This window comes from Lepisma saccharinum, chromosome 11, assembly GCF_977018435.1.
Source record: "Lepisma saccharinum chromosome 11, izLepSacc3.1, whole genome shotgun sequence".
NCBI classification, from domain to species: Eukaryota; Metazoa; Arthropoda; class Insecta; order Zygentoma; family Lepismatidae; genus Lepisma; species Lepisma saccharinum.
The window spans coordinates 22,957,834-23,029,922 of NC_139239.1; the positions used below are offsets into that span (position 1 = coordinate 22,957,834).

General features: G+C 38.5%; 2 protein-coding genes across 2 annotated transcripts; one reads left to right on the forward strand and one right to left on the reverse strand.

The window, feature by feature from the left end:
• Nucleotides 1-20,613: 20,613 nt before the first annotated feature.
• LOC145995175 (uncharacterized) lies at nt 20,614-22,012 on the forward strand. Its single transcript, XM_083131730.1, has one exon. The coding sequence runs from the start codon at nt 20,622-20,624 to the stop codon at nt 21,846-21,848; it is 1,227 nt and encodes a 408-aa protein (XP_082987856.1). The 5' UTR covers nt 20,614-20,621; the 3' UTR covers nt 21,849-22,012.
• Nucleotides 22,013-23,064: 1,052 nt separating this feature from the next.
• LOC145995176 (clavesin-2-like) lies at nt 23,065-50,361 on the reverse strand. Its single transcript, XM_083131731.1, has 7 exons — nt 50,274-50,361; nt 43,090-43,241; nt 41,246-41,405; nt 31,099-31,351; nt 30,229-30,339; nt 25,600-25,702; nt 23,065-23,371 (listed from the first exon to the last, which is right to left on the reverse strand). The coding sequence occupies exons 2-7, from the start codon at nt 43,235-43,237 to the stop codon at nt 23,220-23,222; spliced, it is 927 nt and encodes a 308-aa protein (XP_082987857.1). The 5' UTR covers nt 43,238-43,241; nt 50,274-50,361; the 3' UTR covers nt 23,065-23,219.
• Nucleotides 50,362-72,089: the final 21,728 nt, after the last annotated feature.

Consider the following 72,089-nt stretch of genomic DNA (forward strand, 5'->3'; position numbering starts at 1 on the left):
TTACAAGGGAAAATGCTATGTTTTGTCTCAGATATTTAGTAATTTTGCTATATCCACAGCTTTGAAAATTCTTATTATACACTCGATTCTACATACCATTAAAAGCGTCATCATTAATCGTCACTGGCATCATTGTCACCATCACTCATCAACAACGTAAAAAGTTGTTATTAATGTCTTATAATATGTATGGCAAAACAATCAGGTGCTACGTTACCTTGCAAATCCTATCAAGATATTCTGACTCTATGTAGCCATAACGTTATCCAACCATTTTCAAAATGGCGATGTAATACCTTGAGGATGTAATTTTGATGAAATAATGAAAACACAATCGTGTTTGGTATCAAATCATATGTTTTCGGGTTCGGTGAATTTTAAAAAAAATATATTACTTTTATGCAATTTCAAGATTTTCATATTTGTGTTAGCACAAAAAGAAACGACTGTTTAAATTAAAACACATTTGGTTAAGCATTTTGGTAACCCCAACAATAAATTTGACTTTTTTTGGTAACTCTAAGCAAATTGCACACAATTACAAAGAGAGTTTATTTCTGGTGAACATTCACTTGTTTGTCGCTTATTTAAACTAGTATTTGTTTACGTGAAACTATTTTTTTGGTTGTTCCAAACTTTTTTCTGTGCACAACAGCAATATTTGCCTTTTAAACAGTTAGTTTCAGATCATGAACGTTAAGAGCTGTAATTGTTATTGGATGTTCGAATCAAAATAGAACGATTAGATACAGATTATTCAGAAACTGAAACATTAACTATAGCAAAGAAAATGATACAGGGTGTGTGTGTGTAAAGAGAGTCCCACTTTGAACAATTTATTATGCAAATACCATGGTACTCTAAGTGATATTTTATAACTTACATAATGTACGAGACATCCAGGCTTTACAATTCTGACGCTACATTATAGTGCCTCAATGGGTGTGACGCGACAAACTTTGATGCGATAGTTCCTTTCCTCCCGGACTCTTCACTTTTCCGGTTTACTGTCGTTGCAGATTTTTCAATCCTCACTAGCAGTTCTTTGCATAAGCGACATGAGCAATTTTTCCTCGATGTGTCCCCTACAAGAAAAATTCCATGGTGATAAGATCAAATTGAAGGACGCAAAATGCTTCCTCAGAACCAGAAAACACCGTACTGCATGGAATTGCGTACAGCGCCTCTCGTGACCAACAGGAGTAACTATATTGAGGGGGAAAAATCAGAAGGCACCGTGTTCCGTGTGACACGTGATGCATCCGGCGGTTGCATCTGCCACGAAGTGAATTATAAGTAATTGAAAGTAGGACTCACTTTATGGATAAACTGTATAAAGTATAAAATAATGTAATTTTAAAAAGTTTATTACTTATTGTTCTATCGAAGTTCCGTTAGTTTTTGTCCCCCTAAAAAATTTATTTTGACGCAGCGTGTGTAACTGTAATTGTAATACTGCTACTTTCAAAAGTAAGTTTCCGAACACTGATAGCATTATGTATGTGTGTATTGTTTTGTATATACAGATGTATAGTGTATAAATCACCCCTTAGCAAACAGCATGGATGTTGAATCCAAAGATCCCTCGGAAGAGAAAACAACGAACAAAGCTTGAATATTTAATAAGCATAGAAGGGATGAAAGGACCAAGATACGTAGATACATATTACAGTGATTCATGTTCCTTTAAAAACAATTGCATCTGTCGTATGCAATTTGATTTATAAATACTATATATGTAAATGGCTGCAACCAGCAATGCAGAAAATGGTTCTTTTTTTTTTTGCTGGATTTCCACAGGGGTCGGAATGGAAACTCGTAATCCACCTGAACAAGTTTAATCACAGTGAATTGGGCCACCGTTTCCTGCAAAACGTTACGATTTAATTCTCTATTTTTCCATTTAGCTTTTCGTTTATTGCCCGTCACGGTGTAACTTACAGGGTGTGCATAAAGTTCCAACCATTTTTTTGTTGCGTGGAACACTGATGAAAATATTATAGTGTAAATGCGGTTGTTTCCAATCGATTAACTTACAGTGAAAGAATTGGCTTCTGATTGCTGTATATTTATTTATAAGAATATACATAAGAAAGTAGGCAAATCAGTAGTTTTCTTGCAAATATAAAACAATAAGATATGTACTTTCGAATTATTATAGATTATAGATACTCGAGTTTGGACTCCAATTAAAAAATAACCAGCAGACCTACATAAAAAAGAATTACATCAAAATTTAGCTTGTTCAATTCTGCATTAATCTATGCTGACCATTTTTTTTTCAAGTAGGCCTTCAATTTTTTTATCGTCGTGAGAACAAAAAAATGTAGTTTTTTTTAGTTTTGCAAACGATCGCTGTTTTTAAAATTCTGTAAATAAAAATCGAATTGTCCGATCGTTATGAAATTTTAGTAGGTTGCAGGCAGAAAGGTTTTAAATACAATTATGTATTTTTTGGTTTTCAAAATTTGTCAAAAAACGGGTTTTAGCAATTTTACGAGACAAGTTTTTCTTAGGATTGGGTAATCCTACAAATACAATATTGGTTTTGTTTTGAAGCATTATCATTGTCAATTCACATTGCGAAACCGATTTTATACAAATTTTTATTCAGCGGAGTAAAGCTGCACGTAGAACTTTTCAACACCGCAAACATCGACTCGCAGCGTCCGTCGGCAGTTTCCGCGGTTCAACGGACATCGCTGTGTGCCGTGTTCCTACGTTGTGCGAACAACTTTACTCCGCTGTATTTGTAGGACTACCCAATACTAAGAAAAACTTGTCTCGTAAAATTGCTAACAACGGTTTTTTGACAAATTTTGAAAACCTGAAAATTAATAATTGTGTTTAAAATCTTTCTGCCCGCAACCTACTAAACTTTCATAACGATCGAACAACCCGTTTTTGATTTACAGAATTTAAAGAGAGCGATCGTTTGCAAAACTAGAAAAAACCGGCCCTTTTTTTGTTCTGACGACGATATAAAATATAAGGTATACTCGAAAAAAATTGGTTAGCATAGATTAACGCAGAATTGATGTAAGTCTACTGGTTAATTTTTAATTGGAGTCTAAACTCGAGTATCTATAATTTTTGTTCCGACAGTAGGTCCAATATGTCAAAATCAATTAACGTTAGTACGGTAGAATTTGAGCAAAATATAAATCAATGCTTGTAGAGTAAGCTATTATTTTATAAATTACTAAATGTGTTATAATCTTCACTAATCTTCCAATTAAATAAGTCTTACCCATTGTTATGTTAAATTGTTTTTTCAGGTGCATAGAACAACAAAAGAACGTTCATTATTGTTCGAAGTGGGCATTGTAGTGATCACATTTAACACTGACACAGTTGTTTTCTCCTTTCAACAGGAATTTATTTGTTACAACACTTTTGAGATGTATGGAAAATCTAACTCTTTACTTAATAAATAAATTCTGCATGTATTTAACATAGTGTAGGCCTGTTCAAATATCTAGGATGAATTTATTTAAAAGCAGGAGATTTCCTTAGATTAAAATAAGTGAGAAATGGCACTCTATGTTCTAAGTTAATGTGGCTATTATGAGCCTGATGAATATCAAATTTCTTTTACTGAATTTTTATTTGTGTTAATATTTTACGTCGTTTTCTGCCTGTCGTGATGAGATGTGGAAGTGATGATTACACGAAATTAATCATTGCACACTCAAAAGACAATCCCAAGCCCGAAAGAAAGAAACCTCACAAGAAAACCAATCCCGAAAGAAAGAAACCTCACAAGAAAACCAATGTATCTACGTACTTCTATACGTGTGCTGACTTCTTTAAATCTATGGAAGCTTTTATGGATATGCAACATTATCTTCCTCTGCGCAATGTAGGAGTATTAATTTAGAACTTAAATAAAATGTAATGGAAAGATTTTATTAATGATTTCAGCAAATATGATTACTTCTAGTCTAGTGTTTGTAACATAATATTTTAATTATGACAACGCACTACCCTCTATGTATAAACTAAGACACTAAAATTATTCGTTTCAAAATGTGGAACTCCAACTCTAGCGCGCATGATAGTCCTTTTCATTCAAAAGTAATGAAACCCAAACACTCTTAGTGCATCAGGATTTTCAGGGACGCCATTTTAGGTACATACCCTACGAGCAGCCGCAGCGCTCACTTTGCGAATTTTTTTTCAAAGGGTCTCTTGCGTAAACTGACTATCGTCAATTGTGCAAACTCTTGTGAGAGACGAAACCGAAAGTGGATGGACACCTCACTCAAAGCACATGCAGTTGGAATAAAAGCCTAATGGTGACAATCTAAAAATATTGTTTTAACTTTGCTGTGATGTGCTGTGCTAAAGCAGAATACATCCAGTGTTTTATTTTGAACATGTCTTTATATTTCTGCCAGAGGGAATTCATGAACAGTGCCGCCAACTTATATGGGGCCCGAGCTCATCCAATCATTAGTCTTGTTCTTGTTAGTATTACTATTAATATTATTATGTTATCGTGATTCCTGGTGGATTGCTTATTGAGATCAGGATATACCGAATTTTAAAAAAATAAGTAAAATACATCGTTGCTGTGCATTTATATCAGGATACATGGAAGGGAGGATTTGTGAGATTCTTTTATGAACTTACATCTCAAGTTTTTCAAACGTTGGCGCCCCTTTGATGAATCCCTACATAACAATGTACTCAAGTCGTTTGTTTGCTCCAGTTGTTCATTTCCAGATCATCTATCTACGCTCACTGTATTCTACGTCATGTATTTCCTAGAGCAAATAAAAGACAAACACACACACACACACACATATACACTCGTCACAAAAAGTTTGGAATATTGTTATATCATGCACAAGAAGTTTGGAATATTGTTATATGAGGCACAAGAAGTTTGGAATATTGTTATATCAGGCACAAGAAGTTTGGAATATTGTTATATGAGGCACAAGAAGTTTGGAATATTGTTATATCATGCACAAGAAGTTTGGAATATTGTTATATGAGGCACAAGAAGTTTGGAATATTGTTATATCAGGCACAAGAAGTTTGGAATATTGTTATATCAGGCACAAGAAGTTTGGAATATTGTTATATCAGGCACAAGAAATTTGGAATATTGTTTTATGAGGCACAAGAAGTTTGGAATATTGTTATATCATGCACAAGAAGTTTGGAATATTGTTATATCAGGCACAAGAAGTTTGGAATATTGTTATATCAGGCACAAGAAGTTTGGAATATTGTTATATGAGGCACAAGAAGTTTGGAATATTGTTATATCATGCACAAGAAGTTTGGAATATTGTTATATCAGGCACAAGAAGTTTGGAATATTGTTATATCAGGCACAAGAAGTTTGGAATATTGTTATATGAGGCACAAGAAGTTTGGAATATTGTTATATCAGGCACAAGAAGTTTGGAATATTGTTATATCAGGCACAAGAAGTTTGGAATATTGTTCTATCAGGCACAAGAAGTTTGGAATATTGTTATATGAGGCACAAGAAGTTTGGAATATTGTTATATCATGCACGAGAAGTTTGGAATATTGTTATATCATGCACGAGAAGTTTGGAATATTGTTATATCAGGCACAAGAAGTTTGGAATAGTGGTATAACAGACACAAGAAGTTTGGAATATTGTTATATCAGGCACAAGAAGTTTGGAATATTGTTATATTAGGTAATAGGTGATTGGCAAGGTGGCATATGTCGACGAAAACACAAGAACGTCCAGCAGACAGACAGATACACCATGTGTGCATATCACAGTTAGTTTCATAGAATTTGTTTACCAATCTTTGTATTTCTAGTTTAATTAGTATCGGAGTTATATTAAATTTGAATATACATCCATTACTGATTTGCAATTGTTTACTACCATATACACACAGACAGATCAATAGTTTACGTTAAATCAGTATTTCCTAGATATTAAAATTGACTAAATTTAATCTTTGTTGCTGTAGGAGTTTCTTATATGTCAATAGTTCAGGTCAAAATGATGAACGACCATGCTACTATTGCAATTTGGTAGTCCGCCAAAATCTGCCTTTTCAGATGTCGATAGATGACACGGCAGTTACATAAGATACTTTTCCTTCAGATTTTCTGATATATTCAAGTGTTTGCTACATTCAAGAACCAAATAGAGGTGACCAAATATTTGTTTAAACAGATGGCAACTAAATTATAGGTCTCCAGCATCACTTTTAAAAAAATCGAGCCAAATTTCTTAGACTGTCAAGGAATTTAGCAAAACAATTTCAAATTTTAATAACATTTACCAATTTTATAAGGTTCTCCGAATATATCTTCAATGTTTAAGTCCGTTTTTAGCATGTATTCTTAAACGAGCACGTTCCATTTCCTCGAAAACAAGGAACTTGTTCGTCTTTCAGTAACAGAAAAGTGACATGTAATCATTCAATCGTCCCATTTACAAAATCTGAACGGAAGCTGAACAACTCTGTCTTGTTTATGACGTCATATGTGCTTCAAAAGAAACTTCCTCATAACGGCTAATTTAATTTACGTTATAGAGATCGTCAACTGTTTCCATTACGATCTTTCAATTCGACAATTGCCCATCAATCCACACCATCGAAGCAGATAATTACAACTCGGTCAACAAAAACGGAATTAGCTGTAAAAGCGACAATACCAGATAGGGAAGAAGCATCTACGAAACGTATACGCTGTTTATGAACATATCTCCGTCCTGCCTGTCCGATCTATACTCTCCCGCCCCCCAACATCCCTCCTCGCATAACGGCTACTTCTCCGTTATCAACAAACTCAACGTTGGATTTTAGTATCGCCGTTAAAATTCTCCTCCCCCGAAAAGCACAGACGTGTTGGCTAATTTTCACAATTATCTTGACGGCGTACTCGCTTGGAAATTGCAGTTATGGCAATCAACTTCTCCAAGTGCCATTAACCACGGAAGATCGCCGTCGCAACGTTTCGGCATCCCGACGACGAACTCAAAACTCCGATGAGCATCTCAAGTGTCTTGACAACGTCGTTGACATTTCTGAGCGAAATCTTCACTAAACGTCTAATGTCCGCCGCTGTTATGGTCAAACTACTTTAATGGAGAGCGCTGCGATTGCAACACGCTGGATGACGTGCAGGAAAGACGTCTTCTTCGTGCCTTATCTTCAGAGTAGCAATGGACAAGGAATTATCAAGGTAGAACGTAGGGTATACGTGTAGGAAGTAATGAAAAGTATGACGCCAAGATTACTGAGCTACGATAATAATTGTATCCCGTGTAGGCAGGCCCTTAGCCAGAATTTTATTTCGGAAGCAACCCCCATCCGAAGTCAAAAAAGTGTGTATGTGTTGGGGGGAGCTACAAACCCTGAAAATGAATTTCTCAGCATGTTACACCTTATGATACAAGCTGTTTAATATTGCTAAGGAAGCAAAATTAATTACCACTATACATGATTTAAATTAGATATTTGTATGATTGGAGGGGAGGTTCAGTCCCTTTAGCCCTCCCCCTGGCTACGTGCCTGCGTGTAGGTTAATCGGGCTAATGCAATCAAAGGATGAACCGGTAAGTTTACTTAAGTGAACAAGAAACGTGATGACTTTGCCTGGATGGATTTCAATTCACGTTTTTGATTCCTCCACGCGTTCATATATTTGACAGACCAATATCTTAAAAAACTTTAAAAAAAATGAAATTTCACATTTTCTTGGAAGGGATAGAAGCGCAGCAGTCATGAAACGTTCCTAGAAATAACTTTATCTCTTCTGTGCTCGAGGGTTCAGTATCCGTAAACAACTTCCTGAAATAAGATATCTCCTTTATCTTGAGTTTGCCCAATGCGATAATGCTTCATCACTCTACGATAAATTAAGGTCAGCTTGGAATTGCGTTGACATTGTGCTCAAGTTGGTGAATGTCTTATTTGCCTGGATATTTCTTATATCTTGCAACTATTTGAGTTTTAAAGTCGGGACTGTACCCACACTTTAAAGCATGAACCTAACCAATGCCTGGCCACACCGGATATCTAACTCGAAACCTCTTGATTACAAAATCATTACGCCGTCGCAGAAGCCCTTGCGACTATGAAAATTAACCTCTATTGATGAATATGATTATCATGTAAATACGGGAGGGAGAAGGCGACATCGTAGTACGTTATTACTCAGATTAATAACAGTACTTGGAAAATTGACGATTACTAGGAAAAACTAATATTGTTTTCAAGGAGTCATGGCGATCCAGTCAGTAGGGGGATCTGAGTACCACGGCCAGGTTCGATTCTTGGGTGAGTGAATTTCTCAATTAATACCCTCGTGGCTCTTGGGATCATCCAGCCTCTCTTCAGTGGGTGTCCAGGGAAACTATGGAGTAAAGATAATGTATGGAGGCCTTCCTCCACTCCCCTGTCTACTTTCATGACAGTGCAATACACAAGGATGCAGGCAGAGAGGGGGAAGAGAGATATGGAGAGAATGAGAAAGAAAGAGAGAAGAAAGTACAGAAAGAAAGAAAAAAGAAAAACTGTGAGAGAGACATTGAAAAGTAGAGAAAGGAAGAAAGAAATAGGGATGAAACAGAGAGAGGGGAGGAAGATAGTGGGGAAGAAAGAGAGAGAGAAAGAGAGATAGTATCTTAGTGGCCATGGCCACGGAACTATTTACCAAAGAAAAACATTACATTGTCCATCTTAATTGTTGAATCTGAGCACAGGACTTTATTTTATGCATCCATCTCGCGATGTAAGTATACCCTCACTAAGTATATAATTTCCACATTTTATCCATTAATATTTTTCTTTTTCATTTGCAAAACTCTGTGCATACTACAACTTTAGAGCTTATAGATAGAAGCTCACAATACTGTTACCTCATCACTTGAAGTAGAACTTGACAACATAACTTTGAAATATAGTATGTGGCTTAGAAGGTGCGCTGGGGTAAAAGGGCGCAAGTCTCCATTTTTGGACCACGGTAACAGCAGTTAATTTAGATATTGTGTTAAAAGTATCATTACAGCTAGACACTTCAAGAAACTGGTCCGGTATTAAATTTAAAAGTAGTAAGATGGCGTGCTTTTAACTCACTTCTCAAATTGAAGGAGGCTGGAAATTCCCCCCTCCACCTCTATATTATTTAATTCATTCCCGAACGAAGAAAGAACATTTCCTACCTTATGATAAAATATGTACAGATATTAATTGTGCCCCAATTTTAAATCCATTGGCTGCAGACAAGGGTTTCTCCATATTTCCAAATCATCATTGGCTGTTGTAGAATTACATTGTTATTGTTAATTTCCAATCATATCCACATTAACATGCGAGGAAAATTCAATTACTCAGAGTGCTCTAGCCCACCATCTTGCTCCCAAACCAAAATAGCCTACATAAGAAATGCTCAGAATCATTTGTTGTAGAGCAAGAACTCTCTCACACAGAGGAATAAAAAGTTGAAAGAAGACAAGAAACATACAGAGAGAATGAGACTTAAGTGGACACAGAGTGACAGAAAGAGATAGAGAACACAAGAAGGAAGAGAGAGATAGAAGAAAAGACAGAAAGAAAAAAAAACAAAGACGAAGAATAAAGAGAGTGAGAAATGAAAGAAAGGTGTAGAGAGAATGAGACAGAAATTGACATGGAGTGACAGAAGGAAATAGAGAAACGGAAGAAAGAAAGAGAGAAGGAAATGCAGAAAAAGAATAGAGAAACAGAAGAAAGAAGAAGAGAAAGAAACGAAGTGAACAAATAGGGGAAGAGAAGAAAGATATAGAGAGAATGAGAGAAAAATTGACATAGAGCAGATAGAAAGAGAGAAGGAAAGCAGAAGGAGAAAGATATTAAAACTGAGGTATGAGAGTATAGAAAAGGAAGAGAAAGCTATGGAGAGAAAGTGTCAGAAATTGACATGGAGCGAGCGAGAGATAGAGATAGATAGAGATAGATAGAGAGAGAGAGAGAGAGAGAGAGAGAGAGAGAGAGAGAGAAAGAGAGAGAAAGAGATATGAGAGAGAGAGAGAGAGAGATTAACAGAAGGAAGAGAGAAGCACTAAGAAAAAAAGGCCGAGGTAGGGAAAGCGTGTTTGAGTAGTCACGAGCACGGAAGCAGTGTCCGCTGCCCGAAGGCTAAAGAAAAACGCCTCAAAATACGAATATAAGAAGAATTCAGCAACTATTGGGTCGATTTTAACAAAACTTGAAACATTTCAAAGCAGTGCTCTGAAGTCTATTTTAATAATATAGAAAAACCGTCAGCACATATCTCCAACAATAACGAACTAATGCACAAGCAAAAGGTAAAAGCTTGGGATGACATGTTTAGACTTCAGTGTCTGTGTTAATCAAGGTGATATACGTACATGCACAGTGAAGTGCACCTATGACCTTTTGCGTTATCCACCCACTGCTGACGTTTGAAGCATTCTAAAAGTAGATTGAAATGACTAGTTTTATCGATTCCGCATTGCCCATGTAGCGAACTGGGCCTATGTGACTTTGCGATTAGCACATGTGCTTCCGGTCGTCATGTAGAGAGCCTGGTGCCTTTACACTATTTCGAATCTCGTGCATCATTTATTCCAAAATAAACGCTACCGGGTATTAAATTTCAATTTGCTAAGCAAAACAGCAGGATTTTTCCCGTTTTTCCAACTAGCATTGCAGTGGTACCAGAAAGAGATGTAAAATCAAGGATTCCGTTCGTGCCGGCAGATGTCCCTTTCATTTACTTCGCTTTTGACATTTATGTTAACTTTATATGGACAAGCCACAGAGGACATGCGTCAATATGCTTTTTCATCATACAATGTCCTTGTACATTTTAACCGATTTGCAAACATACAAAATATGTTTTGGAATTTTCATGTGATAAGAAAATGATGTTCAGTTTCTCTACACGTACCAAACTTTATGTAATCCACTAATGGCAGAATCGGAAAATAAGTCTTATCTTTTGTAAAGAATGTGAAAAGGAAGAAAAATATTTTTTGAACCGCTGAGCATCAATCGAGTAAGAACTTTAGCAAGCGACTATAAGAAAGAATTTTACTATCTCGGGTCCTTCCCTTGAAACTTTTCTACTTTTCCTCCACTGTTTGTGTTGCCCCTGTCAACACATGCCTTTTAAGCACTAAACTATTCAGTCTATGTTATAAAAATCTATATTGTTAAGAATTAGTGTTGAATCTTTTCTCTACAGATTGTTAGATTTCTTGCCATAAAAATGTTATTGTTAATGTTACAATAGGTAATGAATTGTTTAACTTAAATATAAAAAAATGCTGAAACTATGGAAATATAAAGCAACTATGTAGTAACCATGGTAAATTGTAAACAAAAATATGATATAAAAGACCTAGACTTTCGTAAGCCTAGGGGACATTCTCCTGGTTGCCGAAAGGCTGATGGTTCAGGGGACGTTGGGTAATATCTTGCTTCAATCTTCGGATTGGCTGGTGTACTTGTACTCCATCTGGCAGATATTCCACAAACCCAACTCTGAATAAGGCGTTCTCCTGCATCATCAAAAAGACCAGGGTTAGAAACTTCGGTACAAGTAATAGGTTTAGGCCTACAAGTTGTATCGGGTGAATTGTCTGTTTGAAAAGTGTTTGTATATCATCGGAAGTTTAAATAAATCTTTGAGTAAAAGATCTTAATGATCTTTCATTTCAAACCTACCTAGATGATAATTAAAAATAAATCCTGCACCACAGACCTCGCAAGGGCTTGGTCCTACTAACCCTTAGAAGCCTTTGAGAAGTCCGACAAAAGGGTTGTAACCGACTAACATAAAGCCCTAAAGGCAGAAGGTGCGTGTCATGTTTCACATCCTCCTCATGGGTTTCACTTTCGCCTTCTTGGTTTCCCTTACAGGACTTGAAACAGGTCATTTCTGCGTTTTAGCATACAGCTTGGAACCAATGGACGCCAATAGTGATCAGTTGGTCTCCACTTTTTACCCAGCACTATGGCCTCTTAATGCTAATTCTCGCATACCAAGAGGAAGTGAGCCTTCCTTGTCCCCTTCCAGTTTGCACCCAATCGTCGCCACTACATGCAACAAAAAGATTTAACTGCGATAAATAAACAGAATCTCTATCTATTCCCTTCCTAAACTTTTACCACGTGACTGTTAATTCCGTAACGGCAAAAATAATTTGGATCTAGAGAAGAGCATGATTAGCATAACATATTGTGTGATGATTGCTATCGTATCTTCCCATCTCAGTCTTATTTAAAAACATGGGTTGAACGTACTGAAATATATTGTAGTGCTAGAAAGATTACTATCAAGATGGCAATCATACCATCTGACACCTTAGTCATGGCTGTTGCTTATCGGAAATCAGTTTTAACACAGAAAACAATATGAATTATCTTATCTTTAATTGTTGGAAAGGTAACGGCGCAAATGATTACGTAGAAGAGAGGTGATCCATACTCCCTCTCTCTCTCTCACACACAATAGGGTTCTCAGAAATAGCAATAGATCCACAGAATTTTTTGTTTCACCTTGCCTGTCGTAACACTTAAGGTACTCGTAGCGTCAGTGGCGGCGATTATGGAGAGGGTGTGGGGGGCAGTTGCACCTGCACTCTACCAAGAGGAAGTAAACAGTCCTTGTCGCCCCATCCTCCACTTCCCATCCTTAGTTTTGGCATCCAATTGCAGCTAATGCCTACCGTCAATGTGGATCGAATGGGGTTAAGTTTTATAACACACGGTGGCTCAAAAAGTCACTTAACACCCTGGGTATAAGGCCACTGCAGCGCGCAGCGTGGAAATGGCAATAACCAATCGTTGCCAGGCCAAGGGGGAACCACATTGACGCCACCCGCACAGTCGGCGGCCATCTAGAATTCAACTTCAGAATCTTAAATGGGAAGTTGGTGATATGATATATCAAATCAGGCTAGAATTTCACGAGAAATGCAATAGTGAATGTTTTTTCGACGTATCTTTAACCAGTAAAAGGTTATGACTGAATTCTTGTACCAATTTGCTCCTTTTCGAGGTGTTAGAAAAATGACATAAAATTTGTTTAGCGCATCGGTAACGTATCGAGATCAAAATGACGTCTAGGGAGAGAAGTTCACATGCCATTGCACAAGATTTTAATCGGATACATCCATGAAGAGCTGCACATTATGAATGGTTGTTGCGAACAATTACAGTGTGACGCTTCCATTAAATGAAAAGTCCTTCACAGTGACGAGGCTAATGTTTATGTTCATAAGGAAGTTCATAAACAGAATATTCGATGCTTTTTATCTGGTAACTCATTTTCGACAGATCAAAGCTGATTGCTTAGTGCTGGTGAGTTAATGGTGTGGCGTGCTGTTGTGGAATACGATTGGTTAGTCAATTTTCCATCAACGGAACTTTAAATGCTTAGGGCTATTTGGATTTGTTAAATAAACAGGTTTTTTCATCCTTGCTTATGGAAGAAGGTACGTTTTACAGAGTTTTTTCAATAGGGAGGAACACCAGAACACTATGGGAACGTTGTGAAGCAGTTTCAAAGCAGTGTCCAAAGTTAGTTATCAGATGAAAAGGATCGCATATTCTGTTTATGAACTTCCTTATGAACATAAACATTAGCCTCGTCACTGTGAAGGACTTTTCATTTAATGGAAGCGTTACACTGTAATTGTTCGCGACAACCATTCATAATGTGCAGCTCTTCATGGATGTATCCGATTAAAATCTTGTGCAATGGCATGTGAACTTTTCTCCCTAGACGTCATTTTGATCTCGATACGTTACCGATGCGCTAAACAAATTTTAAGGCATTTTTCTAACACCTCGAAAAGGAGCAAATTGGTACAAGAATTCAGTCATAACCTTTTACTGGTTAAAGATACGTCGAAAAAACATTCACTATTGCATTTCTCGTGAAATTCTAGCCTGACTTGATATATCATATCATACCCTTCGCATTTAAAATTCTGAAGTTGAATTCAAGATGGCTGACATCAAGATGGCCGCCGACTGTGCGGGTGGCGTCAATGTGGTTCTCCCTTGGCCTGATAACGATTGGTCATCGTCATTTCCATGTTGCGCGCTGCAGTGGCCTTGTACCAGGGGTGTTAAGTGACTTTTTGAGTCACCCTGTAGAATGCAACAATAGTTCCAAGTAATTAATATCTTACACGGGATTTGAACCCCGACATTAAACTACTACTCTTTTAAGATACTCACTTTGATAAGAAAAAGTGCCATTGCCTGCCGACAATCTTCCCATGCCTAATTTAAGGTAGGTAACTCGAAAACTACTACAGGGATGAGTTAGAAACAGTCCACATGACATGCTGGTATCTGAAACTCGATAAAGTTATAGATTAAATCTTTCGAACCTAAAGACTTAGCAATTACTGCTGTAAAACAATATAAATTACTAGTCATCCGTCTGGGACTTTGCTCTCTGAGGTATATAATAGACACAGCGCCATCTGTTGAGGACTGGTGTCATCGTCGGGATTATCCAAAATTGACAGAAATGCACGCGAAATAAAAAAGAATCACACTTGCTCATGATCTCTATCAAATCATTGTCCAAATGCACATAAATCTAAGGAACAATTGAGAACAAGCTGAAAGTAATAGTTTGTATAATATAATGGGTGTCCCACTCAAAGGTAGCCCCGCAAAAAATCACGTCATTGCGTAAATATTTGACCGTTTGCGATGAAATTTTGAGAGAATGTAATTGATTCCATGAGAAAGGTGACGCGGCAACACTGTACGCCGTAGCACTTCAGGAAGGGCGGCAACAAACAAGTTTTGCGAGTTGTTGCTGTTGGCGCTGTGTTTTCAGTGAACTGTTTCGAGAGTTCGTGAATCAGTTGGATGATCAGGAATTGACACTCGGTTGGTACCAACAACATGGATCAACATGCCACACTTCTCGAGTGAGCATGGCTGAGGTTGAATCATTTTTCCCTGACAAAGTCACTTCAAAAGGATTATGGCCTCCCAGGTCACCGGATTTGTCCCCACCAGACTTTTACCTGTGGGCTCACCTGAAAGACAAGGTCTATCGTGACAAATCATGCACCATCCATGAGTTGCGGTAGAACATCCGCGGTGAAATCCAGGCTGTGACACCCAACGTTCTAGCAGACATATTCACGAACTTGCAACGTCGTGTTTAAAAGTGTTTAGACGCTGGGGGAGGACATTTCCAGCACCTCATGTGATTTCATTTCATTTCTCACATATACAGATATATCAGGTACGAATTTTGTTTCATTTCCTCTCCACCTACCCTTTTTACACAACAATTTCTGGGGCTACCTTCGAGTGGGATACCCTGTAAAAAAGTATTACACACACACGCCTACATTAAAAATAATTAACTTTTTGAAGTTTTGACTATTTTTGTAAATACATTTAGAAATTTTTGATATTTTTGTAAACACGTTTAAATACGTTTTAATGGATGTTACAATTTTGTAAATAACTTTCGAAGATAAGAATGAGCGATGACATGATGGAATTGATGAATGGACACTCACAAGCGTCAATTACTAGGACGGGATTCGAACCCGGGACCTTGCCGTAGTGCGATGTGCTAACCACTCCGCCACGGGAGCCGGCATTTAATTTTGATAATAGGTTTACAAATGTAGTCCTCGGTATGTTTTACTGTAAGACTGCAAAATGTAGGAACAACTGCAAAAGAAATGGAGACATATTCCATTCTTCTTACGCCCCCATTACATATTTGCTGGATATGCAACTGCTGCCATGTTCCATTCGGGAGCACGTGGGACGGACATCTCATTTATATCCGATCCACACATGGCATACATTATTTACACCTGTGAGGAACTGATTTGTCTCATGTCGCGATGGCTAACCGGTTTCCGTAACTCGCTGCAACCATAGGCGTGTATTGGGTGGGTGAGGCCGGCCTCTATAATTTTTCCATTAATTGAAATTGCATCTATATTTATTATTAAGTAATTAGGCTAATTTTGTTTTACCGATATTTATTCTCTGGGCCGTGGAAGCGAGTTGGGGGACGTGGGAGGCAGTTGCTCCCCCACAACTTTTTGTCACTTTAGTCCCCGCACTATGCTAAACCTTATCTACCAAGAAAAAGTAAATTGTCCTTGCCCCTCCCCACCCAGTTTTGGAACCCAATCGCCGCCACTGTTTCTGGTCATATTGTTGTGGCAACAATTGTTAGTGTTAGTGGAGTTCATAGACTAATCTTCTTATAATCGCAGCCAGAATTTCGTCTTTCCCATCCACAAAACAGCTGTATTACATCAGTGTAGGTACAGTAGGGCAGCCGCTCAGTGAGTGATGCAACTGCGCTCGAATTGGCTAGAGCGGGGGACTTCCCGCTGTAACGGGCGAATGGAAACTCTAATGCACTGGCGCGCGAAATGTTACCAACTGTTGAAAGGACTCACGTGCAGTGACCGGTGAAGCAAGCGAAGTGGCAGTGTTTTCAAATTACGGTTTAAAGGTAAAGTTAAACTGTTTATCCATTTATTGTGTAAGGTAGAATACTTATAATGGTTATAATTTTCTTAACGTGTCCTCTTAATAAAGTGATATTTCCGTTACACAATTTAATTATTTTTCAAATCTCCCGTTGTCAGCTGATTGCCCGTGATTCGCGTGAGAGTCAAGCGTTCGCTGTAGGTTGGTACTCCTGCAGCGGCGCCGGCAGCCATTTGTCTCAAGTTAATTCTGCTAAACTGTAGTTACTAAGTATGTTGTGGTATTTTTAAAACAATAACTTAGTGAAACATATTTTATCATGTATACTTTACGAATTTTAATGAAAACGCAACATTTCGAAATTAAGATTTTCAAATGTATTTGTAGCATGTACTTTTTACAAATCAAGGGGATCTAAAATATCCTTCAGTACTCTTTACAATTTTTGATGACATTACTTATCATTAGGATAAAAGAGCTTTTGGCAGCTTCGTCAATTAGCAAATAAATTTATTTATGTTTGTTTTGTTTTACGTATATTTTATTTAGTTGGCCAAGTGCTGTAATTGTTAGGTTTTCGATCTCGCCACCGGAGTTTCCGGATTCGAGTTCCGGTCTCTTCATGAATGTTCTCGTGAGTGTTCCCTCATTAATTTAAATAAATCATCACTTATTGTCATAGTCGTAATTAGTGGCAGAAATGCGACGTAATCCTCCCCGATGGCGTAGTAGCCGCCTTGTAATCAAGGGGTCCCGGGTTCGATACCCCGTGGAGGCGCATAGTGGTTCGGATTCTAACTTTAAACTGTTGGTCCAGTCCCGATTGGCCTTCCTGTGCATAAAGTAGACGTAAAACCATAACTCAAACTCAAATACGACGTAAATATATGAAAAATACAAATACAAAATGCATAAAATATTTAGTTAATGAAAATAATAGCAGAATTTATATGTGCATTTTGAATCTTTGAGGTTATTTATTTATTTTAACAACTATTCGATTGCGAACAATTCTGAATTCCAACCATATATTCTCATGAACCTATAATTTGTGCCCCGATATGGTCGAACCACATTACAAATATACTTAAGTACGTTCGAAAAGTCTCTCGTCAGTGGAGAGAATTTTCGAACTCACTGTACTATGTCTACTTTCGTCCGAACAACATTTGGAAATCAGGATATTCTAATGTACTTATAACAATGTACTTTCTACAAATGAAGTTGTTACGTATGATGTATGAATTGTTACAATTGGGATAAGAGCAGCTTTAGCAAAACGCCTTGCTAAGTTCAAATTAAAAATGAATCAACAAAAGACTAGATTGATAAACTTGGACCAAGGTTCTATAGTTATAGTGAAAGGGGTAACCAATATAATTAGTTGATAATGAATAAATAGTATATATTATTTTTTTGATAACATTTATGTCTGTAACTGTGGTAGATGTAACATACCTAAATTGGCAGAAGAAAAAATGCACGAGAATATTATATGTGGTGTAATGGTTACGAGAGGATCTATATGCAGATCTTTACAGAATTACGATGTCATGGAGTGCTTGACTGAGTGTCTTGTCATCAATTTCTAATTGTTAGACTAAAACAAGTGGGAAGAGAAGTTACGCAAAATTAAAATGTAAACAGGCCATCATTTTAAATTTAGGGTGTAGAGATGGCAGCACCTATGCTTGAATCATAAAGCAAGAGAAGTAGATACATATGATTACCGTTTTCGGAGAGAACCATTAAATATATATGTGCATAACCTAAACTGTTAGAAGCTAGCTCTAAATTTTACAATATTCTATCTTTAAAACAGTTTGTCCGTTAATTTACAAGACTTAAGTAAAAGAGTTTTTTAAATTTAAATTTAGATATTTGTCATGCATAAAGATAGGAACTATATTCCTTGGATAGAAACAATTCGCAGTTAGAGATCGTATAGTTCATTGAGCTCTCCAGCCTAACTATTGCCTATTTTGGGGGGAGCAGGAAAAGGTTCTATAAGCTCTTGCCTTGACTCATTCTCACCCAACAGGTCGGTAGGTGTCGGGGCTTTCCCCGAGTTGATATCTTCCTGGAGATGAGTCCTGCTCGAAAAAGGTTTATTATCTAAACTCGTCACCCAGTAAAAGTCTTTGGAGCCTGTAAAATTGCATGTTAAGAAAATTCTAATCCTGTAACAATTGTGAAATGAAGTACATATTAACGAAAAAATAAATATGTTGCTTAGACAGACAAGTCCGATTTGAAAAAAAAAGTAAAGATAGATAATGTTCATAAATTACAGTTGCCTTTATCATAACTATATTTTTAAAAAACTGAATCATAAAAATTTAGTACTTTAGAAACTGTAATGGTCATTTAACGGTAGTTCGATGGTTGGATACACTGTTAAATGTTACCGTAAATACAATATTCTACCGTTAAAAATTTAACAGCTTGCCTGTTAATTTATAAAAACGGTGCACATCCTTTTTTTAAAAAAAAATTTCCATCGAATATTTGATTATGCATAAATATAAATAATGATTATAAATTACAGTTCCTTACACCATAAATATATTGTTTAAAGCTGAATCATTCAAATTGCATTAAGTAGGGCAAATATGCCATGGTCATTGCTATTTCAAGAACGGTCACTGGATGGCAACGAAATTTGACGGTCTTAGACTGTTATTTCTCTGGTCAACTTTTTACTGTATACTCACCATAGTAATTTTCTACTGAGTATTGTCTTGAGAGAGCACTTGATCACGCCGGCTCAAAGGGTGGGCAGCGGTGGGCAGCGGTGGGCAGCCGCTCACCCTTAAACTCCTCTGCGCACCTACTGGCTCATCCCAGCAATTTAAAAAATATGAACAATTACGCTTGTATTCTTCCATAAATAATCATCCTTTCTGTAAGTTATGAATACTTTTGTTGTGAATATGTCGATACCAGAAAAATCCACAAACTATAATAACACTGTTATTATAGTGTTATTACTGTTATTTTAATATACAGAGGAAGAAAGTCACTTGAGTTATCTTATGCTTATTTTGTCGCGTTGGATATCGAGATAGAGAGAGAGAGAGAGAGAGGTGTAACTGAAGACTTGAAACATAAAAGACATAGAAAGGAAGATTACGAAAGAGAACGAATTACAGAAGAAAGAGAGAGAGGCAGAGAAGTACAGAAAATGTGTAAAAGAATAGAAGAAAGTGATAGGGAGATACTAGGGCAGACAAAGAGGGTGTATAAGCGATGCTTATTGTGCGTATATATAAAGCCTTCTTTTATACGTGACCCTAATTTATCTATATACCTGACCACCCGCTGAAAAGTTTTAGGCGCCACCTCCGAAATCTCTAGCGAGGAAATCTTGCGCAGAGAATAAAAGTTCTCTTCGCCCACCACTGCTGTAGTTCTAAATATCAGTCGCCTTTTACACGAAGCACATAGAATAGTAATCTGTAATTTTGTTTAATTATGGATATGGAACACTGTACCCAAGTGGTACAAAGTAAGGTAAAGGTTAAAAATATAATTGGTAATGAATCCTAGCAACAAAAGGCAAAATTTCCCCCTTGCATATAGCACCCTGCCATAAATGCACATTCAGGGGATGTGGGGTAGAGCCCCACACATTATCGATATCGGCCATTTTGGAGGTGATGTGATCAGCACCACGTTTCAACCGCCTTTCCCCCCAGGTACAAAGTAATGCAACAAAAATATTTTAACAGAACTGAAAAGTTGTTTAATCATAATGAATCTTGCATCTGAAAAGTGAACTCTTACGTGTTAAAATAACAATGGGACAATTTGAATAATACCGGTTTGGAGATTGGCTTAACTTCCACTTTACTGAATAGCTCGTTCAACGATATCTCTTTAATCGCAATACTGGCTTCCTAGTACTTACAAATGACGCAATCAAAGAGCACTTGCAGCAATTCATGTACAAATTATCTTATCTGGAATCAAAGTCCTGTTTTGTTGAGAGGAACGCACACTCGACACACAATGGCAAGTTTACTTGTGTTTACGTTCAGTGGAGTGTTTAGGGAAGCGATAACGCGGGCAAAAGCACGAAGATGATAAATGCATGCTTAATGCCCCATCAACGTGTTTGTCAGTTTCAGCATGGAAGCCCCGAAGAACGGTAGCATGGATTACTCCTGGATTGAAGACAAGTTGCTGTCGGAGTTGCCAAAGACTATTGGCAAAGGTGGTGCAGTAGTGGTTCGGTTGGAGTGGAAGACATCGACATCGGACACTAAGAGCTACTTCGCCTCATCGATGCGTAACCTGGACGTGCATGTCCTGGTTGACGGTGAAGAGGTACGCTTGTCGCTATTGGTGAAGTTCCTGCCGGACAGTGTATTTGTCAGAAAGCTCCAACATTCAAGCCAGCAGTTCTTCAACGAGTGTAGGATGTACAAAGAGGTGCTACCCAAGTTTGTGTCCTTCAAGGACTCTTCTTCCTTGGACGTCGGGTTCTTTCCCAAGTGCTTCTATGCGTCTTGCGAGGGTGAGGAGAGTGCGGTCGTACTGGAAGACCTTTCCGTTGTAGGATTTCGTCTAGGGGAAAGGAAGTCTTTGGACTACCAACACTGCAAGCTGGCTCTTGAGGCCATCGCAAGATTCCACTCTTTGTCCTACGCTTTGAAACAAGAGGACAAGAGCAGCTACATGGATATGGTGTCAGGTTTCAAAGAGTGCCGGCTTGTAGACGACATCATTGATGAGTTCTGCGACGTAATGAAGTTCACAAGTCGTCAGGCGTTGTCCTACCTGGAAGGCAACTCAGAGTACGACGATTTCCGGGAAAAGTTCATAAAAAAGACAGAAGACATGAAGAAGCTCTTCTATTCCTTACTGGAACCGAAAGAACCCTTCGCCGTTCTGTGTCATGGCGACTACTGCCGCAACAATATGCTCTTCTCGTACAACAATCAAGAACCGACCTCGGTAAAAATACTTGACTTTCAGGTGCCTCGTTACGCCTCCCCCGCCATAGACCTGTCCTTTTTTATCTACCTCAGCACCACTCCTGAGCTGCGGCAGAACCTGAAACAAGGCCTTTTCAAAGTGTACCACGACGCTCTCTTGATCTCCTTAGATTCAATGGGCATCGATACTGTTCCATACGACCTGGACTCGGCATACAAAGAGTTCACCGACCATGCACTTTATGGATATTTCATCTGTTCATTCTTCCTTCCGAATATGCTGCTAAAACCTGAGGATATGCCTGAGTTTTCGGACATTGCTCAGAAAATAGAAGAAGAGGGAGAACCACTGGACAAGGTTTCGATGTTCGTTTACACACCAGAAGCTCTTGAAAGACTGTCTGCCATCTTGAAAGAGTTCCACTACGGAAAGTACTTTTAGAGTGATTTATTGTGGCGTTCTGTACTCTTTAGTGGTTGAATAAATGCTAAAGAATCGTCAAGGGATATGCACATGCGTGAACCTGAGATAGTGTAACTTTATTTGAAGGTCTGTCAGTCTCTCTTGAATACTTCTGTAGGGTGAGTACTATCGTGCGATGATAATACCGGTTTCTAGAAAAAGTATATAGATGTCTCCTGTGTAGTATTCCTATAAAAACTGGTTTTAACTAGCTGTTCCTGTAGATCAAGTGCAGATGTGAATACAAGAATAAATTTGTATTATAGTTGAATTCACTTTCAAGTTTCTTAGATACTGAAATTATTTATTGAATTTTAAATACTTAATTATATAATTTGAGATTTATAAGATTTACAAGAAAAGTAGGTTTATACGATCACATTCATTTCGCAGTTCGACTGTATAAAATAACTGGACAAAATATCCCGAAATATCACCCTTTATTATTAGTACTATTATCTGTAACGAGACGGGGGTGAATGTTCAAACGCCCCCCCCCCTCTCAGCACACATTTGGTTTGCAGTGGCGGCGATTAGGGGCAGTTGTACCCCACTTTTTGCGCTATGACCTCTTAATACTAAATCAAGAGAAAGTAAACTGTCCTTGCACCTTCCCCCCCTCCCCCCGCATGTAATCGCCGCTACTGTTGGTTTGTATGATTCAATACAATACATCAGAGCTCGAAGTGGAAATTCCTAAACGCAGGGCCATGAAATTAGGCGGGTGTCAGATGTTCGCGCTGTTGCCACGTCGGAGCACAACCCCGTGTGTTCGGAGGTTTAAGAGGATGAAACATCGCGTTATAGAGTTGGTCTTTGTAATCCACGTGGCACAAACTGACAGTATTTGCTCGAAAGGTCAGGGATGACACAAAATTGCCCCGGAAAGAGGTCGTCGGTCTGACGCTTTTCCCATGTGTGGGACCAGCGCAATTCTCTCCAGCCGTCTGTTTTCATGGCCGTGCTTTTATCTATGGAAATGCTTGGTCGAGTTTGAGGATAGGTGGCGCATGTTAGTACGATTCAATATGGAGACAATTAGGAGATATTCAAATACCCTAACTGGAAGATATTTCACACAATTCTTCGTAACTTTAAATACTGGAATCCATGTATGAGATGAATATTTCTTCTGATAGTAATTTGTCTAATTTTTCAAAGTTATGTGAGTAGAACTCTGGTGTTTTTAACAGTTTTATATATATATACATTTATTCATATCTGTGTTTACAATGTAATTGTTGGATCGTACATATTCCTTTATACACTAAAAGTAATAATCGTTCTTGGCCATTAACAAGCCTTAAAGAATCTTTGGTTATTCAGGATAACGTTCTTTTGTCTTAGGACTTAATCGATCGTCAACTGTCTGAAGGATCCATCCACTCCGAAAAGTTCTTCGTGAGTTTTGGGTTTTCCTGGTCTTAAAGACTCGTCTGCTTTTTTCCCATCTTGATTTATGATCCACTTCCTGTGATTCAGTATCACTTTTCTCCATGTGTCTGTAAAGGAGGAAACCAGTGAGTTGAAATATAATGCAATTGCAAATTATCAGTGCTAAAGTTACACAGATCTTAGATCTCCGTGATTATTGGTTATAATAGAACGGGTCTTTATTTAAGAAAGCATGTTTCAGCCCTATAGGCCTTTCTTAAAACCAATCCTTACATATCCTTACGCATATATAGAGAATTAGTCAGAAAGAAGGAATATTAGTGACCATAATACAATAAATGTATGTTTGTTCAATAAGAAGATTGTTATATGATAAACTAATACCTTGAGATTGGGTAGAATTTACACCGTGATTGATTGATTTGGTGTTTTAAGTCCATTTTATGCACAGTAAGGCTACTGGACCTACAGTTTAAAGTGGGATCCGAACCACTTGTGCCTCCACCGGGTATCGAACCCGGGACCCCTTGATTACAAGGCTACGACGCTACCACTGCGTCATCGGGGAGGCCCACACCGTGAATGAAATGTATTAAATAAGTCATTAACAGAAATATATTGCTAGAAATATTTAGTTGCGTTACGTGATGTATAAGTTTTAACACGAAGAAACAATGGATTTCCGCATTTCCAAGATTTAATGATCGCATATCTTTCTCGACATAATTTCCTAGCAAATTTTGTTCGGCTTAAGCTTTTATTGCTGAGCACTGACGTACAGTGACCAAACTCACAAGATTAATCCCAATATATGTGAAAGATTCAAATTTAGAACTTATTTAAGAAACTTTATTGTGTTTGAATATTTTAATGTGAAGATGAGATTTCACACCGTGAATTCCGTGTCTACATGTGTCGTACATCTTAACTGTACTTCTGCTACATTCTTGCATATTAATACAGTTCTTATGCGTATCATGCGTGTAGAAATTTAAACAAATAGGTAGACTCAACCCTGACTCGAACTCGGGGGTCTGGCATGCAGTCCCATTTCTCTTCTAACTTTTTTTGTTTTTTGCAGAAAGTCAATTGTTAAACATTCTTTCCCTTTTGAATAATTTCGGTTGTATGTAATTTATTATATTTTCCTTTTTGAACTTTTGAACTCGGTTATCATCATGAACAACTCAAACATCCATGCCTTATATTTGATTCGAACCCAGGATCCCCAGCGTCGACACGCGCTACGCTGACCACTCTGTCACGGAGGTCTACTAAATCTGTCCAATCGAATGAGAACTCGGTTACCCTTAGTGAACAATATACTTGGCAACAAATACATTCCTGATGCACCTTTAAACCATTTGAGCTACCGTGTTAGACGTGACTTTTCGTTAGATGTATCTAATTGTGTTGAAATGTATCTCTTAGTTATACTGTAACGGAACCTGTTGCGTTGGTAGAGGAATGGAACGCCATGCGAGAGACCACGGTTCGAGTCCTAGTCGGGCCTGCATTTGTCGCTTAAATAACTGAGGACTAAAAGTGGTAAACGTTGTAAGTGCCAAAAGCGAAAGTGTTGGGAAATCGCATCGTTCCGCACATCAGCCGTAAGATCGTTCACACTAGTGACCTCTTTACACGCCCTTTGAACTACTTAGAGGACTGCCAGCCACTTTTCACGTTTACCACATTATAATGCATGGCACATTTCACAATTTAACGTGGAAACGGGGTTTGAATTATTTTGGCACTTAACAGCGTTTACCAATTTTAGTCTTCAACTGTGTAAGACATCGCAAATTTATAACATTTCGGAACAAATTCCTCACAAATCTCACATTTTGTGTTGAATAATATACCTTTTGGATAATAAACCTTTTGCTGATTAAAATACAGTATACTTAAAAATTAAACTACATTATTTAATTAAAGTGCAGCTCGGTGAATAAATTATTGTGTAGGTATGGTACGACAAATGATAAAATATAAATGAAACTTATTATCCGCATATAATGGCAGCAAATATTTCGAAGCACAACAAATCAGTAACAGAAAATAAAACATTTTTATGTTCACATAAGTAACCCTGACCTCTATACATTCATTTCAAAAGTTGGCAATCATTTTTGTAGTTTCTTATAGGAAAATTATTTCCACATGATTTGTACTACAGTTAAATGATTATTTGTAATTGTTTTGATTGTTATAATTTCAGAGAACACCACTACATCTCTTACTCGCATATGAAAAATTAATATCATAATGCTTTATAATATTAAAGAATAAATAGGCTACGATATGCAAACTTATTATTATTTGCTTTCGGACCTACCATAATAATCAAATATAGAACCATTGTGGCCCCCAAGTTCGGCTGGCAGTATGTCTTTGGAGAGATATTTGTATAAGTCATTGATATCACTGTGCATATGCATCTGAAATATAATAGTAAAGCATTAGAATACATTGTTTTAAAAAATCAAGAAAGTAATAATAAAAAATATCACATATTATTAATTTATGATCCAATAGCCTAGTTTTAAACTTTTACAAAAACTTCGAATGAGTCCTAAATAATTATGGTTAGACTATTTTACAGATTAGCAAGTGAATATTGTGCATTGCAATGCTCAGGTATTTTCTCAAAGACACACTCGTGAGTACACATTTTATGTATATTTACAAATCGTAACATACTCTTCGATATGTGGGATCGAACTGGGTTGATGTAGCTTACTGATCATTCTTTCTTGATTATGGAGCAACTCGCTATTCATGGTAAGCTTGATGGCAAGGTGCGAGAGGTACTAACTACACACATATGAATGGCACAACACAACACTTGTGTATTAAACCCCTAAAGACTGGATCAGCATGGCTAATGGAAACGGTATATCTGGCTCTGTGCTGCAGCCGAAGTTTTGCGAAGTATGGTTATGGTCGTGACTGTACAAAGAGTCTGACTCGCTTCAACACGTTCTTCCGCGAATCGTACTTCTGTTTCTCACCATGTTCCCTCTAAAAATGACAAACTGCCCAATGACCTCTTTGCTCCCAGACATTTCTTCCGATCGAATTTACTGACAATGCCGAATTAGCTACCTGTAGCCTCTTCCTTGATTGCAATTGTTTACACCTATTTGCAACGATGGGTATCAAGGAAGCTCGGCAATGTTCGACAAGGCATTCCTTAAAATGTTTCTAGGTATTTCCATGCTGGAGAAGTGATGGCTAAATATCTGGGATTTGAAGTTCTTTGTACTTAAACATTCCCAATGGTTTTGTAGATTGTTACGAAATATAAAGTATTGTTTATGTCTATCTTGCACCCCCCAAAAATATTTTTAAGTTGGCACCTCTGCACATGTGGTATTCTGTGTTTTCAACTGTTTCCAACGGCCTGTGTCAGGAATTACAATAGCTAGAAGCAGTGGTGTGGTGTGATCTTCGAATCTGTGAGAAATCTTAGTAATAATCCCATCAAAGACCAGTGCCTGCTCAGAAACTTCAACAATCCAGTTCGAAAACAATGATTTTCAACAACGTTTACATTAGAGGTATGCAATACAACACAATACAATAGTTTAGACCAATGTCCATATTTACCTGAAAATAGAGTAATATGTTAACTTTTTATTTGAAACTTATTGCACTAAAAGATTTTACGATCAACACAATTATAGTCATTTTCAGTTGATAACATTTCTGCGGATGAAGACATCGCCGATTACAGAACACAGCTCTAAAATCTCAGAGCATATCATTCTCTCAGTTGCTTACACTGCAGGTTAAAATACTACGGCGTGTCACATAATAGCTAAGAAATTTTGCAAATATATTCACTTTGCCTTTCTCTCTTTCACTTAAATTTTACGTACAGGGTGAGCCAAAAGTACCATTACCCCTGTTCAGACGAATTGTCATTCATGTGGGTCTTGTTGCCATGCAGTCTGCGCATGCGCAGTGTGTGTCCGAGTTGAGTCGTGAGACGACGTGCAGGAGTTGTACGCCTCGTCATTTACTTGCGTATTTATGTGGAATATTTCAGTATATTTAGTGTTATTTACATTCTTATTTTTATTAAAGTATAAGTAAATCTCCATATATGTTTAATTTGTACCAGAGTAAAATTGAAATACACGAAACCATCCACACAGGAACTTGGAGCAGCAAAGAGAGTTCGAGCGTGGTACTCCGACATGCTGCAACCCTACGCAACCCCCAATTTATTTTTTTCATATTTATGTATAATAGTCAAGCTCCAGTATAGTATAACAGGAGATACATTTGATCAGATGAGGCTATAGACAACAACTTATTCCAGACTGTCTGTGTGTACGCCATCATTATCATAACAGAGAATTATTCGCCTTCAAGAACGTGATGATGTTTACCACATTCCTGTTTGGTCCATATTCTTTGAAGGTGCTGTGAACGAAATTAACAATCTCACCATATTACATGACTGGTTTATTCCCGAACGGCAAAATTGAGAACTTCTCGGTCGAGTCTGGTTCCAGCAGGATGGTGCACAAGCACATTATGCTATTGCCGTATGAGAATATCTCAATTAAGGGTTTGGAAAGAAATGGATTAAATGAGGTTCTGAACATTTGCCAGTACCTCTGAAGTGGCCACCCAGAAGTCCGGATCTGTCTGCCATTGTGTGGTAAAGCATTGTGGGCTTACATGAAAACAGAAGGTGACTAGCAAACGCTACGAGACAATTGACGAACTTAAAGAAGCCACTCTTAATACATTTGCTTCAATCACTTCAGAAATCCTGAGGAGAATCTCTCATTGTACTTGGAGGCGAATAATTCTTTGTTATTAAAATGCTGGCATAAGTTGTTGACTATAGTCTCATCTGATCAAATGTATCTCCTGTTATACTATACTGGACCATGAATATTATTCATAAATATAAGAAAAATAAACAGGGGGTAATGGGACTTTTGGTTCACCCTGTAGAACGCAATTTTTCTTGCTTTTTCGTAATAATAAGCACTGAGTCAGTACTCTTTATAATTAAAAGTCAAATTAATGAACTAATTTCAATTATCGTCCGTTTGATTGATAACTAGTAATATATTCCATTTCATTGACACTCAATAATGGACACGTGTAGATCGGCAGGGCTTGTGTAATATAAACTTCCATTGTTGTAACGTATTCCAACTTCTTGCAGATATTTTAATGGTTAGTCAATAGGTTGCTGTGGAATGGTAGTGGTGACGTGCTTGTGCAATCATATCGAAATTTACGGCTAATTTAATTATATATCAGAGATAAGAGGCAGTTTAAAATATTAGTATTGATTTTATTATTATTATAATTTGATGGATATGATATTCCCCCTCATGAAGTTTGATATTCCCCTCACCTCCGGAGGAAAGTAACTATATTCCACACTGCTTGCCACGGCATCTGTTGTCATAATTGAACACAACGAGCTAGCTGGACATGGTGATTAACATTTGCGTACGTTAAATTTTGCCCTGTAGGATTACGCGTGGGTAGGGTGACCAGACATACTCTTTTTAAGAGTATTATACTCTTTTAGAGGTTCATATACTGTATACTCTTTTCAATTTGCAAAAATCCACAAATAAACTATTTTCCTTGCTATTTAATTTCATTCATTATTTTACGCGTAAAAATGCGTTAAAACCCACAGAAAGAAAAGAAACAATGAGGGTAAGTGGAGGTCAGAACAGGCTGGGTCAAATTTAAAAGTGATTGTGCCTCTTATAAAAATCTTGTTTACTCTGCCTGGTACAAATGTTGATTGTGAAAGACTTATTAAAACGTATTGGCGAGAGGGAAAAAATACACTCCTGGTGTCAACACTGGAACAAGTAATGAAAGTGAAATTCAGTGTGGACATGAACTGTGAAGAGTTTGGACTGGCAATAAAGGACGATTTAATCATAATTTAATTACATTAGACCCATAAGTAATTTGAATCTGTAAAGTGTAGTCCAATTTAATAGGGGCTATAATGGAAGCAATAACAAATAGCCACCCTTATTTTAGTTTTCTTTTTGTTTTGTGATTGCGCACCTTCAACCTATAGACTATACTCTTTTTGGTCAACAAATATCTGGTCACCCTACGCGTGGGAGGTATTCTATTTTTTAATTTGCAAGCATTGCTTACCATGCTTAAATGTGCCTCACACCTTTGGTTGAAGCAGGGCCTCCCAGATGGCGTAGTGGTACCGTTGTCGCCTTGTAGTAAAGAGGGTCCGGTTTCGATACCCGATGGATTGATTGATTGAATTGGTGTTCTAAGTCCACTTTATGCACAGAAAGGATAATTGGGACTGGACCTTCAGTTTAAAGTGGGATCCGAACCACTATGTGCCTCCACTAGGTATCGAACCCTGGACCCCTTGATTATAAAGCGACAACGCTACCTGCACCATCGGGGAGACACAAGTGGTGGCGATTAGAGGAGGGCGAGGGGGAGCAGGCAGTTCCCCCCACACGATGCTAAATCTTATCTACAAAGGGAAATATACTGTCTTTGCCCCCCTAGTTTTGGCACCTTGCCCCCCCCCCCAGGTTTTGGGACCCAATCACCGCCACTGGTGGTTCGGTTTATATTTTAAACTGTAGGCCCAGTCTAAATTAGCCTTACTGTGCATAAGGTGGACTTAAAACACCAACTCTATCAATCAACCCCCGGTTAGAAGCATTATAAGATTACAAGTATAGACCTGACTGCATAAGTAGTGCTACTCTTGAGTATGAGCACAGTCAAGGACATTTTTTGATTGCAACAAACTCATTGACTTCCATTGGGATTGTTAATAACCGAAAGTGTAACCGATGAAAAATGGTTAACATCAATCAATTTTTTGTTGTTGAGAAAGTTATTCTTGCTGAAGCAGTTCTGACTGGCCTTTGCAAATCATGAATATGTTTTACTTACTATACAATATAATGAATTCACTTACCCTATTTCTAATTTTCTCCTTCATAATGGGCTTCACAATGTTGACCATTTTAATTACAGATTGCGATATGCCCGTTAGATGGATCTGCTTTGGTCGAAATGGAAAAGATTCCTATGGAGTAAGATAGAGCATAATCATGTAGACTTTGAATGATTAAGTTTGGGAAACTGATTTACGTACTTAAATATAAATAGATTTTTATCAGCTTATTAAGACATAAACAGAAATATTTGTCAGTATTTATGCCAATATCACTCATTGAATATATAAGGCATAAGGAAATAAATTAGTCACAAGTGACGAATTAACGACCAAATACTTTTATTAAAGCTGATATCTTTATTTGTTAGTACCACAAATAAGCATACCTTTCCAGTTGTATATACAAGTGTCTAAACAACAACTAATTAAATTGTACTCTTGTAATAACAATGATATGTAAATCACTGTGGTTTCTAGAACAGACAAACACACGTAAAAGTGAAAGAAAAATACAAAGAGAAACAACACTACAACAGTATATAGCTGCCGTGTTGTCCGTTCCAGTGCGTATCTCTTACGAGCACCTTCTAAGCGGGTTTGTACAGTCACCGATATTTCAGGGTTGTAACGATCCCATTGAAAGTCAGTAGGGTTGTTACCACTCAGAAGTGTCCTTGGTGTACATGTGACGTGGGTGGAATATCTCTAATGCACACAGCTTTTCGATCTGCGCATGCGCAGTGGGTCACATCGCATGCGCATTCGCATGCGCAGCGTAACAAGGCTTGCGTGCAGTCTACAGACAACGCAGAACCGCTGACGGACCAATAATATTTCGAATACTTCACAGATCTCGACACTCTTCTGTAAATTCTACCGAGGACTCACCTGCAAGCATGTTATTAGTTGCCTCCTCTGTACCATCGTTGGCCACAACAGATGGTGCAGTGTGTATTTTGATATTTCCAAAATTATCACATCTCCAGTCTTCATGTCGTCGAGAAGCAAGTCGAGTTCACACATGAGGGTAATGCACTTGGCCAGGCAGGTGTAGCTGTAGCTGGATACGTCGGAATCACGAATGCCGAACACATGAACTCTGTAACCCTCGGGAGTGAGGCTCGGAAGTGGCACGTAGTAGCTGTCAAAATTAGGATTAATGAAATTAGAATCGTCCAGTGTTGCAAGGCACATTCATGTTTGACATGTCCTTTCCCATTGCACTAATATTTATTGTTATTAATTACCTTTTCTCTTGTACAAATGTTTTTTGTTCTTTAATCTTAATTTCTGTAATTTACCTATCCCTGATAATGTCAGGATAGTGACTAACCTGTATATACTTATCTTGCAAGGGATGTTACCATGGCAATTACGATTGTGTTTTGTCTTGACTTTGAAGTTCGGGCTCGGTTTTTGAATAGAGTGATTCAGGGGGGGCCACTCCGCGACTTGCACGTTATTGGCTAGAGCTTGTGACGTCACCAAGCGGACACGAGCGGTTGAAAGCTATGCGTAGAATGTAGCAGATGGCCCATGAAACGCTGTGTTTTCATGCATCTTTTGATATTATACACCAAAGCTGTTAATTTGATTTGACAGCAAGAGATCAAATACGCGATAGAAGAATACATTTATTCCAAAACAATGCATAGTTTATTTTTTGCGTGATATCTTGTCCCTGCAGGCTGTAGTCCACTGCCGGCTTTTCTTTCCAGCTAACCTATTGCATTTATTTTAAATGTCTCATTCTAAGGAAAGTTCTTGTCCGGGCATATTCTGATATGTCTTTTTACTGAATGTCCTGGAATTTCCCTTTAATATTTTTACGCTACTTTTAACATTCTCCAGTTGATCGCCACGATGAGGATAAATTTGTTTTTGTTATTTATCGTCTTCTTCCACTTTTGGCTAATCGCGACGAACAGGATGAGTGATGATTAGTTTAAATTGATGAAGGGACACTCGTAGCAGGCACGTATCCAAGGGGGAGCTTAGGGGGCTCGAACCCCCCAAAAAGTTTTCTGTTTACAATAGATAAAATGAGGTATTTGGTTTCTTGTGGTCGGAAATAAAATAATGTGACGATAATTTAAGGAGAGGAATAATTATCGAGTCAAGCACGTATCCAAGGTGGGAATCAGGGGTCACCAGCACCCCATTCAGGAAATTACGCTACATAAAATTACGTTCATGGCTTCTTAAATAATGTGATGATAATTTGAGATAAATAATTTTCGAGCCAAGACACAGAATGTTCTAGAACCCTGTTATTGTTAATAGTGCGCACCCAAGGTGGGATCAGGGGGCTGGAGCCCCCCTTAATTTTTTCAGTTTACACTACATAATTTTTTTTTTTTTTTTTTTTTGGATTTGATTTATTTTATTTTACTTCGCGGTTTGTTCCTCTTAGCTAATTTACGAAGATGGGAATGAGTGATGAAATGATGAAAATGATAAATGGACATTCACACACAACCATGGCCGAGTGGGATTCGAACCCGGGACCCTTGGCGTCGCAGCGCGATGTGCTAACCACTCAGCCACAGGGTCCGGCAAAATTAGGTTCTTGTTTTCTAAAATAGTGTGCCGATAATATATAAGGAGAGATATACTTACCAAGGCAACACGGAGAATGTTCTATAACCCTGTTGTTGATAATATTGCATTAAAACTTTTCTTGCGCTTTCGGTGTTGTCGCAACACTATGCAAAGACTTGTCAGCATTTGGAAGCTGTAAACGTAGCGCCACACGTAGGACGATTCATTATATTTTTTTAATCTCTGGAAAGCGCGAGAGGGAACGTTCTTGAATAAGAGAAGGAGTCGAACTACTGGCAACATTAACGAATCGTTTTATCTGTGGAACGTTCTAGAATATAATGAGGTTAAAATACGCGGCTTCAATTTCCAAGTTGATCTGTACAACAGAATCGGTTAATGAGTATTCAAAGGTAAGTATGACAGTTCATACTGTCGATTAGTGTACAGTCAGTGTCCATTGGTGGCTTTATAAGATCTAGTGATTCGAAGATGAAAAGGACTAAATACCGTAAAGTAACGAAGTCTACTACTAGTTCCAGTTCGGGTCCAAACCAGAAGACATTAACGACAGCGGAATTTCCGGAGCCTCAGTGTAGTGCTAGTTCGGGTCGAGGGCTGAAGAGATCGAAGGTCTCTCTCTAAAGTGAATATTTAATCAGTAACGGGTATTGGAGCGGTTAATTAAAAAAGAAATAAGCTGCACAGATCAACTGAAAATCAAAGTTTTGAGTGATGAGTTAGTTGTGCCCGGACCAAATTTTCCCAGAATTTTAGAAGAGGAGGGTTATGCATACTATTTTTGGTGGTCAGTCCTCATTTTGCCATCTTTTCCTCTCTTTGAAGTTCTTTATTTTAAGGAATACTTGGTCAAATTTGGTTATGACCTCACCAACCTTCCCTTGGGCACGTCACTGGAGATAAATGAGTAAGCATTTAATAATATTGGGAGAAGAAACACTAGATGTGTTGGGCTCGGAAGGGTTTTCATTGTGAATTAATTGTTTCGAACTGTATTCGAGAAGACTTACTCTGTTTTGTGCCAATATACGACAAGACTGCGGAAGTTGTGACAGACAATTGTGAACACTTGCGAGTGCTTAGGCCTCAATATGAATAATTTGGTGGGTTTCAGCTTTTATAAGAACTGTAAACATGGGAGGACAAGACACAGTAGTGGTGTTCAGGCTCGAATCAGAGAGAAATATTCGAGAAATTTCTGCGTCCAGTTCTCAGCCCACAGTTTGAGTCTCGCGTTGTCGAGTGGATTGTCCATCCCGTGCGTGTGTAACAGCTTCGTAAAAACACTCGAAGACGCCATAGATGTTTTGATGTCTGATGATAAGAAATGGGCAAACACACATACTGAGATGGTTCCGGCACACAATGTTAATGCATGGAAACAGAGGAGTTGAGTGGTAAAAAATGTTCCGATTTCACGTTCTGAATAATTTGGCAGCCTTGAACAGTGGCGACGATTTTGGGGATAGTTGCTCCCCATTTTTTTGCCTTCACACTATGACCTCTTTATGCTAACCCTTGCATACCAAGGGAAGAGAAAGTAAACTTTTCTTGCACCCCCCCCACTCCCGTTTTGAACCCAATTGCCACCATTGGCCTTAAACATACAATTGTGAGGTTCTATATATACCCCTTAAAAATATGGTGTTTAGCCCACCACGAAAGGAATTCCTGGATACGTGCCTGACTCGCAGAGAAAACCTATGCCCATGCTGGGACTTGAACCGGGAACTTCGGAGGCGAAATCGAAAGTCGACCACTTAACGCCCTCGGCTACCGAGCCGGCGAATGAATTAGATAATGGCTATTGTATAAATGGTGTATTTTCGGGAAACATTCAAATAGCAATATTTCTTCCAGGTAATATATCCTAGGAACTTCAATCTTGCGGGCTTACTAGGTTCTGGCATGTGGGCCAACAATCTGTGTAGTACTCTGTACTGTTTGTGATCCACATGGATTTGTGATCATCCATTTCATCTACTCACCATTCATTTTCATCTTTGCGATTAGCCAAGGGGTAAATTATACTTGAAATAAAACAAAAGCAATACAAATACAAAACAAAAATAATGGAACGATTATGCTGTTACGTTTTCCTGTATTTTAGGCACGTCGCATTTATCAGCCAACAGTCAGAGATTGCTTTTCGGTCGAATGATACTTCTAATAATCGGAGGTAAATGCAAGCTGAGAATTATAATTTGGTCTCTTATCCACCTAAGTTGAGGATCTAAATTTCTCGATTTTATTTGTAACAATATTTACTACTGCGAGGAATTAAAAAAAAAACTTACGGCTAATTTCGTCACTGGCTTCCTATTCTGTAATAGTTACATTTGTTGTAAGAACATAATGCGTTAATTTACTTTGTATAAATATTACATTATCCATCGCTTTTCCTAATTAAATCTCATACCATATCCAACACACACATAAAATGTGTTTTACTAATAATAGAGTGCGCAATTAGAAAATAAGTCTTGTCAAGCAACACAAATATGGCCTCCACGATGGTCTAGTGGTAGCGCCGTCGCCTTGTAGTCAAGGGGTCCCGGGTTTGATACCCGGTGTAGGCACATAGTGGTTAGGATCCCACTTTAGACTGTAGGCCCAGTCCAAATTAGCCTTTCTGTGCAAAAAGCGGACTTAAAACACCAATTCAATCAAGCAACACAAATATGAAATATTAAATCTATTTTTTTATTTGGTTTATTTTACTTCACTTTTCTGCCAGTTTTGGCTAATTGCGAAGATGAGGATGAGTCATGATGATGAAATTGATGAATGGACACTCACAAACATCCATACCCAGGCCGGGATTCGAACCTGGGATCCTTGGCGTCGTAGCGCGATGTGCTAACCACTCTGCCACGGATGCCGGCTATTAAATCTACATGGAAATAGTTTCTGCAGTATGTTTGAGTTGAGTCAAACAAATTTCATAATGTGTATTCTCGCGGCATGTATTCAACTGTGTACTAATACAGGGCTAAGGCCTACCTACCGACTGCCGGCCTCACTTCCACCTGCCGAGGCGAGAGATCATCCAACCTGTTACGAGGTGACGTGTGGTCAGCACGACGATCCCCTCAGTCATTTCTCTAAGTTTCCATGGTTTCCATGACTGGATTACGCTACTCATTCGTAGCTCTCCAATTTCTTCACAATGGTGTGTGCCCACCGGTCCCATACACAGTCCGAAACCTCAGAAGGAAAGTTGTTACGCTTCTCCTAGAAGACTCGAACCTGCGCGTTCCGTAGCCAGAGCCCAAACCATGACGTCTCAGACCGAACGCCCACGGTGTGCGACTAAATATGCACTAAGTTTTAAAAGCAAAAGTACCTTCTGCGTGTTGTAACATGCCATGAATGAATTTAGGGATTATGATTCACAATCCCGGTCATTTATGAAGGTGGTGTTAGCATCACGTTCCGGCCCCCAAAATACTATTTTTTTAGACCCCTGGTGAACCTCAAAGCAGTTTTCATGCAAGGACGTTGCTGAGAAAATCCCCCTCGAGACCAACCACCCTGGGGACAGAATCCTCGCCTTCAGCGTGACAGTCAGATTATTTACCGACTGAACCAACGAGGCTTTTTAAAGCAGATATAAAATAAATTAAAGCCAGCAAAGTAGTATTATATTTGTACAATATCTTTAAATTATAATATAATAGATGTGTATACAACATATTATATTGATAATACAAAAATCATTGATAAAATTGTCCTTGCTTTGATAAGTATGCTTTACATTGAATACAGGCCCGTAGCTAGAGGGGGGCAGGGGGGCAATTGCCCCCCCTGAGAGCCTCCTTTGCCCCCTGTGAAAAATACAGAACACATCCCTACCTGAAATCCTCACTAATGTTTAAAATTATATCATGTGTTACTCTAGCAAGATTGGGTGGGGGGGGGGGTTAATTTCTCTTCCAGATCCAGACTTCGGGAAATGATTTCTCAATTTTCAGTATCTAGAACAGTTGTGACATTTTGAGTAGTCTTGTATTAATGGTGCCGAATGTGGTCCCATGTTTTTTCTTGGATGTGTTGCTATGAACTTGGAACTGCTTAAATTTTTGTTTCAAAAGTCTACCTTTTGGTAATAGTGATTCATGTGGTAGAGGGAGGGAGTGGAATGGATATTTGATTTTTGTTACTTAGCGTTGCTTTTCTGCCACTACTAGATAATCGCAATAATGAATGATGACGTGAAGTTGATGAAGAGACACTCACAGACAGTGCTGAAACCACAGGGGGCACGGGCCATATACCCCCCCCTCCCGACCTTCGACGGAAGTTCATTCTAGGGGAAGCAAATATTGAAGTAAAGAAACAAGACTAGGAGAATCTAAGAATAGCAGGACAATTGGATACTCATGATGGGATTAGTTTTTACGTGTTCCTTGGATTGATTTGATATTTTAAGTCCACTTTATGCACAGTAAGGCTAATTGGGACTGGACCCACAGTTTAAAGTGGGATCCGAACCACTTTGTGCCTCCACCGGGTATCGAACCCGGGACCCCTTGATTTCAAGGCGATGACGTTACCACTGCGCCATCGGAGAGGACGTGTTTTTTGCATTTTTCTTCGAGACGGCCAAGGGTACTTGCAAGGGCCACAGAGGGGCAATTGCACCCTTCGATTTAAAATTTTATACAAATAAAAACACATTTCGTAAAATTATCTTGCTTGCTTGCTTCGCTCACAATTTCTCCTATTCTTATAGTCCAAGTTGAGAGCCATAGCTATATGGGGCGGCGGGAGTCGGCGCTGGGAGCCCCCGTAAAATTATTTGTGCCCTATTAAAACAATTTCTTTCTATGAAACTTAATATCAAATATTAATGATGACACTGTAATCCAAGAAGTCATTGGTCAATCAAGGGATTCCTATTTTTTTCAGGTGTCGAAACATGTATTTCAACTATAATATAATACAATTCACACAATATTTTGCAAAATGGTTAACGTAACCAGTAGGCAAACATTGTCTGTAGTGATACAAGAGTCTCCCCTTTGAAGGAAATAGAGTCCGTGGTGGACTAAGGAACCCATGGTTTAATGCTTTAGCAAGGTCAAAAAAAGTATTACAATTTTTTCCACAATTCATCAAAGTGCAGATCCTAACAATTATTATGTAATTAATCCGATTTTGCTTGTACAACACAACACAATGGTGTTGTTGGATTGTCGATAGATTCCTTTGTGCGTAAAAAATCTTGCATACTGGAAACTAGAGGGAATCATTATGAAGCATGATTTATAAAGGGCTCCCTTAATCAGTTCTGCAGAGAGGCCCAAAGCTGTTGTTAGTCATCAATTAACATTATCGACCTGTAAATATCAAGTAGGGTGAAGGCACATAATGGTTCGGATCCCACTTTAAACTGTAGGTCCAGTCCCAATTAGCCTTAGTGTGCACAAAGTGGACTTAAAACACCAAATCAATCAATTACGATATCAAGTAGGTACAGTCCCTATTAGCCTATTTATGTTAAACTTTATATTCTTTGGCAACCTGGAAAGGTCATTATCGAAATATTGCTATTTGATGTTGCTCGAAGTTTTTTTTTTTTGGTTCGTTGCAGTTTCAAGATACCATCCCTTTTCTGTTACTTATAGCTTTTGGGGGAGGGGGGCAAGTACCTCTGTGTACCCTACCATAATATGTGCCAATGCGATACAATATGTTAAAAATTTGCCCCCTCTAGGATTGACTTCGCTCCCCCCCCCCCCCCCGCTACAAAGAATTCCTGGCTACGGGCCTGATTGAATAGCTTCTTTGGTCATTATTTACATGACAGCTCCTCTCATTGATTGACGAGAAGATTGAAAGGATGTGCAGGGGAGAAACGCCTGTCCTGTAAGTCGTACATTATATTTTCAGCACAATTTCTCAACAAACGCACATAAAGTAAAGTAACAGTGCAATTGTTAATTAGTGTTCGCTACCTACGAGATGTTCAAAGTATTATTTTCGCGGACGATGTTTCAACTTCAAAGCTAATAAATCTTATCTTGCACTCAATATTCAATGAAGCAATACTTAGAAACTGAGTTTCGATTGTGTAAAGGTTTTTGAAAGTTGCATACATGATGATACGGAAGGCGAGTGTGGAAGTAAGGCCAGAGGCGCAACCACGAATTTTTATCTGGAGGGAGAAAGTACCAGGATAAACGTACCAATAATAATAATAGTAATAATAATGACATTAATAATGGCATTATTATTACTAGCGGTAGTAGTAGTAGTAGTATCAAATACGTTATTATCCTCATAAATTACGCAAAAGGGAGGTAGATGTCTGTGCTAAAGCATTTATTTGGAACAAACGATTTGAAATATTTTTTCAACACCAGGAATTTTACATTAGCTAATAATTGAAAACAAGCACACAAACTGTATTTTTGAATGGCAGAAAATGAATGATAAATGCATGCCGAAGATATTTGTTTGTACATATAACATGTATAACTTTCATATGTTTTACACATATGCAACATGGAGCGACATAAAATAAGAAAATACATATGCAAGATTCTAACACTAAATTATGTACGTATTCAAAGTTTTTTCATTACATATATTATATACAAAACATATTATTTACATACATCACATTACAAAAAACAATTATATTACGAGCGAAGCGAGAAAGAAAATTTTTTGATCCAATTTTTGCAATTTAAAACAATATTGATTTAATAAGGGACAAATAATATCACATGGCGCTAAGGCATTCTCTCTTTCACATTTTTTTTAAAATTAGATTATTTGGCGCCCATGGCCGACTCCCGACGCCCCCTAGCTACGTCTCTGAACTTGACGAGACTCAGAAAAGCTGGCACTGCAAGCGAAGCGAGCAAGAAAATTTTACGAAATGTATTTTTATTTGTATAAAATTTGAAATAGAAGGGGGCAATTTCTCCTCTGTGCCCCCTGCAGGTGCCTTTGGCCATCAATGTTCCCCCCCCCCTAGAATTGACTTCCGTCGAAGGTTGGGGGACAATGCCCCTGCCCTCCCCTGTGGTTACACCACTGAGTAAGTCCGAAATTTGGAGGAACAAATTGAATCAATCCTGCTACAGCAACTTGTTTTTTGGGAAGCGATGATGACTTTATTCCAGGCGATTTTCTTCTATTATTATTGCACGTGGCAAGAGCACAAACAGGATGATTTGTTCTCATTCTACCGGCATTCAAGAAAAAGTGTGTATAAGTAAATAATAGACCCATTTATCTCAAGCTTCCGTATACGATAACGAAGTAAGTTCCATTCTGTCCGCTTAATGACGTCATAGCGCGCACAGCATCATGGGAATAAATCTCGGAACCTCGGGAATGGCATACCTTATAAAGGTACCTTGAGAGTGATTGGTCAAGTTGAATTATAAGAAGTTGAATTTCTTTGAGTGAAATGGATTGTATGTTAAACATATAAGTATTTAGTTTGCAAAGAAGTAAAATAGACTTCCTTTTTCTTAGTGCAAATGTAACTTTGATTTTTATTTGACGAACTAACAGAGAGATATGGAGGGGTTAAAGTTACAGTGGTGTAAGTTACTTTTAAAAAAAAGACAGAAACTAGATCTACATAAGTCACTCTGTTAACAGAAAACGTGAAGTAAATCAGAGATTCACTGAACTGTCAACAGATGACAGTTTAAGGTCTAGTGATAAAGGAAACAGCTGTTGTGTTGATCAGCAAAGTGCTGTGAGTCAGACTTATTTTTCTTTTTAAGAAAGTGACTTACACCATATTACCCCATACACTGAGAGGCATCATGTGAATGCTTTCGAGTCTTTCATGTGAACTTATTATTTGCTCTTTTAGTTAAATTATGTTCTTTTGACTAAAGAACGTGTCATGTTGCTAATACAAAACATGTAATGAGAGAGAGATATACATTTTGTAGAACTGAGAGATAAATGTGTTTGTGAGTAAAAAAGAACGAGATGTGAGCATCCCTCTGTATGTGAGAGAGAAATAACATGGTATAAGAGAGAAAAGTGTGTGAATGAGAGAGGGGAAAAGCGGAAGAAATGTGTGTGTGTGAGAGAGAGGGAGGTGAGAGAGAGAGAGAGAGAGGGAGGTGAGAAAGATAAGGAGAAAGCAGGAAGGAGTAATAATGAGTCATTACTCATCCTCTCGATAATGAGGATGAGTGATGAATAAATGATACATATGATTGACACACACACACACCGAGCCGGTGAATTGAAGGAGAAAGGAAAACAGAACAAGAAAGACAAGGAAAGATAAGAGAGATGTGGAGAAAGAGAAGGAATGAGAAAGAATAGGTGAATCATAGTAAAGATAGAGAGTATGGGGAAGAAAGGAACAGGCATGATGGCATTAAATATTTTAAATTACACAGCCAGTGGTTAGGAACATTGCAAACCTATGTGTATTTACGTAATACGTATAGTGTATTTTCTGGTTACTGTTGAAGAAACCACTTACCAATTGTCCAGGTGCCTGAGCATATCAGGATCCATAGGGTCTCTGCCTGAGAGGAAATCTGGAATTGCTGTACGCATGGAGCACAGCATATCTAGTTTGTGTTTTGTTTTCTCCAAGCTGAAGTTGCATAGTCTCAGGTAGCTCAGGATGAACCTGTCGTCTAGAAGGGGAAAAATGAATATTTAATTAGTAACGTTGTGAAGCAAAAGGGCACGATTCATTACCCTTGATACAGAACAGTTAGTTTGTTGTAAGTCGTAAGTGTCGCTTCATTTTATCACAATATTACTTACAATCTGTCACTATCATCCCTGCCTTCTTACCCGGTGGAGGCACAAGTGTTTCGGATCCCACTTTAAACTGTAAGTCCAGTCCCGATTAGCCTTACTGTGCATAAAGTGGACTTAAAACACCAACTCAACCCTGTCTTCTGAGTCAGTTTCAATGCTTCTCTTGTTCATGATGGTTATCTTGATTTTCGTGGATGCTCTGGTGTAGAGGATGATGTTTGGGCAGCTTTTGGCGATATCACGGCATCCGCGAAGTGAACTTGAAGTGCATTGCGATTGACAGTTCAAATCCCAATATTTTCGTAAACGTTGATAGCATTTCCAACAGAAACTGGTTTTTTTGAAGGCACTCTTCAAGAGAGCTGAATCGGATATGATCGACCAGCCTGGTGGGACTCGTGTACGAGTAAGGAATACTAAAAACAATTATTTACGGTAAAATATTAAAACAATTATTAATACAAATCATTTGTAATTAATGTAAGTTAATGTATTTCTTTTTATATAACGCGATGTGGTTCATTAACATGTTAAGGTAATCAAAAAGGTCCTGACATCTGTTAGCCATAGTTGAAAGTGTTAAATAACAAGTGAAGTAAGATAGTCACAATAGTATTAGTGGTCCAAGCTATCGTGTGAAGTTGAACAGTGATACTTTTACTTCATACACTTACACATGAATCGTTTTTATAAATCACTGGCATAATATTAACCCATGACCAAGGTGGACTGATTTAAATCAGGTGATTTGTTTTTTTTTAAAACCGCTAATTTAGATCACTTTAAATAAATAATTTATAGAATAATATACATAAGGATTTTGTAGATATCAGAATCACTTTTAGTGAAAGTACATTAATCTCATAATCGTTTAATGGTGTTTATTAAGCTATAAGAAAGGAAACAAAATATATGTACTGATTTACAAGAACATGTAAATCTATCCCATCTTGTTATTGCTTTTATCTTTTGTTATTTTTTGTTTCTACTTTATGTTGTTTCAGTGTAAAATGGCCAAATATGACTGTATCTGAAACTCTGAGTAAATAAAGAAATAAATAAGAAAATTGCCAAAATTCAGCTAGAAAGACTTTAAAACGTATTTCATGTTACAATTATAGAGTACATCTAGAATTATTATTATTTCATTAACACACTCAACAAACATTTCCATAGTAGGTTTTTGTATGTAATGTTAGAAACAGAAAAATGAATATATTTGCATATAATATTTTATTTGCTTTAATCAAACTGTTCAAATATTTTGCAGGACCATTAACTAGAAAAGAGCCTTTCTATATATATAAAAAAATACATATCTGTAGCTATGTATGGTGTCAAGCAATTCCAAGCGTGTTTTTAAAAAATCCAAAAAAATCGATTTAAACCAAAGAATCCGATTGAATCATCAAAATTGATTTTTAAAATAAAAATAATGATTTTTACCCACACTGCACCTCGTACCAACCTTTCTTCTTGTCCTTTCACAAATTTGAATCTTTTAAAATGACTTAACCATATCTTTCATCAAATTAGAGGAATTCACACACTTACCCAGAGTGTCCGGTAGATGGGGTTGCTTCAATAGCCACTCTTTCAAGTGCTGAATACTCTCATCCGCCAGAGATTTACTTTCTCCAATTTCTTCCATTATAATTTCCTTTTCTTCTCTCGAAAGTAATTCGAAGTAGGAGACAGACATTTTCCTTAAGAGAAAAATTCATGAAGTTAATTTTTCTAACTTACAAGTGTAATCGTAGCAAAAGCCATGAAGAAAAGGTTGATGGTGTGAAATTAAAAGTTCTATCATTGCGCCAAGTAAGTAGTTTTCTCATCCATACCTTACATATTAAATATTTATTCTCTTATAAGATTCTGAACACGTTTTCCAATATAATAATACAAATTCCAGTAAATACACTGACTAAATGTGATATGCTACACAGGTAGTATAGTGAGTGCATTGACATATAACCTGGTATATTGGTTAACGAACTGCTAATTAGGAAAAAATTATGTCAAAATTAGTTATTTGAATACCAAATTTGATTTTTATAGTAGGTTGGCTATATGTAGTTTTCTAAATAGACAAGTCGCAATAACAAATAGTGGGTTTTAAGTAGGGATGTGACGAAGCTGAAAATTTACCGATGCCGATGTACTCACCGATAATTTTTGGAACCGATACCGATGCCGATATTTAACCGATTCCGATACATAAGATTATTAAACAGAAATGGGATGTTATTTTCTGCATGACAAAAATAAATTTGGTATGTAAATTTCTATTGCATATAATATGTATATACATATATATTCTCAAGAGATGCGAATGTACATTTGCATCTACAAAAGGTTATGTGAACCTAGAAATTTAACATTAGTACACAAGCAGTTCTTAGAAATGCAAAATGAATTCCAGTTCTGCCAGATTCAACTTCAGAAATGCGAGATTTGGAAGCACTTCAGGAAGTAACCTACTTCTTCTCTTATCGCAAATCTGTTCAGCAACACTGAACACTCATTCACTGAATACTGACGCAGCAGGTATGCTCAAGTATTTTCTCAGCACTTGCTTCAGGTTTGAATACAATGTACTGTTTTATTTCCGATTTATAGTTAGGTTGATCCTCTGAATGAGAGCTTGCAATAATTTTATTACAAAAACTCTACAATAATGACGAATTTTCAATAAATCTTACAACACTAGAATATAAAACTTATTAGAAGGTAAAACTCTAGTATATTCTGTACCGGTTTAAATATCGGATTTTTGCCGATTCCGATACCGATGCCGATGTGTCAATTTCGGTCGATTTTCATACATCTGTAATCGGCTTCGGCACATCCCTAGTTTTAAGTTATTATCTTCTCGACTTTCTACTTAACAAAATATATTTCTACTTCGATTTATCATGGTAGGATACAATAAAGCCGATTGTTGTAATTTTTTGTCTCTCGGTGATAGTTTCGAAAGATCCAATTACAATACCTTCTTGTATCGCTTTCAGGTCACGAAATTTCATCTTCCTATTTACAGCGGTTTTGGAACAATATGGATTGGTTTGATTTTTAACACTGACAGGCAAATGAACCGACAAATCAGGAAAATTTTATAGAATTAAGTTGATATTTTATGTATCTTTCTGTAAACCAAATTACATACATGCATCTTCATTTGCTTCTGAGATATCGAAAGTTAAACATTTCGATTGCTTGACTTCCATAAGACATTCATTCACTCCCGTCAAGATTCTTTATAGTGCGTTAGGTTTGTATCAGGTAGATCTTACTATCCGAATTTTGTGTTCCCTTCTACAGTAGTTTTTGAGAAGAACAGAACAATTGACGCAACGATCGAGAATATGGAAATCACAGCACGTAGATAATTCACAATTCGCCCAACTCGCTAAATGTCGTACATACAGCTCGAATGATTTCTAAGATATCGCAGGTAGAGTGAGATTATTTTCACAACATCTCTGTGTGTTCTGCATGTGCAGCTTGGGAGCGAATCAAAAGGTCCGAAGCCTCCAATCAAGAAGCGAGCCGCTGACGTCATCTCAACCCAGCATCTATCGCTATAGCCTGACAAGTTAAGTCCCGATATGCGCAGATCGCTGCGGAGCACTTCCTGTTACGTCATCCTCCCCACCACTCTTCTACATACTTGAGACTACGAGTGGTACCAACTCAGCAAAATTAAGCTAAAACAAATATGACAAACGATTTTTTCTGTGTAGATTGACGATGCCGGCTCATATTATTTATCAGTTGTTCATTTGATTTAATCCGGTCTTTGAAAATGCGTCCGGTGCGCAGATCATAAACTGTACTATTACGCACGCGCGTTAAGTTTTATAACGAAGAGAAACTACTGGGCGAATGACTTCATTTTCTGAATGCGACATCGAGCAGTGGCCTGTTTTTTTTAAAAGACGAGTGGGGTGGGGGTTCTTTTGTTTATCGTACAACAATCGCTACGAGAAGGCAATCTTATAACATGCTTGAAGTGTTCTTTTTTTAAAGCATTGAAATGTTCTTGCTCTTTACTCTTCGCTGCATATTTTTGAAATGTAAAAATCAAATCATGCTGGGTCCAACGAAATCCACAATCTGCTCTGACAAGCCCCTTAGAGGACAGGCCAGATAAATTGTTTACAATGTTGCAACATATTTGCGAAATCAGAAGGAGTTACATAAACTTAAGTATAATGTTGTTGAATCCACAAGCGCCGCCACGGGAGTATCTAAATGGATGATTTCTCAAGTTTTAAAAGAATTGGATTGGATTGATTTATTGTTTTAAGTGATTTGTTGTTTTAAGTCCACTTTATGCACAGTAAGGCTAATCGGGACTAGATCTACAGTTTAAAGTGGGATCCGAACCACTATGTGCCTCCACCGGTAATCGAACCCGGGACCCATTGATTACAAGGCGACGACGCTACCACTGCGCGATCGGGAAGGCCAAGTTTTAAAAGAAGGAAAAGAGTCGTTGGCGAAAGGTGAGCTGAATTTCTGTACTCCAACAGGTAGAAAACAGCCCAGGAAAAAGGGAACACAAATTTCGTTGAAAATCCTCAGACCATTCCTCTCCCTCCAGGTTGCAACACTGCGAACCAATGTCGCTGCGGAGAATGGAGTGGGGAAATGTGGTGTGAGATGCGCAACAGCTATTTGCAGCGTCTTGTTTTTAAACTTGTCAAGTTATAACTCTCCCGCTCAAGCTCTACGCTGTTAGTAGGCTCGCTTGCTGGATTCGCACAGGAAGCTGGAGATGTTTTGAAAGTAATCGGACTATATCGATGGATTAGAAATGATCAGTTGTGGACTTCGACTTGATACACCACAGACAGACGGATGTGCCGCTCTAAATAATCTAAAGCTGTCCGTACACGTTCAATTGAATCAGAAACAACACAACAAATTCCACGCTTTAAGTAAGTGACGTCAGAGCATACGTCATGTTTGTTCTCTAATAGGTGTTTAACGTCAGACTTGCGAGAACGGATAGGAGGAGCGGTATAACATTCCTGATTTGTGTAATTGCAATTGTACAACAAGAATAATGTGCATTTCTGCATCGGTGGCGTGATAATATATTCAACAACTTACCATAAAATATAATATTTACATGTTTGTCTTAAATTTTAGTGTAGAATGGTAGAGTGGAAACGATATTTAATGCAATTATTTTGTCAATATGATCACACAGTTTCTTCGGTGTCTCAGATTACATTTATAAATACATATAGAGAAGTACAAGGAAACTGGAATAGGAAGGTAGAAAGGAAGATGGAGCAACAGATGAGGAGAGAGAGAGAGAGACATATAGAGGAAGACAGGGATATAGACAGAAACGACAGAGAGAGGGAGAGAGGTATGAACGAAGAAATACAGAGATAGAATGGATAATAATCAGGTGAAGAGAGAAAAGAAGAGGAAAGCAAATAAAGGAAGACCGAAAAATAGGAGAGAGAGAGAGAGAGAGAGAGAGAGAGAGAGAGAAAGACAGAGGAACACGGAAGATAAATATATAAAATAAAAACAAAAATGGAATAGGTAGATAGAAAGAAGGAGAGAGAAAGTAGAGAGGAAGAGAATCTTTCCATCCATGAATACCGTAGGTGTACCCACCTGAAATTTTTTTTGTCCACCCTTGATATGAACCCATGCGAAAGAAGTCCACTGGCGGCGCCACTGATGCTTTTGTTTCTGGTTGCGAACAGAGATAAACTCTTGAAAGGCACGCAGCTCCATCCTCCACAGTATAACCGCCAATGTGGAGGATCTCACAGACGAAGCAAACAAGAGAGTCACTTTGCGTTTTACTGCTTCGGAGAACTTTACGGCCATCTTTTGGAAAAGTGTGGTCAGCTCATCGATTCCTATTGACGACTGTTTCTGCTTTCCACGTCCATTGTCCCTCTCTGCAATTTACGTAGTTCCTGACTTGACTTCTAGGCTTGTGGTTCACGATTGAAAACATCTCTGGATTCTAGCCGGGTGCAATTGGGGACTTCTTCATTCTGGAGGGGGAATATTTACGCGTTCAGATGTTTCTCCAGTAAATTCCTTACGGTCCTCTTCTTACTTATTGAAAGGAGAACTCTTTTAAAGAGATGATCATTCGTGTACAGTCGAGTTTAAAGATACTTGAACGCGAGGCTGCATATTTGTGTTTTTATTTGTATTATTTTTGTCGATTTTCTGACTCTCTACGCCAATCGCAACGTTGAGGATGGGACTCTAATCTAGAAGCAGAGGCGAATTGTCTTTTCAACGTTCGGCTACCGGGAGTGCACTATTCCTACTTTACATCCTGTTCGCGTACAGTCACAGGCAATTCCGGCTGTAGCGAAACCACTGACTTAAAGTGGGATCATTACAACTCAGAAGTGTACATGACTGTACGTACACTGCATGGTTTGTACTGGCTGTGTTTCTGAGAGTACCCTCTGTTTTGTTTCAACTCTCACTGCGGAATGAACATTACATTTGTTACTGGTTGCACCGCTACCTTATAAACAGTGGCGTAGCAAGTGGGGGGGGGGCGAAGTGGGCGATCGCCCGGGTCCTCGCTTCCCATGGGGTTGATACAAAAAATGTATTAAATAAAAGTTAAAAAAATAGATGGAAAAGGCTAATTTTTGTAGGCAATATATTAAAACATTCTGTTTTAATCTGGCTTTAAATTCTAGTTTAACGTTGTAATTTGAATGAATACGTCAAATCACAGGCGGCCGGGGCCCTAAGTTTAAGCACCTGTATATTTATCGATCACATATTATATAAATTTGTTTTTTGATAGTAATGTATTATTATTATTATTATTAAAAATATTTACATATGGTAATTTGATGACGTATCCTTGAAGACTTTCTATCGATTCATATTGAGATTTCAAATTCAGAGAATGGATGGGTTCCTCACATTCTAATGTCGCTCAGAGCCCCTCGATATGTTGCTACGCTACTGCTTATAGATCAAACCAGGCATGGCAAACCCGCCGGATTTGTGAAAGAGCGCTCTCGCATGCACGAATGGACTACAGAACGAGCAGCGCCACTGTAGCGCTGTAAGAGGGACAAGAAGAACGGAGCCGGTCTCCGTGGCGGAGTGGTTAGCATAGGGTCTAGAATGCCAGCCAGAGGTCCTGCGTTCGAATCCCGGCCTGGCCATATATGTTTGTGAGTGTTCATTAATTTCATCATATCATCTCTCATCCTCATCTTCGCGATTAGGCAAAAGTGGCAGAAAGGTGAAGTAAAATAAACTAAATTAATAAATCAAGAAGGACGGATTAAGACATTCGGGAGGCTACGTCGGTCGCGTTCGTGCTGTGGGAAATTCCTCGTCACCTGATTTGTGACTAAAACTGCAGTGTGGTATTGTAATCGTGACAGAAGAACCAGGAGGTTCTTGATGCTTCCTAGCCTTAACTCGTAGTCTGCAGACGGAAAGCTCGATCCGCACGGAACGCTCGCTGGCATTCACAAGCGCAAGCCAGTTTCTCAAGCCTAATATACACGGTAGCTTAGTGGTAAATAGTAATTTTTGTCATTTTGCATTGATTCACTGCTGCCTTGACTAATCAGAGCTATGACGATGAAGTAAAGTTCACAAAGGAAGACCAGTATCCAGGCCGTGACTCGAACCTGGAACCTTCAATATCAAGATTGTGAATCAACCAGTTTACTAGTCCACCTAGATGACTAGTGTTTGTGTGATAGTGATGCTTGTAATAGGAAGATAACGCAAAGTCCCACATTACGTTTACAACTACTGTATATATTATGTTCGAAACTGTTCTGCGGATTTATACAAGCCGTATCTTCTGTTCTGATATAATGGCGCGGGAGTTGTCGACTATTTACTCATCCGAAAGATCCAAAGAACAATTCACAAGGAGTTCAATATTCTACTGCAGGCAGAAAGAGACCAACACCTTGAACCTTACAAGGCTCGACGAAAAGAGGACATTTGAAAGGTAAACCAAGTTATCTCATCTCAAAGTGGAGTATTTGGAACTTCTCAGTTAGGTTGTCGAAGTCTGGAATATTTGAAACTTACTTGGTCGTCTCGGTAGTCGAGCGTGTTGCATGATCTATTCACGTTCTCGCCGCAAAAGGTTCCGAGTTCAAGTGCAGGAGTGACCTTTTGTGTGGTGTCTCCTCATCAATTTAATTCAATCATTATTCACTTTCCTTCGTCGCGATTAGCCAAAATTAACAGAAGTGAGACTTAAAAGAAGAAATAGGAATCAGAGTTGACTCTTTGAAACTTACTCAGTTACCTCGCGGATAATTGGAACATATTAAACTTACTCAGTTAACTCGTTGAAGAATAGAAAATATGCGACTTATTCAGTTAACTCCTTGAAGAATAGAACATACGCAACTGATTCAGTTAACTCGTTGAAGAATGCAAAATATGAAACATGCTCAGTTAACACGGGGAAGAGTGGAACATGTGAAACTTACTCAGTTAACTCGCAGAATGGAACGTATGATACATACTTAGTTAACTCGTCGAAGAGTTAACATATGAAACTTACTTAGTTAACTCGTTGAAGAACAGAACATTTGCAACTTATTCAGTTAACTAGTTGAAGAATAGAATATATGCAACTTATTTAGTTAACTCGTTGAAGAATGCAAAATATGAAGCTTGCTCAGTTAACACATGAAACTTTCTCAGTCAACTCGTCGAAGAATGCAACATATGAAACTTACCCAGATATCTCGCCGAAAAGTGAATCTGAAAGAAACCGAACTACAACGTCTTACGAACTGAGAGTATGTGTTCATCCTGGAAGACGTTGTGTGCTCAATTTCATACCACTGGGCGAAGTAATCATAGCAAATATTACTCGTGGGAAGGAAATGCATGACATTGCGCACAAATCATATTACTTAACGTTCTTGCATTGCGTGACTCTAGCGTAATGATGTCAATAATATACCTTGATTACATCTTCAATCTCGTTCACGTAACTCCATCTAGAGGTCTCCTTGGGGTATATGGAAGCTCAAAGACGTTACCATCATGGTTATTGCACCAGAGGAAGTTAGTTCCAGGACAAAACAAAGCTTAATTTACACAATCATCTTCGCTGATGGTGATATGATGGAGTCACGGAATTGTTTAGAGAATGCTCAATGATTTGAATTTTGAAACAGATGTACGTTCAAGGTCAACACTTGAACTGATACAGAAATGTCTTTTTGGAATTTAACTGGTGACGTAATGTGCTCAAACAGGACACGGAAGGTATTGGGAAATGCAGTCATGGTTAAAGGAGAATGCTCCTTCACTATTTTTTACTTTATATTTCCATTAATATCTAATCATACTTCATAACTTAAATTAAGGTTGGCCTACCTCCGTGGTGGAGTGGTTACCACAGAGCGCTACGACGCCAGGAGTCCCGGGTTCGAATCCCGGCGTTCTTTATGAGCGTCCCTTCATCTATTTCATCATATCATTGCTCATCCTCATCGTCGCGATTAGCTAAAAGTGGTAGAAAAGCGAGGATAGATAGCAAAAATCATACAATAAGGCTTATTCTTTCATACTCTGATTTTGCATTTCTTTTATTCCCACGACTGCTACAGTGAGGAACATCCACGCCTAGGCTAGAACCTGAGACTTTCAATGGTAAAATCGTGTAGCATATCCATATCTAAGACTCGGAGCGCTGTAGTGGGCGACAACCTTCAGGGAACTTTCACACAGAGACGCCAAGCCTCCTGCCTCTCACGGTTACAGCCGGATTGCACACACTTTTCCGGTTTTATCAGTGGTATCTGATAATCCGTTGACAAGCTGTCACAATGTACAGGATTGCGCACAAAAATGAGGCGATGTTGTCAGATGTAAAATGTTCTCAAGTCGTTCTCACTTCTGTTGTGTTTGTTTGTGCGTGTGCGTGGACTTACACGTGTTTTTGCTATGCTTTGCCTAACCTACCTAACGTAACCTAACCTATCTTGACTTGCTACATTTACTGGTCAAATTATATTTTTTATTTAATCCTTAAGAGATTTACTATTTTATTTCTAATTTTTTTCTCTCTTCTTGTCTAAAGAAGAAAACAGTTCTGCGCACAGACTTTAAAGCTATCAAAGTGGCAACGTTCGATCAAAATCTGTGCGCAAAACAGTGTGCGCAATCCTGGATCTAAAGTGTGCGCAATTCGGTTGCGGTGGCCTCTCACAATCCGTCCTTTCTTCCTATTTTACAACGCCCCAGTCTCGTTGCTCGCTCTGCAGTTAACACGTGCATATGAGAGTTCACTATGTAGTTTCTTAAAATTAGGTTGCAAGTTGCTTTCCCTTTCAGTGTGGTACCTCATTGTGAGCTTCAGCTCCTCGCCTACTACGGAGCTCCGAGTACTTTTGACGTTATCGTATGTCAAAACATAAACGTAACACAATAATTAAAGATGGCGACATTCAAGATGGCGGCTGGTTAAGTTGGATACTTTCGCATCACGGGAGTATATGGGAATGATGATCTAATCTGCAATGTGCGCCTATTAAATTTTTGAGGCAGGGTCTCCACCCACATAGTACAGCCATTAAAAGGAAAATCATTGGTGATTTATTGGGGGTTATTATCTACATTATAAACAGATACAGATAGGCTAATAGGGACTGCATCTACAGTTTAAAGTGGCCTGTCTGTACCGGGGACCTCTTGCTTACAAGCCGAAGACGTTAACATTGCTCCATAGGGGCGACATGTAGTTTTTAATGGTTAACAGTTTCTGTTGTGGGCACATCTCAGAAGCTGACTTAAATACCTCAGAAGTATGAAACAACTCAAACGCCGTTATTGGGAATCTAGCGCCTCAGGCGACAGCAACATTGTTATCCATCAATACTCCTTATTTTGCTTCATGCCATCTTTGACTTTACGAGCAGGCTCAAAACATCAACGTCATGAACAAAGATTCATCGCTAGTTTCACTTAAATTCCAATATTCTGGTTTTCCTCATCACAGCAACTCAGTGTCTGGAGCGTGTGGGGGGGTAGTTGCCCCACTTTTTGCTGCTTCCCCCCCGCAATATGCTAAACCTTATGTACCAAGGGAAAGTTAACTGCCTTGGCCCCCCTAGTTTTGCCACCTTGCGCTCCCCCAGTTTTGGAACCCAATCTCCGCTGCTGCAGCAACATATTAAAATATGGGGACTTTAATCGGGAACATCCTGTACAACAAATCGTGCACTTGAAATCGGATACAAGTAACAATTTTAGTGGGCTTCCCACATTTAATGATTGATTGATTTGATGATTTAAAGTCCACTTTATGAACAGTAGGGCTAATCGGAACTAGACCTACAGTTTAAAGTGGGATCCGAACCACTATGTGCCTCCACCGAGTATCAAACCAGGGACTTGATTATAAGGCACTACCACTGCGTCATCGGAGAGGCCATTCCCTTCCCATATAGAAACATGCGCATTTGATTTCGTGTCTGTTACGAAACATGCTTCTTACAGATATAACCTTCAATATACCTCCTGGAAGCGTCTTGTTTACTCTGAAAACAGCAAGTAAACAACATAGCAGTTAGACTTCAAAGCCAAATGCTGCGTCTCGTCCCAAACACGACTTCTTGCAAGCGGAATCTTACATAATTGCACATTCGTGCTTTCCCCATCCGCTCACCCATCCCCCCTCTTCTAAATTGAAACATTTCGGTTTCAGCTACTTGATGTGGTTATAATGTGATAACGCCTCCAGTCAATTTCACGCGGTCTGAGCTCGTAAGGTTCCGTTGCAATGGACGGACGTTTTATTGAGTCCGAAAGCATTTCCGGAGGAACCTTGAAGAGCCGTGAAGTCCCTCAGTAAAACAATTTGTAAAAACTCTCTCTCTCTCTCTCTCTCTCTCTCTCTCTCTCTCTCTCTCTCTCTCTCTCTCGCGTCAATCCAGCTCGGTGCTCAGTTGTCTGAGACTAAACCCGCCTGCACGCGATTCAGTCAACGTTGAAAGAGTGAGTTCAAAAGGAAATCTTCCATTCAAAGGCGTTGAACAACGTTCGGAAATCTCGGAAGGTCTAAATTTACATTTGTACACCAGCCGAGATAACTTGACAGTAATTTCACTTTTTTGCTAAAAGATGACAGGATAAACAACAAAACTTGAAATTAATATAATGGCCGAAACCAGAACAATAATTTTTATATCACAGACACGCTTATAAGATGCTCTAAAAATAATTAGACCAACTTTCTGAATATAATAAATGTACTGTGTGGTCATAATGGTGCAAAATAGTTTCACAAAATACATATTAAATTTTATTTGGACAGACATGTAGATTGTTTCTGGACTTTATTCTTTGGAGTTAATCACATGTAGGTGCCGCAGCGGACTATGTTTGAACATATCTGTAACATATTGTTCTGCCGTCCGAAAAGAATGAGGATAAAAATAATTCCCCTCCTTAATAAATAGACTGAGCCGTGTAGAGTGACGATTTACGTTTTGGCGCGGGCGAGATGGGAGTGAGTTCGAGTAGTTATGCCGTCTCGGCCATTCAATCATGTTCGCCTGGTTGCTTATGGCAAAACGTGAAGAATTTGCCGTGTTTCGGCTAGTTGATCAGTTGATATTTTGTTAACGTGGTTACAAAAGGGGGTATAGTAAGTTAGAGCCCCGAATGAAACTTGAATGGCAAACTCGTAGCCTGAAAGGTGGGAAGAGTTGCGGCGTGATCAGAACAAATCGACAAGAGGTGGTTTCTGCCGAAAGCCTTTAAGGTAAAAGGACGGGCAGAATGAAGAAGTGCAGTTCAGACATTCAGAAGATACGTGTATAGTGATTTTTAGTAGTGGAAAGTGAGCCCCTTTTGAAGTGTCGAGAGCTCTCAAAACATACTTTTATTAGTGTTGGATATAGAAGAGATAAAAAGTACAGAAATGAACTTCACAAAACTATCTAATGTAGTGGGTAAATTGAAACATGCCATTCTTTCATTTTTCTTTAAATAACTTGATGTTCTCTTAAATGCAAATTGCATTCTTATACTTCGTCAAAACAATGAAAGCTTCCTCTGTAAAATTAGTGTATTTGGGTCCAATGTCCATCAGGTGAAGGACATTAATTAGAAATTGGGTTATAAAATTTTGTAAAATGAATTTTTCCATCTTTCTTTATACAGGTCATCAGGTTTTGAGACAAACTTAAAAGTGCTTGTTGCTTGAACGAAAGCAGATTACAATTCTTTTGTAATTGACCAGTTTTTGTTGTTCACCGGTATACCTATTGAATAGCAACCGAGCAAGCAAACACGAAGATGTGAAGTGCATTTCACAAAGTCGCGGCAGGTGATATTCTCTCACTTCTGCCAAGGACTTCAAACGTCTACAGACACACGAGCTCCTTCGCCCTGGAAAATAGTTGCGAAACTTCTGCCAAACGTGTACAACCTCCCCAAACAACTTAAGCACGTGTTTCCAGGGAGGCGCTTAGATGCCCACAAAGGGAGGTACGATCTCCTTCCCTAACTACTTACGGAGTGTCAAGCATAAATTCCAAGTTCTCTGTATTCATTGTAAAATGAAACAGTGTTCTTGGCGTAATGTTAACGCGCCGTAGCTTCGATACCCCTGTGGAGGCACATAGTGATTCGGATCTCACTTTAAACTGTAGGTCCAGTCCCACTTAGCCTATCTGTGCATAAAGTAAACTCTAATATCCTTCATAAATAATTAATTGACATATTCATATTATTTCACACGAGCAATGGCAAGATCATGTTGAAGGTTAAAACCAAATGCGAGGCTAACAGAACTTTCTAAAGTAGTTTTTTCTTATTTACGGTACACCACTGGTGCGACGTTCATTGTATTTAATTATAAAACTAGATGTGTTCAATATGAAAGTGTTATCTTACGTATCGAAGTGGCAATTTTTATTCAGTAACATTATCTACCATAATTCTCTTTTGTATACTTTCATTGAATTTTGACCCTGGCGATTTTACCTTGATTTTAAAAATAATATTTTCACTTCATGAGTTCATTCTATAATTAAACAAATAGTGCATATTAGCTAGTTTTGAACACTAATTTTATGTAGCACTTTGTTTTGTTCAGTATTTTTAGATATTTTTAAGTATGTCAAAGCAATCCATGAAGTCAGGAAAAGTCAATGCGTGTCCTCAAAATCGGAATAAACCGTACACAAAACATTTATTTTTATCTGGCGCGGGGACCGCCCCCCCCCAAAGCCCCTCCTAAGGCTGGCTCTGACTGGAATACAGATTTCGTATCTTGGCGCCGGAGAGCACTGAAAAATATTATTTTACATTATTACATATAAATTATTATCTTTATGTTCACAAAAAGAAATTCTTGTAGCACCAGAAGCAGGCAAGAGCACATCTGCCTTATGTCTTTATCCAAGGTCATACGTATGCTACCCTCGACTTCACATTGGATGAATGCCATTGCGCTCCAGAAGGCAAATGACTCGGGGAAAACTTTGGGTAGGCAAGTTTTGGGATCTTTGCTCATAAATGGATGTAACTGGGAGGAGGGAAAAAAATTTAGATCCTCCTTGAGGCGGTCTCTTTGAAGATATTGGCAGCCATCAATTACGTGACCCATTGGTCTGGCCGCAATGTTGATCTTACGGCCTATCATGTTGGTCCTGGTGGGGGGAGCTCCGCAACGTCGTTTGCACTGAAAATCCCCCCACCCTCACCCTCTAAACCCTTCAAGCCCGGATTCCAAAATCGATATCGACGTTTCAAATGCCTCGATATCGGCTCGAAAAAATGATTTTTTTTTCCTGGTGGCCAGGGCTGGGAATGTCTCGGGATTATGGTTTCTTGTAGGATGACGGACTCTCTTGCCTAAATGGAAGGGCGCGTACCAGAGTGAGCTGGTGGGGCTACAACCCTTATTCTATAAAAGGGAGTATCATAATTTTATAATTCTCTGAATGTTCCATCGGGTACAGTGGCGGCGATCGGGTTCTAAAACGGGGTGGGGTGGTGGGCAAGGACAGTTTACTTTCCATTGGTAGATAAGGTGCGGGAGCAAAAGTGGCAAAAAAGTGGGAGGGCAACTGCCCCCCTCCCTAATCACCGCTACTGATCAGATACTATTCACAATGCCAAAACGTATTATTCGCAAGCAAAATTGTATACTACACACAGAACCCGGTGGAGGCACAAGTGGATCGGATCCCACTTTAAACGGTAGGTCCAGTACCGATTAGCCTTACTGTGCATAAACTCATGTATACAACTCATCCGATACGTGTAAATTGACACGTACGTGTCGACTCCAATAACGCATTAACGTGCATAAATTGCAAATGATGCGCTTTTAGTGTGTCAAAATACACACAGAAATGCATAAAAGGGTACTTTTATCCGATTCTGTTCCGTGTGATGCACTGAAATGCGTCAATTGGGAGGACCAGGCACGATCTTCACAAATGTAACAAAAGATAAAATAGAGATAAGAAAATGACAAATTTAACTGTGTCAATTGATGCAATAAAAGTTACCAACCTTGGTCTCATGCATTTCCAGTTCTAGATGCAGTCATTTTCTCATGCTGCAAAAAATTCGACTGATTTAGAACCAGAATTGAAATTAGAACACCATCTGAAAAATCTGTAACTTCCGGAAACAGGAAGTAGTAGGCGATCAGTTACGTCTTCTTGTCATCGGATCGGTGGACGAACGCTCTTAATTGGTCGACTTTTGACTTTGTCACTGAATTTCCTGGGTTCGAGTTCCGTCATGAACGTGGGTATTCATTAGTTTAATTTAATTATCACTCATTTTCATCCTCGCGATTAGCCAAACGTGTCAGAAAGGTGACGTAAGATAAGAAAAATACAACTTCTTGCCCAAGAATTTCATGCCATAATTTCAATGGAGAAGATTTTAATATATTTTGAGCATCCTGCATTTAGCCAATATTAATTTGTATTTCTTGATACTATCAGTTTCATATAACTTTTAGTCCATGTTACGTCAAGAAGACCTCCGTGATGGAGTGGTTAGCACTACGCACTACGATCGTGAACAAGCTTGTTGTAATGAAGGGGTTCCGGGTTCGATACCTGGTGGAGGCTCATTGCACAGTGGTTCGTATTCCACTTAAAAATGTAGGTACAGCCCTATTAGCCTATTAGCCCTGTGCATAAAGTGGACTTTACAGTTCAAACAAACAAGAATATGAACATATTTTCTTTGCCAGGAAAACTTGGTTTTAGAGGAGGGGGTGTGGAAGCTCACTAGCCCCCTGGTCAAATCGCACGTTGAGTAAATATTACATTTCTTGCTGCTCACAGATCCAATTAATATGCCATATTTGTTCTTTTTCTGCATATTCGTCAGCATTTAATGGAAGATAAAAGCAAAGTTCCTGATATTATTTCAAATGTTCTCTTATTCCACTCCATAACGTTCAGAACACACAGAGAAATATGTTTCACTGAGCGTTAAAGGCACTTCCATGAAGTCCCTAGTTGCCACAACTCTATGAATGTTATTTAGAGAAATTATATTCCATGTGTTCGAGAGTCTAGTGTTTTCCATGTATGTGTAATTTGCCCATGCTTTGTTTGAGGAGGAAAAATACAATGGTATATGTTCCTCTTGAGAGAAAGAGAGAGAGATAGAGGTTCAGGTAGACTTGAATAATTAAATATTGAAGAATGTTCCCTGCAGCTCTGACGTCATTTAGCTGTGGCTTCGAATGGGTATCGATTTTCATAAATGAAATAAGCACAAAAACAACAGTAAAATGTGTTTATAGCTAATGGTTTAAATGACAAGAAATTTTTAGAAGGGCATTAGAATTGATTCAATTTTAACGTTTTAGTACCAAATTTTGTTAAGAGATGGCAGTAGTGAGAGAATGTTTTGATTGTGGAATTATTTTATGCGCTGCTAAGACATATTCTATGAATGCCTATAACAAAATTAAGAGTTTTATTCGCTTATATAGATATATAGTTTAGGGTGCATGCATTAAATTAGTAACGGAGAGTAAAGCAAATGAGTATATAGCTACACTACCATACAATTATCCCATGTCTTCATATTTATTGAATTGTTTATACTATCATAGCCACATTTTTTGTTAAATAGTTGTATAGCGCTCTGATCAAACTGTTACTTGACAGTAGAAAACTCTTGTACACTCGTATTGAATTGTTTCGACTTTTAACCACTTTCTTTAGTTATGTACCAACGTGCGCAACAAGTGTATTTTTTACACAGATCTGCCATTCTACAAAATAGTTTTGAGAGAACATATATTGCTTCCCCTAATTATACAAATTTTGTAGATTAACTCTTGTTTCTCAAAGCTTTCGAATAACTAACACAAAGAGTAGCATTTATTCATATTTCTCTCTTTCTGATAAAGGATCTTTGGTAATAGATGTCGAAATATAACTTACACTCTCTCCCGGAAGTTTGTGGAGCAAGGCTGCGCATAAAGGTTGAGAAGAGGAGAAAGCAAGTGGGCGAAGCAAAGCAGTGCACATTGCTGCAGAGGGCTGGCAACTGTAGCCGCGTTGTCTTTCCATGCAATCACTTCCCCTTTCACGCTTTTAAGGTCAACGAATGGTAACTAGGGAAAGAAAAACTCATTCATTTAAGTACTATATCAATGATTTGTAGTTCAGGATATATAATGCTTTAATTTCAGTAACAAGTTACAATTCATTCATTGATAATATACATGGAATAAATGCATATAAGCTACTTATATCATCTACTGTTTTGTGTTATGTACTAAAATGCATCAATTGAGAAGATCAGACACGATCATTTCAAAGAAACAAAAAAGTGCATGTCAATTGATGCATCAAAATGCATCAATTGATTTGATGCATTTCGAGCTCTCGTTCGCATGATCACTTCGAGAAAAGTTTATGATGAGGATGAATGATTAGGAGAAATTCTAGAATTCGATCACAGGGTCTGTGAAGTACTCTAACCATTCAACCGAGGCTGGCAATCCTGGTATTAATATTCGCGTCACACAGCAATTCACTAAACTGGTTAGTTGAGTGCCTGCGGTTCCGAACTTACAAACACATCTCATGTTCACTTAGGGTTTCAGCTGGTGCTCTTGGATCACTTGAGGTGAATCCTGGTATCATAACATTAACTCAACATGAAGGTACAGTCACGGACACCCCTTGAGTGTAACAAAATCCATTAACTTTAAATGTGATCATTGCAAACCAGAAGTCACCAGGGGCGAGGTCTGGACTGTACGGTGCATGCTCCAGAATCTCTCATTCGAATGACTGAAGTCTGTCGATGGTCCTGTTTGACACATGAGGCCTGGCGTTATCGTAGAGGATAACCACATAGTCCACGTCGAGAATCCCTTGGCGCCTTTTCCTGATGACAGCTCGCAGACGTGAGTGTGTGTCGGCATTGATTGTGTTTCCTCGTGGCATGAAATCCAGCAGGAGTTGTCCTCGGCGATCCCAGAAGACCGTGAACATCCACGCGTTCAATGTTTTCCGTCGTTGTATTGAAAGTCGTCTCGGAAATTTTCGAACTCGCAACACCACCACCGCACACTTCCCAAAACGGGACACTTGTCCCTATACGTCGGCTGCATTATCCTATGGATCTCGATGGGCGTTCGTCCTCTGCTCCGTAGAAAACGAATAACACTTCGCTGCTCATAAAACGTAGACGTGTTGAGTACTACAGCCATCTTTGCAAACTGACAGCAACGCCGTGTCGCGGAGCAGCCGAGATTTAACGCTGGGCCGTCCCAAGAAAAATCTATTGAATGTACCTATATCTCGGCTTCTCAATCACACTAATATTTCGGCTGAATAAAATAGGGGCGAAGACTTTTCGATTTGCCCTCGTATAATGGATACCACACTACCATGCATTTTCCATGCATTTGTTCCTAAAAAAAAAATTAACAAACTTTTTTTCTGCTTCTGCCAACTTTCATTATTACCAAATTATAATGAGACAAGTAATATTTATGGAAAAAAGTTAATATTTTGCGGCAATTTTGAACATGAACTCTAAAAAAAATAAATTATAATTACGATGTGAGTCGTGGCGTGGATTCACAAAAACGCCTCTGGTTAACCAGCGACTAGAAAAAATATGGGAATTTGCAAGGAAACGCATATTACATGTCAACGCTACAGGCTACATATGTAATTAGCAATAACAATTTTACTACATATAAGAGAAGCAGATGATGGCGCAAGTTGGACACAGTTGAATTCATGTGAATTGTTCATTGCAAATTATCACAGGGAAAGGTTTGCATAATTTCAAAATATATTTTTTTAAATATTTATTTTCAGAAGTTAAAATATTTAAACAGAAAAAGCACAAAACAATATAAGTAAGTTCAAGGCCATGATACCTCATTGAAATATATTGTACCTCGTATATTGTACACATGTAGAAGAGTGGATGGTTAATATTTAAGTTTCAATCAAGTGTACAGTGGTGGAAAAAAGTTCTTCCCCATAAGACTTTAATGGCAGTAAATAATGCCGGAAGGGTAGGCAACACACATTGCACCATTAGGTGATCGGGTGATTCTGTCTGTCTCAAGAGCAACTCGTCTTTCATGCAAAAGCCAACAGGCACAGGAAATGTAGGAAAGTCACGTGACTTGTCAGGTGGAATGTTGTTCGTCAGAAAATCGCCTTTTCTCAACCCAGGTCGCAGAACCGACAAGAGCTACCCGTTATATCTCCGAAAATGATTCCCCTAAAAACGTTGAACGAAACGCTAAAACAATTCTTGCCTTAATTACTGCATGTGCCGCAGTAGCACAGTCGTTAGGGCGTTTTATTACCATGCGAGAGATCTGGGTTCGATCCTCGACGGGGAATAATCGGGATTTTGTCCACCTGTTCAAGCTGCTTCGGTGCCTACCCAGCGTCGTATAAAGTCGATACCTGGAGGAAACTCTGGGGAAGGGGGGGGGGTATGGCGGCCAGGGGCGTGGTGCTGATCACATCATTCCCACCTTCCGCCTGATGAAGGAAGCGTGGTGCCCTAACTCCACTAACTCCACACCCCCTATACGCCTCCATGGCTTGGTGCAAAGCACAAGGTAGGACTTTGCATTTTAATTTACTATACATCCCAATTCTGTCGTAACAAAACTTCCCAATCTCTACGTGGGCTTTCTTCCAAGTTCCGTAGGGATGTGAATAGGCTCCAATATTTCTTGACACAATGCATACATGTTATATTTCCTTATAAGAACAACAGCCGATATATATTTTGTGTCTTTTTTTGGCGGGGAGGTATAATCCAAACATGTGAGGTGATCCTTTTCCCACTACTCACTCCATTCTCAGAAATAAATCGCAATTCCAAACACTGAAAATGCAGCACTTTCTACATCTTTGCATGCAAATATCTACATAGTAGCAAAATAATGTGTGGAATGAGAAAAATTAACGATTTGTAACGGCACTCTGGAAATCTTTTACAAGTAGTTTATTTTTTTCAATTTGAACTGACATTCATAACATTCATTAACGATTCCAATATTCACAAAAGAATAGCTTAGACGTTCTGCTACTTTCAATTCTTTATTATCGTAGTCACATTAACTCTCTCTCTCTCTCTCTCTCTTTCATCCTTCCCGATGGCGCTGTAGTAGAGGAGTCGCATTGTAATCAAGGAGTCCCCTGTTCGATACCCGGTGGAGACACAGTGGTTAGGATCCCACTTTAATCTGTAGATGCAGTCTCGATTAGCCTTTGTGTGCATAAAGTGGACTTAAAATACCAAATGAAAATAAAAATAAAAATTACCGTAACTCTCTACAAAGCCAGAGGATCCATTTTTGAAACCTGTTGAGGCTTACATGTAGCATTGCATTCGTATCATTACCCATCATCTTCGTCGTCGCGATTATCGCAAGAGGTAAAAATGCGACACAAAATAACCCAAACAGAAGCTTGGAATGAATCTGAATATTGGTTACGTTGGATACGTGGAAGAATTGTTTTAAGTATCACTTCCTGTGATGTAATAGGGTTTTTGATTAAGCATCATTTGTATAATGCATATCGTTGATGCGAACAATAAGTAGTTTCACGTTCACCACACTCTTCGGTTGTTTAGAAATCGTAAGGAAGAAGGATCTCTAAATTTCCGCTTTCACATGTCAATGAAACTTTTAACATAAGTTCAGTGTAGGTCACAGAAGAGATTTACATATTGTTATGATATATTTTAAACACCACGAAATCTAATTCCAATAGAATACGATACTACTCCTTACGTTCCTGTAAATGTTCACCATTAGTCTGGCGAAAGAAAGTAACTAAGATGTCCGTGTTTCCTTGAGGAAAGATAAGGCGCCTGCTTGTAGTAAGCAAGCACCAACTGCTTCGATCAGTGACCTTCACTGCCAGAGTGACTCACAGCAGGCCTGCGCTCGTTCCAGTGTGCGTATAAAACAGGTATTTTATTTCGTTCGTTCCAATCCACAGTCATATCAAGCTAACATTCTAATATTTTCGTAAAATATGTAGTAAACAAGTTGTATTATGGTCTTCCAGAGTGTTGTTGCCTGCTATTTACACGCGGGAGATGGGGGTGTTGTAAACATTTCTGAACCCAAAGGTCGAGCATGAAGGAAAAGTTGTGTAAGCATTGGAGGTAATAACAAGGTAATAGAAGTTGAAGGAAATGCTGGAATAAATTATATCAGAAATTGAGTAAAAACAGTTCTCATCACACATAGGGCTATCAGATCACTCGTCAGCAGAAAGTAGGACAAATTGTCCCAAAATGTTGAACACGATCGTATTTGCAGTAACTATAATAGGTTACTAGGACATCTTAGCATATAACGAGAATATGACACATCTTCAGCTGAAAAATTAATGTTGAAGTAAACGGTTGAGTTCAAAATTACTCAACTGCTAATTAATAGCACGGCTGTATGTGATTTCAACTTGTGTATGTAAGAAAGAACGTTGTTCGTCGATGTGGGGCCAGGAAGAGAAAACAATCCATGAATTCGGGAAGGAAAAAAATCACAATTTCGTAAACAAAGTCTGGAAGCTCTTGTTTATTAATATGTAAAAAAAACTACTATACACTGGGAAAAAACAGATTTGTGTGCCTTATTTCTCCAATAACGAGAAAAATTACTTGTTACTTCGAACAAATTACCGACACTTATATCGATAAAACTTCACAAAGTAAGCATTTTTATACATATATCCGGACTTTTTCGGATCTAGAAAATCGTGAAGTAATTTCTGAGCTGGGATTGTAAGTGTTTTTCCGAACATCCAGTAGCAACCATGCACACTCTTTGATTTGAGTATACTTCTCCAAGGAACCACGTTATCTTAGACTTCCCTCAGTTTTTCTGTTTCTCCATCTAATTTGAAGTTACATGATGCTCAAAATATGTATAAGACATTTGAGATTTCTTTCAAATTCATTCCGGAGGCCAGACACAACTATAAAATGTAGGACACGTCCGGAAATAAGATTGATTCTTATAAGTATTTTTATTTTCTTATTTAGCGTCGTTTTTCTTTCACCTCTTGCTAATCGCGACGACGAGGATGAGTGATATGATGAAATTGAAACTCACGAAGAACACCCATACGCACGACGGGATTCGAACCCAGGACATCAGACATCGTAGCGCACTGTGCTAACCACTCCGTCACGGACGGAATTCTTATAACCCTAATCGTTCCTCAAGCATATTTCCTATCTTTAACTACACACGAAACATAAAGAACAATCTAAATAAACAGGTGCCAGTTCACACTCTAACCGTAAAAAACATATGCATGTGAAAATGCAAAATAATATTTATTTTTAGGTAGTTGTGACTTATTATTGTATATTAAAGAAATATATTAGTGATAAAATGACGGAAGTAGAGGAACATCTCCAATGAAACACTCATGCCTTATGGATATTTTTATTTCTTGCCGAACAAGGTTCCGAGTTCGAGTTCCGACCAAAATGGATTCATTGTGTATGTTCATTCATGTCTTTAATGTAATCATAAATCGTCGTCATGAATAATTTAACTTCAGAGGAAGAAAACTGAGATAATTACTAATAAAAACAATAACAAAACAAATTTGATCTTAAAGCCCTGGCTTTGCGCTACATATTCCATCACGGGGAGCATAGGCGTGCGCCCATGGGGCCAGGGGGAGGGCAAATGCACCCCTAATCATGGACGTCTACAGATTTTTTCCACGAATAGACAAGCAAGGTATTTTTGCATGGGGCATATTACCCCGATAATAGTGTTGCATTATCGCATTCCTGCATCCTCATTATAATAATTAATGTAAATTATTATGACTGAAATCAAATTATGCATGTGAAAACGTACTTTTTGATTGACATTCGTTTTCTAAGGGGAAGATGTGGCAATCCTTGCCTCCCTTTCAGACATCTATGCCCCTATATTATTATATTTTCACCTAGTAATTTAGGATAGATGAATCCTATCGCCGTTATTAAACTATATTATACTCTTAAAGAAAATTAAGTATTTTCAAGCCGATGAAAGTTCAAGGCAAGTATTGTTGCCCACGGGACGAGACGGGAGAGGCTTTTAAAAATTCGAGACGAGACGAGATTGATCATGTGTCCTGAGACAAACGAATATTTTCGAGACGAGACAGCATTTCACAGCATTTCCACGAGACGAGACAGGCCAAAGTCTCGTCTCGTGGGCAACACTAAAGGCAACTACGGGGGAAGGGGGTTCAGTGGCGAAACCACAGCACCCCACAACCTTGAACGGAAATCAATTTTAGGGGCAAACATGGAAGTAAAGGAAAGCAAGAGTAGCAGAATCTAAGAGTAGCAGGACAAAAGGATACTCAAGATGGATTTTGTTTTCACGTCTTTCTTGCATTATTTCTTCCTGACTGCCAAGAGCACCTGCGAGAGGGGGGGGGAGGAACAGAGCTGCAATTGCCCCCTTGATTTCAAATTTTATACAAATATCAATACCTTTTGTAAAATGTTCTTGCTCGCTTCGCTCGCAATGTCTGCTTTTCTTGCAGTCTAGTCAAGTTCAGAACCGTAGCTAGGGGTCGACGGGAGTTAACCCTGGACGCCAAACGATCTAAATGAAAAAAATTGTAAAAGAGAATAATATGGCGCTCCATGAATTTTTTTCCCATATTAAATCGACATTGTTTTCATTTTGCAAAAATTTGGATCTGAAAATTTATTGGTCGCTTTGCTCGCAATTTGTTTTCTGTAATGCATTTTATATTACCGAGGAGAGAAGTACTGCTGCTAAAAGGTTTTCTCTTAAGTGCATGAACAATTGTTGGGAGGAAAAGGAACGCGCAGATTTGAGAGACAATTTATATGATTTTTACTGTTGGTATATATATATATGTATATATATATATATATGTGTGTGTGTGTGTGTGTTGTATATATATATATGTATGTATGTATGTGTGTATTTATATGTGTGTGTGGGGCGGGGGAGGGGTGTATATATAAACACACCCATCAATGCAATAAAATTTAAACAAGTGAGATGAAATTACGTTATTCTTTTCCGGCCTCAAATATAATCAAGGCTATCCCCCTCTAATCAGAAGGTCTGCGCACGCCTATGACGGGGACTGACACTTTACTTAGGTTTAGACACGCTTCGTACAATTTGATGATATCGCGATTACGTAATGGATGTGCAGCCACTTAACTGAAGCCCCCAAAATTCACATTTTATTACTAAATTGTAAATTAGCATAATATCACATAGTTTACCTATTCATAATATGCGCCGCTTTGGTGCACTTTGTGGATTGTGCATTAATCAACATCAGGTTAATCGCGGCAGGCAAAGTGGAGGGAAATGACAATGAAGCACAACGAGGGGGCCCTTGGTTCCCGATTAATGAAACTTTGTCTACATGCAACTGAGTCGCTGCGTGAAATCGCTGAAAATGTAATTTATTAATTTCTTAATTTTGCTTATTTTATATTGCTTTTCTAGCACTTGGCGTCAACAAAAGCGATGAGGATGATTAATGAAGTTATGAAATGGATGATAGGACATGATGATCCATGTCTTACACAAAATTCTAAGTTGGGACTAATGAATATCGATTCGTCTTATCATTTGTCAAGTAGTTGTTTTTAACTCCAATCTTTTTCAAGGACTTCTGGGTTGACAGCATGTGTGTTGCGCGATGATGATTCGACGAAAACCACCATTTCAGTGAACTTTCTTCACAATGACTCTAATATCAGTAAAGAGAACATTTTCTTACGAATAGCTGTTAAGAAACGAAATCCTGAAACTTTTTCTGGTGGTCTCACGGCACCCAGCTGTTGTTTGTTGTGGGCTTGGGGGTAGGACTCACGCTGCTGTCAATACTCAATCATTCCCGAGAATCCAGGTCCGCCAGGCAAACTCAAGCGACAATTTTGTTATTTGGGTTGCATAGACAACAGGCTTTAAGATGTTATGATATCGTAGGTCTCGTAGCCCAAGAACTATTTTCCATGACAGTACCTCTTCAATCTTACCGTAACGGGTTTTCGGATGCATTGAGTGTTTTTCTTTGCACTAAAAGGAGTAATTGGGATTAGATCTACAGTTTAAAGTGGGATCCGAACCATTATATGCGTCCATTGATTTTTTTAGCCGTAATAAACCAATGACATTTTACAGTATCCTCAGCCACCGACATTTTGAAATATCTTCAGCCACCGACATCTTGAAGTATTCTCAGCCAGCAACATGCTGAAGTATCTCAGTCCCAGAATCCTCAGCCACCGATATCTTGAAGTATTCTCAGCCAGCAACATGCTGAAGTATCTCAGTCCCAGAATCCTCAGCCACCGACATTTTTAAATATCTTCAGCCACCGATATCATGAAGTATTCTCAGCCAACAACATGTTGAAGTATCTCAGTCCCAGAATCCTCAGCCACCGACATTTTGAAATATCTTCAGCCGCCGACATCTTGAAGTATTCTCAGCCAGCAACATGCTGAAGTATCTCAGTCCCAGAATCCTCAGCCACCGACATTTTGAAATATCTTCAGCCGCCGACATCTTGAAGTATTCTCAGCCAACAACATGCTGAAGTATCTCAGTCCCAGAATCCTCAGCCACCGACATTTTGAAATATCTTCAGCCGCCGACATCTTGAAGTATTCTCAGCCAGCAACATGCTGAAGTTTCTCAGTCCCAGATATATAAAAGTATCCTCACTCAACCGCATTTTGAAGCATCGTCAGTTAACGACTTATCGAGGTATTTTGAGTCAACGGCATGTTGAAACATCCTGAGCCACCGACATTGTAAAGCATTCTCTCGGCGACATACTGAAGTATCCTGAGGCATCGACGTTGTGAGGTATCCTCAATCAACGGCTTATTAGGACATTCACAGGCAATGGTATGCTCAACGAACTGAATATTGAAGCATCCTTAATCAAATACATCTGTTTAACGGCATATTGAAGAATCCTTAGCCAACGGTATATATCCTAGCATCCTGAGCCAACTACATACTGAAGCATTCTAAATCAGTGTTTCCCAAAGTGTGGACGCCGTGCCTGGCTTACAGGGACGCCGCGAAATGTTCCAATATTTTCACTGAAATGACAGTGATTGATATGAATATGAATATGATTGTTCCAAATATGTACTTATTTAGTACTTTTTACACGTTAAATGTTTCTGAATTTGAAATATGTATTTACTTTTTAACTTAAGGCAAGCAACCTAAGCCGCGCGTCAGGCTAAGTTTGCAGCAGGTTTTATGTATCAATCCGCGCGGGAACTGAGCACAGAATCTTCCGTGCCAGTCTTGCCTCAACCGCCGAGCTGCTTACATCGCAGACACTGAGAAAATCCACAGTATTGCCAACAGCACAACACATCAAAACCCGCATGCATGTCAAGCGGAATATATTTGTGTTTCTTTTTGTCTCCTGAAACATAACATTTTAGAAGTACTTTCGGCGCATAAATTATTTAAAAAATGTGTCATTACTTAATATAAATGCGAAATATCTTCGAAACATGAGAGTATTTTTCCCAGGGGGGCAAACAAGTCACATTTCCCCCAAAAGAGTGTAGTTCCCTAATAACATTGCTTAAATTTGAATTTATTGTGTTAATGCAATAATTAACACATATTATTGTGGCTAAAATGAAATTATATGTGTGAAATACATAATTTTTGGTTGACTTTCATTTTCCAGGGAGGGAACGGCCCCCTTGCCCCCCTTCCGGACGCCCATGAGCATGTGTGTATATTTCGAGCACGCAAAAATAAAAATAAACAAAGATATAAGTAAACAACGACAGGCCCTCTTGAATTTAATGACAAATTATTGTTTTTGGTTTATAAAAAAAACGTTTATGAAAACCTTTGTTACTGTAAGACACACGCACTTCAAGTTATACCAGCAAAAAGACAAGCATGATTTGTTATTGGTGATATATGCAATCAGGTGCATTGTCTGCTGCTATTAGTCTGGTTTCAATTTATGAATCACTGCACTAAACCAGGATTCAAATTTTGGTCTGTCCATTTCTTGCTAATCATCCTTCCCTTTACACGGAACAGTAAATATGCGCCTTCAACAAAAACTTCATTGCTGCCAGTGGCTGAAACAATAAGCCTCCTCCTTCCCCTCTCCCTTTCTCGTCGGTATCTTCAGCCCTGGCTGTAGTTTTGCACGGTGGTATATATATATTAAAAAAATTGAATGTACGCCCCCGCTCCTCCCCTCACTGAGTTAAAGCACGTCTGGTCCAAATAATAAACATGTTTCTTCTCACGGGGATATCTTTTAGTACCGGGGACATTCTTTTGTAGTCAAACAACAAACAATCGTTTCCTCTTCCTAAACTCAAACCGCAAATCATTCAACACCCGGGATACAGTTCGTGCGCCCATTGACGGCAAATCACCTCACGCCCTGTTTTACTTTGATCTTGTTTCCGTAAGGAGGATTATGCATTTTAAACAACTTGCTTGATTTGAAGAGCTTTTCCCTTCGGATGAAGCCCACAATAACACTCGCTGAACAGGAGACCTTGCTTAATTCAGCCATTCTCGCCGCTGTATAGCACGATTATTAATCACAATAAACATAGGGTTAAAATAGTGGGATGTGCAACACTGGTATCGCGGACTCCACGCGCTCTGCAACGTGTTCAGTCTTGCTCAACTCGCACTTGGGCTTCAGGGATTCCTCAGCTCAATACAAACTCCAGTTGGCGAATCTGCGGATCCAAGTTCGTCTGCACAGTGATTGCAACCGATCAAGTCCACACCTGCTAATGGATGTATTATTTTGTCTGTATTTTACAAATTAAATAACTGTTTTCTTGCAAGTATGCAGTTGTGTCGGAATAGAACCCGTCTCAGTGGAACTATATTCTTGCGCGCACGTTTGGATCTACATATGCGAAAACCTGCTGCAAGGTTAACCTGACGCTTGGCTTAGTCACACTAACTGAGCATTGCAAGTGTTGGATAGGTCTATATTCTGACTTGGGGGCCGCGGAAAAATTTTGAAACACTAAGGCCGCCGTGAAACGACATAGTTTTGGAACTCCTGTTCTAAATCATATCAGGAATGAAAAAATCTTTGGAACAATCTTGTTCTGCGTAGAGATGGTTCAAAAACAACTACTTCGTTCGGGCCACTAATCCAATCTAATTTCAATTCCAGTTTTTTGAAAACCCCACCAAAGTGGTAATTCCGTCCACAGTATTTTTACGAGCAAAAGAAAGGTCTTTTGTTTGCACGAGACGCATTGTCTTTAGAGAGACTCCATTCTCCCTCGATATTAGAATAATTTTTCATCTTTCGTCCGAAACCCAAATGTCCCCAACATTGTCATTGTCTGGTTTAAAACAGCTTATAAATGTCCTTGTTCCCGGATACGATGTAGGACTGTTCGGGGATTTCGGAACAATGCGCAGTGAAATACTACGAGCTTTTATGGCATAATACTCCTCGTATAATGGCAGATAACATTTACTGTGCATGGCATGTATAGATTTTTATCTCCTAGCTCGATGACCCATAATTTTTTTTCGGACTGAAATTGAATCGTTGGAGCTAGAAGACCACCAAGTTATTTCTCGGCTTCTAGTCCTCTACGGAAATTTCGTGCGTGGAAATTATCTCTCAGTTCACGAAAATAAATTACGCCTCATTAGTTTCCCTTCTGGTTGTCAGGGAATTAAATTAATCAGGGTTTCCAGGTACTCCCAAATAATGGTGAAAAGGAAAGAAAATATCTCTGCTCGAATGGCGTGTTATTGTTTCACTTTCGAGTTCAAGTCGACTGATTTTTTTAGTTCTGCTCGTATGTAGGGTTGATTCTGTTTCATGCGATTGGTTTCAGGAACATTCGGAGAAAAAAAAATAAGAGTTTGGGGTAAAGATTCAAATCCCAGTACCGTGTCCAAGACTTATGACTTGAATAGTACGAGCAGTATCCAAGTAACATAACTACGAACCATAGACTACTAGACTAAGAATTCAAGTACGCAGAATTCATGTAATATATCCATAACTCGTGATTTGAGTAGATTATCCTGTAGTCAGAATACAGGTAACATAAAAGATTTCACGTAACAGAATATCATGTACTCAAATTAAGATGGTGTGAAAGATACCCAGGCAGCATATCAAGTATTCAGAATTCATGTAGCATCCAGACCTCGTTATTTTGGCAGAATATCCTGTATTGATAATAAATGTAGCATACAATACATCAGATAGTATGATAGAGATATTCAGAATTCAGATAAAATATCCAGAACTCGTGACTTGGACGTAAGATCCTGTATTCAGAATACATGTAGCCGGAGTGGCTAGCACATCGCGTTACGATGCCAGTAGCCCGGTTCTTAGCGATTAGCCAAATTGGCAGATAAACGAAGTCAAATAAACCAAATCAACCAATCAATCAATACAGACAGTATGTAACAGTATTGAAAATTCAGGTATGAAATCCATGTCCAGGTTAGAATATCGTTAAAAGTGCCTTAGTGTGATAACCTGAGGTGAAACACGTCTGCTAGTGACACGTGACAGCAACAGTGTTGCCAGTGTCCCTCGTAATATTGCGAAAACATCGATTTTTGGAACAGCCCATTTATTCCCTTGTGCAATGTTTTTGAAACTTCGTCAAAGTTCTTTTTCTGTCAAATTCAATAGATGGCCATCCAAATTGTTCGATGGTATTGTGAAATGTTGCAATAATTTACCTCAGTGTGTTCTGTGCATCAATACACACGATTTGCAAAAAAAAAAAATTCCACCTTTGGCAACACTTTGCTTATTTGTTATTAAAACATGCATGTTCTTACATATGTTTGTCTCTCTAAATTTTCCCAATATACAGGTCATTCTCTTGGCAGAAAGCGTTTCTTCTCATTCCGTTTCTCTATTCCGTTATACGGTCGTAAACACCGGGTTGCGTGACTTTTCGGACAGTCTGTACTTAGAATTCACGTAGCATATCTAGGACTCGGA

What these genes read in the sequence shown, in the direction of transcription:
- LOC145995175 (XM_083131730.1), top strand. Translation starts at nt 20,622, where the DNA reads ATGGATTACTCCTGGATTGAAGACAAGTTGCTGTCGGAGTTGCCAAAG.
- LOC145995176 (XM_083131731.1), bottom strand. Translation starts at nt 43,237, where the DNA reads ATGTCTGTCTCCTACTTCGAATTACTTTCGAGAGAAGAAAAGGAAATT. An exon ending in CTCAGGCACCTGGACAATTG is followed by an intron (nt 31,352 to 41,245) that starts GTAAGTGGTTTC and finishes TAATTTTGACAG; the next exon opens with CTACTACGTGCCACTTCCGA. An exon ending in TTCTATATTTGATTATTATG is followed by an intron (nt 23,372 to 25,599) that starts GTAGGTCCGAAA and finishes CCTCCTTTACAG; the next exon opens with ACACATGGAGAAAAGTGATA.